Source organism: Chiroxiphia lanceolata, chromosome 2, assembly GCF_009829145.1.
Source record: "Chiroxiphia lanceolata isolate bChiLan1 chromosome 2, bChiLan1.pri, whole genome shotgun sequence".
NCBI classification, from domain to species: Eukaryota; Metazoa; Chordata; class Aves; order Passeriformes; family Pipridae; genus Chiroxiphia; species Chiroxiphia lanceolata.
The window spans coordinates 22984990-23057078 of record NC_045638.1 but is presented as its reverse complement, the minus strand read 5'-3'; the positions used below and the strand labels follow the sequence as shown (position 1 = coordinate 23057078).

Genomic DNA, 72089 nt, shown 5'->3' with positions numbered 1-72089 from the left:
ATTTATTTCTCAAATATTATTTTAAAGTTAGACTTTTAAATTAATTTTTGCTGTTATAATATTCCTTTAATTTCCATCCTAAATGTATATTCACAGATGTGAATATACATTCTAACTTTCTCCTATATCAACTTTATTTTCAAGTAGCTTTTCACTCATGCTTTTGTGAAAAGGAATATTAAAAAAAACCCTTTGCTTAAATAAATTGAATATTCAAATTATATAAATACTGAAATAACCCAACTCTACTGTCATTTCCTTTTTTCTCTCTTCCTCTGTTTCACTTTTTAATCTCTGATTGGTCTAGGTAATTTATTATTAATTAACTCATACTGCTGGTAAAAATCTCAGTATATTTACGTGTGAATTTTTTTTACTCATGGGATTATAACCAGAAGTAAGTGTGGAATAGAATTTCACTTTGAGAAAGGATAAGCTATGGATACGCACCCCTAAGATCTTTTTGTTAGAAACAGATTTTTTTTAATTTGTGTTCTTTCAATGGGAGAAAGGCAAATCTGTAGTGAGTCAAAGGTTTTTCATAGAAGTGTGAACAGTATGAGCCATGCCTCATCTGCAGTGGCTGCCTGATTAATGTAGAATGGGTTGTTTATGATTTTATTCTGGTGGATATGGCTTTTGGAAGGAAGGCTATTCTAATCTACCTTGTCTGGGCACATACATTTATAAATAACAGTGTCTGGATCAAACATTGCTCAGCCTTAATGAACTAGGGAGTTACAAGAAAGGTTAGGATATTTGTAGGCACTTCAGTTTTGGAGGACTTACCTATCTGTTTTGTCTTTACTTTACTACGCATATTCTTATATTTGTGCTGATATCTGATATACAAGGCATTATATTCTCCCATTTTCTATATCTAAAAGCCCAAATAAGTAATATTGAGTTTTTAAGTCTAGAAAGAAGGGAAGGAATGTCTGAGGACCAAGTAGACAAATATTTGATTGTTCATTTGATAATAATCAGGTGTGATTATCTCTTATTCACTGCTACCATATCAAGAAGACAGAAGTTATATTTGTAGTACTTAATGAAAGTCAACATTTTATTTGAGAGGAGGTATATATTGGGGTTTTTTTGGTTGGGCTTTTAAGGTTTCATTTGTTTGGTTTTGGTATTATTTTTAATTTCTTCTAGTTTAATACTAAAAAGGGAGAGAGGGGAAATGCAGATGAATTTTGGAAATATTTAAAAACCAGTTCTAATTACCACTATTACAGTCTGTCAGTAGGCATTGAGAAAGTCTAGACCTGTATGCCCATGTTTTTATTTTTCGCCATTTAACTGGATTCTGTCCAATAAAATCTGGTAAATAATTATTTGTTTTCTTTCTTTTTCAATTCCTGCAAGAAATAAATAGGTTATTTGAAAGAAAGATGAGGTCAGTATTTGGTTAGCCATATTAAAAGGAAAGCTATAGTTCACCATGAAAATGAAAGGAATATAAAGTTTTCTTTCTTGGGCAGAAGAATTTTCATTATTCCAGTTTTCATTTGATATTGTCATTAACAGCACAGATCATGGAAGAATGCACTGTGTAAATGAAATGCACAGATTAGAATTCTCCAGTGCCCCGAGTCTACATTCAGTCGGGAGTCCTATATTCAGCATGGAACATTGTACTACCAGACCAACTGTGAATCAAATTAAGTGTTCAGAGGAAACAGGAACGGAAAAAAAGACTCAAAAGACTTTATAAGAAAAAATGTATAAATTTACACTTCTTATAAAAGAGAAGATTATATGATAAAGCACTTAAAACATACATGTCCTAAAATAAAGGTTAAAAATTGGTTCTATATGTTAATGACAAACGGTCAGATGCAGTGTGTTTAGACTATAACAATGAAGTCAGGTTCACGTTATATGTTAGGGCATTTTAGTGATATTAGAGAAAGCAGATTACGAGAACAAAATGCCCAGACAAGGCATGCTGTCTAGCATTCTTCCAAAAAAAATTAAAGTCTGTCAGATATAAGATGAAAAGAGATGTATGAAATAAGAATATCAATAGTAGGAAGTGGCAGTAACATAGATGCTCTCTTTGTTTCTTTCAACCATATGACTCTAAATATAACTGCACTATAGTCTTCATGGGGATAGAATGATTTCTAGATTAAGTTTTGGGAGATACAGTTGTCTTACAATGTATTGTGAAATTTGGATAACTCAGCTAGTGCATCTAAATCAGGTAACTGGTTGACACAGCACAGTCTGTAGTTCAGACAAAGAAAAATGTCCTTCCTGATTAACATGAAACTCAGAAATGAAAACCAGCTCCATCCTTCAGGATTCCTGTCTTCTCTAACTGTGTAACTTTCATGAATAACAAATACACCCAAAGTTTAAAAAAAAATGTTCATGTGCAATTGTGGCTTATAGTAGTCAGCAATCATTGGGAGAATAAGGTAACCTATGTTAAAAAGTCTAAAAGGTGTTGCAATATCAAAACAAACAAACACCCCCTCAAAAAACAGAGATATATGGAGGATTGAAATAGTTGTTACTTATTTGACAGTGCAAGTAATTTTCAAATTGTCTTCCAAATCCACCTATGAGTACTAGAAAGACAGGAATGCTACCTGGATGAGCCGAAATTAGACTCAAGCACTTCATAAGTAAGCTAATAATATATTCTGCAGAACCACCTTTAAGTCAAAGTCAGAGAAACATCAAAGTTCCCACTGATTTCCACACAGGAAAGACCTGTTTCTTCAGTTGTCTGTTGTTGGTGTTTTCTCTTGAGTAAGGAGAATATAAATGTTAAAAGTCTTTGATAATAGTCTTAGCAAAAGCCATCTAATAACTAACGAAAACTCTAAAAATGCACTACACAGTTATCTATGACTGATGAGAAAAAAGCTGTTATTCACAACAGCAAATTGCATGCAAATGATGGAACCAAGTGTAGAAGCACTTTGCTTAAATCTGGATTGCTTTTTGGGAACTGTTTAATATGCAACTAAGGTAATGTATGCAACAGAAATCAAGCTAAATCCCTAGGCATTTTCTTTCAAAGAATTATCAAAAGCGTCATGACACAGGCTGTAATATTCATGACAATACAGATTATAGTATAATGTAGTTGGTTAAAATAGAACATTTCATATTCCAAGTAGAGAGAAATGAACATAGAGTTATTTAAAGATACTTTAGGCCCTGAAAATAATTCTGCTCTTTAGGAAGCTGATTTTTTCAGCTATATTTTAAAACATAGAGAAAATACAATTAGAAATATAAATTGAAATTTTCCATTGTTAAGAACATTGCTACAGTACCTAATTATATTACATGTTACAAAATCCTGTTTAAAGCATCCAAGCTTCCCTTTATGAATTTCTGCAAAAGCATTCATATTGGTAACGAGTAGAGTTCTGCTCAGTTTTGCTATTCATCTGTTATAATTTTAGACTTTTCTAGTTTTTGTGGGGGAGTTAAGATAAATTTGCATGAACAACTTACTGTCTTTTAATCATCCTTATATATAATGAGGTCTTATGAATCCCTATGAACTCAATATCTAGTTAAACAATATAAGTTTTTAGTATAGTTACCATCATTTGAAGAAATATGTGATATCTATGTAGTATGTTGTACTTCCAGCATGTTTTTTTTTCCTTTTTTAAAGTGTTATAGTTCTACAGTATGGTACAAATTATGTTGGAATTCTTTGCAATAACTTTATGCATACATATAAATGTGTTTGTATGTACATAAAGCTCACAAGGAAAGAGCTCTAAGGTAAATTTATACTTCTGCTGCCATTAATCAGGCCCTTCAGAAGGAAACATCCAATTACTGTTCAGCCAGTTCTCTTTGGGACCTATTTCTTTTGATCTTTTATAGCAGCCTCTTTCCATTCCAGTGCCCATTTTCACATTCTCCCTGGATTTTTTTCCACATCAAAGGATATCTTTGTTGCCTCTGTAGATTTCTCAATTTTGATCTCTCCACAGTCATCATGAGAGAGAGAAAGAATCAAAACTAGTACTGATTATAAACTGTGTCGACCTCTATTGTATGCAGTATGCTTACAAGGGCTTCACAGAAAGCAGCATCTAAATTCTAAAATTCTAAAACGTTTGGTTTACCGAAATTTTTGCTGCCAAGAGAATTGTTATGAAAAGAAATAAGTTTACTCATTATGGGTCTGTCATTTCACCTCCATATTTAACCAACCACTTTTTCACCTCCATATTTAACCAACCACTTTTTTATTGAAGAAGTCAATGTCATGAAAAGGAGAACTAATAGGCATTTTAACCTCTAATGCTTTAATAAATCAACCCAGTTCCTACATATTAGCTGGCAAGTACTGAATTCCTGTATTTTGTTCAACCCTACCAGAAGGATTGTGATACTCAGCCTGATGGTCACCAAGGTAAGTGACCTACTTGGCAGTGTCAAGGTTGGAAGCAGCCTGGACTGCAGTGATCACACACTGGAGGAGTTCACAGTTTTGAGTGATATGGGTCCGATAAAGAATAAAATCCTATCCTGAACTTTGGAAAGGCAAAATTCTAGCTCTTCAAGGAGTTAGTCAATAGGAGCTCCTGGGAAAGTGCCCTCAGGGACAAGCCAGTGGAACAGAGCTGGCAGATCTTTAAGGACACCTTCCACAGAGCAAAAGGGGAAGGAATCCCACAGGTGCAAGAAATTGGGCAAGGACAGTAAAAGACAAGCATAGCTGAGTCATGACCTTGTGGTCAAACTAAAGGGAAAGAAGCACATGCACAGGCAGTAGAAGCAGGGACAGGTATCCTGGGAACAGTATAGAGATGTAGCCTGGTTGTGCAGGGATTGGGTGAGGATGGGTAAGCTGCAGTTGGGCCCAAACTTGGCAAAGGTTGAAAAGAATAGTGAGAGGGCTTCTGCAAGTATATCAGCCAAAAAAGGAAGGTGAAAGAAAGTGTAAAAACATACCACACACACACTCACACTAAGCAAGGCTGGCAAACTAAAAACAACAGACAAGACAGCTGAGGTAAATATTTTACTACCTATTTCCTAGTTCCAAATAATTGGAAATAAGAAAAGTAGACAAAGCATTTGGAAAATACCACGTATTGCATGTACTGAGAACATATTAGCTACAATAACAATAATAACACTAGTATGCTGCCTTTTATACATTTTGCTTTTAAACTATAAATTATAATGCACTGACATAATTTTTGCAAGAGTCAAGTAAATACAGTCAGACTCTTCTTAACCAATCCAGTTTTCACTAAGAGACATGAACAGTTTTAAAGGGATTTCTTCAAGTAAATTTAAGGTATGGGATAGGCTTTTGGTACATATCAGTTTAATATTCCATATCATTCTTGATTTCTCCTATGATTCACTTTGTCCTTAAATTATTTTGATATTGGCCTATCAGATCATGCAAGTACTATACAGTCAGATTTGGAAGGAGACTAGCATATTATGACTGCTATTCATAAAATGTGATAATTTTCTTTGATATAGTAGAAAAAGTCAAATTTAGATAATGTAAAAAGAATGATTACCAATGTTCCTTGGTGATGTGGACCGTGATGAAGACAATAATCTTGCTGTGACACAAGACCATGTTCATTAACTTTGAAATCTGGATGAAACTCTAGTGTTTTATGATCTACAAAGGACTTATGGGCACACATACATGAAGGTATTGCAGTTACTAATCCGTTCCTCAATTTTGGGGCAAAATATAATAGCTTTAATAGTTCTCAGTCATGACATTTCTTATTCTTGATACATGTCTTTATACGTGGAGGTACAAATGTTATCCTGAATAATCTCACTTTAAAACTGACAAAAAATTATTGCAAAAGCACAACTCAGTAAAAATTAGCAACGGTCTTGTATGTAGAAAGGAGGAGAAGCAGGATTTGCTTGTATTTTAATTTTTTTGCAATTAAAGTGTTAACCTAGTAATAGTATTATTAAAGTTTTCTAGGGTTTTATTGAACGCAATTCATCAACAGCTTGGATGAAGAAAGCCAATAAAAACCCTATATCTGTGTTTGTAAACCAATATATGGAATTTTAAGACTAAATTTAAGGGGCATATTTATCTTTTATAAAACCCTCCCAAGACAATAAAGATTTTATCTGTATTAAAATTGGAATAGGAGCAAGCATGTATTTAAATTTTAATATAAAATCATGAATCTGTACCTCTAATGTCCTGTTTCTAGTAGAGACTGTATGTAAAATGTTTGAGGAGTAGTTTTTGGAAACATTAGTCGAAATAATATTTACAATAAAATTTCTGACTACGTGTCTTGTAAATTAAAGATGAAAGAATCTTCTTGTATTAGATATCTTTGTTTGCCTTACTGAAAATGAGATTATTTTCCACAATTAAAATTCAATATGATAGTTTGCAGTTTAGGGGATTGACCTAAGTAGATTTAATGCTCAGGTCTGTTACAACATTGAAATACATGTTCATGTCTCTGAAGACAATAATCTTTCAAAAATGAAAGTTAGAAATAAGCAAGAATCAGAACAAATGCCAGCTCAAAATGCACATTAAAATGATACTGTCACATGTATGCAGGTGGTGTCTGGTGATGATGTCGCTGCTATGAGACCAAAGCATGATGTCCTTCTCTCTCCAATGGGCAAGGGGGCAAGGAAATAAAATGAGACTTCGGTGAAAGTATAGGACACCAGGAGTTGCCCCTACAGAATGTAAGGAGCGGCTGGGAGAAGAAATAAGGACTAAAAGAATCTCTTCTCCCTAGAAGAAAAAAAAAAGCATCGTTTTTCCTAGAAAAAAGGAAAATAATTTTTTCTATTAAAGTTTTGACATTGGTGCCGCTAATATGTAATAAAAAGTTATGAGAGCCTGAGCCTGGCGCTTCTCAAACCCAGGCTTCCTTATACCATGTCTGTGTGAAATTAACTCTGGGAAAGGAATTGTTAGTGAGAAAGGCTGGTACACATCTTTATGATGTCTTGATGAAACATCTGGACATGAACAGTGTAACACGGAGATTGTAAATGTAAATCCAAAACTCCAGTTCCAGTAACAACTCTACAATTTGAAACAAAGTACTCTCTGAATACAAACTGTGCAGGTCTTCCTCTGGTAGCCTTACAACACATGGGAAAATAGATTGTATCTTCATTTTTCTCTTAGTCACTTCTGATAAGTTGCAGCTTGCACTACATTTCCGTAAACAGTGGTTTCAAGTGAAATTGTGCATGTCAAAAGGCATTGAAATATGTTTCTGTGGAACACTAATGTCTTTCATGGTACCAGATAATAGAGTTTGGAAAAGATAAAAGAGTTTTTAAGCATCTTGTCACAGAATTACAGAATCAACTGGAAAAGACCTCTAAGATAATTGAGTCAAACCTGTGACCTAAACCACCATGCCAAGTAGACCATGACATTAAATGCCACGTCCAGTCTTTCAGTAGACACCTCCAGGAATAGTGACTCTATCACTTCCCTGGGCAGTCCATTCTAATGTTTAATCAACCTTTTCATGAAGAAATTCCTACTTATTTCCAATTTTAACCTTCCCTGGCACAGCTTGAGACTGTCCTCTCATTCTGTCACTAGTTTCCTGTGAGAAGAGGCCAACCCCCCACCTTGCTTCAATCTCCTTTCACATAGCTGTAGAGAGTGGTAAAGTCTCCCCTGAGCCTCCTTTTCTTCAGGCTCAATAACTCCAACTCCCTCAACTGCTCCTCATAGGACTTACTCTCTAGAACTTTCACCAGCTTCATTGTCCTCTGAACTTGCTCCAGCACCAAAATGTCCTGCCTGAATTGAGGGGCCCAGAACTGGACACAGTACTTGGTGTAATTCAGAACACTATGTTTATTTTTATGGAAATATATCACCATTTTTTTACTTTCTGTATCCTTTTTTCCCCAATAATTTAATCAAAATTTCTAGACTTTCCATATTTAACTGTTTAGAAATTCTGTCCATATTTCTTTAGAATTAAAATTATTATTTCATTGCTTGAATTCACTTTTCCATCCTGTAGCTGAGAGATCTTTAATATAGAATCCTACTCTATCTCTCTAAAATTTTACCCTTTCTGGACTGCGCATTCATGTTGTCAGACAGTTAAGAGCCTGATCACAATCTTATTTTTTATCAAGATTTTTTATTAAGAATCTGTTTCAGACAAATTCTGATACACTTTTTTAAATGTCATTAGAACATAATCATAAGAACAAACAATAATCATAAGTACAAAGAATTTCTGAAAACTTGGTCAGAATTTTATTACACTAATGCAACATTTCATAAAAATTAAACATTCCCTGAATTACCTTTCATAAATTGCTCTTCAGTAATGTGCTAGGGAGTTGCAAATCTGGTAGCCCAACAGAGACAAGGATACCACAGATCTGTGTCCATAGGTTCAGCAAGTAGCGCAGCTGAGTGTGTAATACCAGTAGGCACAAACACGTACAATACACATATATGAATATATACACACACAGCCATACAGAACACAAACAGGTACAATCAGCACTCAGACATCTCTTATGGCTTCATCTTGTTCCCCTCTCTGTCTGATCAGGATAAAGGTCTGTTAATGGGAATATATACATATGTGTGCACATAGGTGCAGTGTGGATCCCTCTAGTAACAGAGTTCAAACACATATTCTGGCCAGCAGCTGCCCCTGGAACCCCATTTCCTCTCCACCTCAGGGACCCTAGGGTTTCTCTCACTGTGCAAAGGAATAAGATGGTAGCAGGGCACCCCCCTCTGTCATCATTTCTCTGTGGAGCTTGATTTTTCCGTCAGATTTATAAGCAGAATGTACAGGATGTACATTATATTTTGATTTTTCTAAAATAAGTTTGAGGGATCTAAAGCTTTGGTTCCTTAGAAATATCGAGGACATGTAAACTTATATTTTAAAATTTAGCTTTATTTATTAAAATATAAAAACATAGGAAAATTGCAGTATAAGACTAAAATAAATGAAAAATATATATTTAAAATATGTTTTACATTTTAAAAGTGTACAATTACAAAAGAAGCCAATCATCCACCATCAACACATATACCACTCCTCCAAGTTAGAAATATATTTCATGATACTATTTAGGAAAGGATTTATAAAGATTTTTCATTATAGATAATAATCTTATCAGGTTCAGAGTCTGTCAACCACTACCTTTTTCAGGAGATATGTTAGAAAAGTACTGTGAACACTTCTGTTAAAATTGCTCCCATTAATTTTGGTAGGCTTTGGATTGAAACCATAGAGTTCTTACAGTAAGTTTCATATTTAATGAATAAACTCTGGGGACAGTTTACAAAAGCAAACAATGTGTGAGTCATTCACTAGCTGGGGAACTGTCTAAATGATTGCAAAGGACTGACAGGCACTGACTGTGCCACTCCAGAGTATGTGGAAATCCCCTTTAATCTATTATGGATTAGTGTTACATATATTCTGGCACTGTAAATGAAAATAAAACTTTTTTTTATCTCCCTTATAATTTAGAAGTGTTGTTTTGCCTTATTCTTTCACTTTCTCCCTTTAGCATTATCTCATCAACGAAATGAAAGAATAACCAGTAAAATGCAATTTCCTAGGCTTGTTTGCCTATTTGTTCGATTGTGTTTTTACTCTGTCCCCATCCTTTATACTAACCTGTGGTTTTTTTGTCCTTGTTCTCTATTTACTCTTGCTTTATAAATCTTTTATGATGTTATTTCTTGTCTTGGATCCGAAACAGTTATTTTTACTCAGCTATAAGTTTCCAGTGCCATTGGAAAGCTAAAACAATTGCTATTCTTTTACAACAAAAGACACTGTCTACTTACATAAATTGGGGGTTTATTCAAGATATGTAAATCCATACATCCTTAATCCACAGAAATTAAAGTTTTTCTGTAAGTCCCCAGAGCATTTTTTATTTTCAACAGAATACTTTCTGTAGTTGTGCAGCTTGTGTTTACAGAAAGATAAATTGGGCAAAGATATGTTTTCATGGAACCCTAGACTCACAGAATGGTATCAGTTAGAAGAGACCTTTAAAGATTATCTGGTCCAATTGCTCTGCCATGGGCAGGGACTTTTTTTTTTAGATTAGACTGCTCAAAAAACCATCAAAACCTGACCTTGAATATTTTCAGTGATAGAACATCCACAGTTTCCACAACTGAGATGCCTCTTCCAGTGTATCTCCATCTTCATCACAAACAATTTCTTCCTTATGTCCAAACTCAATCTACCTTTTTTCAATTTAAACCCATTTACCATTATCCTTTCACAACAGGCCTTGGTAAAAAGTCTTTCTTCATCCTTCTTATAGTTCCCTCTATTTATTGAAAGGCTGCAACAAGTTCTGCCTGGACTGAACAACCTAGACTCTCTCAATCTTTCTTCAGAGAGATGTTCCAGTCCTCTGGTCATTTCCATGACCCTCCTCTAACTACGCGCACTGTAGTGGAGTAGAAGGGAAAAATCACCTCCTCCAGCCTGCTGGCCACACTACTTTTGATGCAGCCCAGGATATGTTTGACTTTCTAGGCTGCAAGTGCACATGACCAGATCACATCTCTCCAATTTTTCACCCAACATGATGAAGCTGTTCCACAGGTCTCTTCTCATTCTATTCATCCCCCAGCCTGTATTGATACTGGGGGTTACCCTTGCACTCGGCCTTTTTGAACTTCTTGAGGTCCACATCTCAAGGCTGTCAAGGTCCCTCTCGATGGCATCTCTTCCCTCTAATGAATCATCTGCATTACTCATCTTGGTACCATCTGCAAGCTCAATCATGTTGCACACAATCCCTTTATTACTGATGAATACATTAAATAGTATTGGTCCCTCACACACACACAGACCAAAGGAGTCAAGACCTTAGAGACCTACTCAAACACCTCACCGATATCTCACAATCACTCTTCTCAGCACCTGACCATTGCATTATGGAGGGAGATGTAAACTGAGAGTGCTGCTGCTGAAAACTGGTAAATATAACCACTGCTATTATCTTAAACTTAGCCTGTCTTAACTACAGACAAGTGAGGTAGGATGAAACAACACCAAAAATAAAATGGAGGTGCCAATTTACCCTTGGGAGTCAAGTATTAACTTTGCTTGGGCTTTTGTATGAATAAGAGTTTAATTTTTTTTTAAAAAAGTAATAACTTTATATCACACTTTCATTAGCAGTTATAGCCTATAGATTAACAGTACTGATGGAAAAATCTTGTTTAATATATCTATTCCCTTTGCATTTACAAGACTGGTTTTTCCGTCATTTGTGGCAAACCTCCCCATTCCCACAAAAATGGACTAGGAACAGGAAAACACGGTTTCAGATCCACGCCACTTCTCAAATTAAGATATGAAGCTACCAATATTTCTGCTAACTGCTTAACCTGGACATGCTGCTGATATAAGGGGATCTATGTCTAGTGGCAGAAGGTTCCTGGCCCCATATCACCATATAAAGACATATTGTAACTTTTTTTTAGCAACAGTAGAGACGCAAGTTATAGATACTTATAGAAATTACAGAATAATCACAGAATTATTCTACTCCTTCTAATAACAACAACTAATGAACATCCTTAACAAAATTGCTCTAGCAGCATATCAAAGTAGATTGACAATATGTATAAATCCTATGTGCACCCAAGTCTTCTTTAAATCAGGTTGTTTCTGTTAACAGAAATCCTTTTATTCACTCTATAAATGTTAACCTTTTAGGATACTAATTGCCAATTAGCTTTAAAATGTCATTTATGCCTCTTACTGCACAGTGTTGGACAAAGTATTTAACTGCCGTGCTATCATTACATATTCAAGATTGCAAATGTAGTATAGTAAACTGTTTGTCCAACACTTCTTAATAATGATATTAAGAACTGTTCCCCTGCAGGGGAATGCTTAAATAACAGTGAATGCATAACATAAATGTAGCAGAATGATGGTTCTTCGTTTCATTCTCTTCAAGGTGAACATGTTTTTTTACATATTCTAAAAAAAACCAAACAAAACCCCTACAACTTCAAAATAGTTGTATCTTCTTTGTGATTCCTCAATAGACCATATCCTATTGCTATTAGGACTCTAAGTATTTCTTATATGTTGGAGATCAATCGGTGGTTCAGTGAAAAGCTAAGGTTTTTTTTCATTTTTTATGTTAGTTTGAGCTGTTATCGACCATTTCTTCCTTTGTTAAGCTGTTGAGTAAATTCACATAGGCCACAACATGGTAAATAATAGTAGTCATTGAACTATTCCTAGATTTTTAAGAGAACAACTTATTTTTCTATCATTCTCACATCTCATTGAAATGCCACAGCTCAGAGTGGTGAAGATTTTATTCTCTGTTCTTTCTGAGTATACAATATTGAGAACTACCTTGAACAAAGTACTACCTCCTCTTTGTTTTTATTCCTATGAATTTGGAAAAGAAGTATAAGGTTAAAAAGGGCTCAAAAGCTGTAGTTAGTTGTGTTGTGGAGGTGCTGAGGACTTCCTTTCTGTAAGCACAATGCTTCAATTTAGAAAGACAGAAGGAAAAAATTAGACACACATGCTTTCTAAATGAGAAACTGAGACAAACATGGATTTTTCTCTCCAATTTCAGACATCTAAAGAGTAGACCTACATCAAAGATAATTGCCTAGCATCCTGTGGGAAACTGCTTTGACCTAAGTGGCTCCAATTTCCAGCTCTTTAGCTTATAGCATTGCAGCCTACTTTTTCAGTTCATAACCTTCCACCTACATACCCCTGCATACCACTGTAACTACCTTTTACCCTCATATTCCAAAGTATACTTAACCATCTTGTTTTGCAGTTCCTACAAGTAGTAGGAAATTGCTATAATGTGAGTTTAAAGAAGTGGTTCCAATTAATGTTTGAATTACCTTTTCTTTTTCTTCCCCCGTTTTACACATTTTGCTTCATGATTTTTATTTTATAAATTTATACTATGGAACAAGCAGAATGTAATAGATTGCCATTAGCAAAGTAGCCATAAACATTTCACAATAATGCACATGCACAGAGCTTTAAAAGACAATCAGCTCAGCAACATCTGCAACTTATCAAAGTATGGTATAACTGAACACTACTACTATAAGAAATCAGGCGAAAAACTGAGGCAATATATGTAGTTAGTTTGGAATAAGTTTTTAGAGGGAGTAGTTGTTGGACTGGAAAAGATGCCAAGACGACATTCATCTAGAGAGATATCGATTTTTTTCTCTTTGCTACTGGTCACTGGGAAGATATTTTCTTTTCCTTTCTTCTCTCTTTCTCATTTTTTAAAAAAAATTGTTTGTTTGTTTTTTGCTTTGGTTTTATTTTCCATTGTCCTCTCAAAGGTAGCTTTTACTGTTGCAGCTGATGGGTGACATCAGCTACAGAAACCACAAATAAATTGTTGTACATTTTAGCTGTCCCAACATCCTCTGTGGAACCTTCCTCTTCCAGTTAAAGGTGAGAAATAGGCACCTCTAGAACCTGATTTATCTAGTCTTAACGTAGAAACCTAAGACAGATCAGTCAAATTGTTACAGAAATTTTTTTTTCTCTTCTTTGATTTTAAATGAAACAGTTACTGTTCGAAATGTAAATGTATCCCCTACAGACAGCTGAACTTACCTGTAATGAATCTAGAAATGTTCTTTATGTAGTCTTTCAATTGTGATGGACTCTTAGAACTTAAATGCCCTGTTCAGGATGTAGATCACTTGCATGGTTTATGATAGTATGTGTGATAGATATATTATTGCACATATCTGTTCTAATGTTTTGGGGTCTTTTTTCAATTGTATGCAAACAAAAAAGCATATTTGAAAACTAATAATGTATATATTCTTGCTAAAATGTAAGGGGTTTACTTTTTCTCGAATCAAAATTTTATTAATTGGTACACATTTCTTGTTACATAGAAGAGAAAACAGTAAATTTTTGGCGTTAAAATTTTTAAACTTAGACTTTATTTTTTTTTAACAAAGAAATTTACGTCTTTATTCTTGAACAATTCTGTTTTTTCTCCTTACCCCCAAAAATTTCAGAATATTTTGTATAATGTACATACATATATTTAACACAATACCACAATTGTTTATCTTTTGTGATTAAATATTTTTTCCTGAATGAAATTAATACTATGATTTGTTATAACACTTGATACTTGGAGAATAACCAATTAATTTACATGGCATTTTGTCAGATTAATGGCTATCTTTTTCCTATGACTTTTTATTTACTTATTATTTATTTACTTAATACTTCTTTAAAAACCAAACACAAAAGCAAACAAACAAACCCCCCCTACAACAATAAATAAGTTAAATATAAATTGGAAAAAAAAAAACCAAAAAACCTCACCACAATTGAGGATGTCTGCAATTGACATTCTGCAATAAATGGAATATATTCATTGGTCAATAATGTTCATCTGTCAATACAATACTTTTAGGAGTATAGATCATACCATTGCCAGTAACACTTTGGAAATCATCAAAAGAACAATGCTGTAAATTCTGTCAGAGCCATGCAAAAATTAGAACTGACATGATAATGATTTTTCAAACCATAATTACTGATTTTCCTTTTGTCAGAAATAGTTCCTAGTTCTAAAACAGATTATCTAGTTAAAATTGTATAAAGATAAAAAACAGAAAAAAAAGAAAAAAAGATAAATATTAGTAAGGAGTAAGGAAACTCAGACGTCATAGAAACTTTGAGTTTCATGGTTTACCAGACTTAAATGAAACCTAGACTTCTAGCATAGTGGAAGGATTCCCCTGATTTTGACCAGAATTCCCATATTGAAATTCACAAAAATTTTCTAATAAATGCTACAGATATGGCAAACCAAAAAGTATGTCCTTCATCCTGAGCTGCTGCCAAGAGTGCAGTTTGAATTTGCACCTCCTGCATTCCAAATTGATGTTTTTACCAAAGGCTATGACTTTGGAGGCAGTAGGACTTCTAAAATACTCTTTAGACCCTGTGTATATGATGTTCACTCTCTTTTCAACTCTGTTTTTAAAGAATTCCTAGAAGGAACATCTGGGAAACACTAAGTCAAGGCTATCTAATCTACTTTCCATGTAGGGCATGAAATTCGACTAGATTTTTGAGAAAACCTGTATAGGTGACTGACTGAAAAGTCCAGTCAAATCTTTCAAATGGAAGTCTGGATCATGGAGTATTCTCCTCACACAGAGTTATAGACCTGAAAGTCACCTTAATCCAGCTTCCTTGTTAATGGGACTTAAAATTAACCGGACTTTTCTACTCTGAAGAAATGTTAAATAGTTTTACTAATTGGCAGCCCTGAGCGAACAGATATACACTGAGAGTCAGTCCTGGAGCCCAACAATGAATTGACACTGAATTAGAGGGAACAGTTAAAGTAAAAAATGCCAACCTCAATCCAGAGAGACCTTGACCAATCTCAGGGCTGGGTAGCAGAAACTATTGAACTGCACCTCAATAAGGAGAAGTGAGGTGTTCTTACCATTTCCCTCTTAATAACTCTGGGGAAGTCATATATAGAATAGAATCTCTTCCTCCTGCCTAACTAACTACAGGCTGATATAACTAAGATGTGGAGTGTCCAAGACTCAGTTATTGATGTGGTCAAGTATCTGAGCACATGACCTTAAAGGAGAGGATTACTTAGCTCAGTGAGTAGAAGCTAGGGACAATGTAAAACCTATGTAAATATTCTTGAAGATATGAATATGATGAAGTCAAACTGTTCTTGTTATTGACCAGCAAAACAGAAAACGGCAATCTTGTGTTTGTGTTGTTTAAACTTGACATCGGGAAACAAAAAATTCTTCACTGATGAGTGCAGAAGTGCTGAAACAGGTTATATGTGGAGATTGTGGAGATTTGCATCATTCAAAGTTTTCAAGTCCTAGCTAGAAAGTTTTGACTATAAATACCCAGTTAAATAGTCTAGTAAAAAATGTAGTCTTGGTTAATTTTTTCTCTGGTTGAACTGATGTTGAGTGGTGATCATGGGTGACAGTCCTGCTTCAAGCAGAAAGTAGGACTTGGAGATATCCCAAAGTCCCGTTCAGTGATCATTTATAGGCTCCTATTATTCTATGATTCTCTTATTTGCTGTTATTTTCTATTATCTTATTACTATTATCTCATTGTAATGTAATCTTTCACCATCAATAGTTACACCTCCATCTTCATGTAGGGAAACGTATGGTGTTCCTCACAAGGGAAGAAAGAGCACAAGAGAGAACTAGGGATAGAAAACACAAGTCCTTCACAGGTTGGCAAAATATTTTATATATTATTGCTTGGAAAAAAAACAGAGCGCAGAGGACATAAAAATGTTGTCCAAAGGAACTCCATATTGATTAGCCTAAACCAGGGTAACTGAACAGTTCTTTAGGAATTCCTATTAAAAAATAAAAAAATTAGAAGTTACAATTAATGTTTTTCAGAAACCCTTGATGAAAATCAAGCCTCATCAAATATACTTGTTATCTATTTATTTGTTTCTGGACAGATTATAAGTGTATAATAAAGTGTGCTGACATAAAATGTATCTAGTAAGAAATAATTAGTAATTTTATATGTGTCTATTCAATTGAGTTAATCAGTACTTTTAAATGAAAAATAGGCTCACTTACAGATCTCCAAATGCAGTTGTTGGTAGTTACACTGCTTTTTCATCTTTCCCAGTGCTTTCACTGCTACCTAGTTTATAAAACGTCTTTGCAATAAAATTTTCATGTGACATACATTTATAGGTTAGTAAATAAAAAGTAGGTATAAATTTTACATAGTGATCCAAAATATTGTGATAAATAAGCACTGTTGAGCCAAACATATTTTAATAGATAAATCTTGATAAAATAACATTTTTGGTGGAAAAATCATAAGTAACATTTTTAGGACAGGGAACTTCAGGTCAAGTTGGTAACGGCTCAGAGAACACTTTGAGGGTGTTCATAAATGACTGCTTTCACACAAATTCTTTTTGCAGTGTTATACTTGGTATAAAGGTTACTGTAATCCCTCAGATAATAACTTTTAAAAAAATCAAGAGGAAGAGAACTGGTAAGCTTGTTGATACAATATTATGTCTGATTTAGATGACCAAACTTCAAGAAGAAATACAGAAGACAGTCAACAGAAGAAACAGGAAAAATATTTAAATACCAGGAAGGCCTTAGCTGTGAGACTTGAAGGCTTCAGTCTGGTCATTTTGTCAAAGAGAAGTAAGGAACACATAGAACTTGGTCACATATGCACCATGCATTAGCAATCACAGTCTTTTTTTTTAGTCTTGTAGATAAAGGGATGACATGATCCAATGTCTTGAATTTGAGTTGAGATAAAATTATGCTTTAAATAAGGTATGATTTCCCAGCAGTGAAGATAATTAAACATTGAAACCCTCACCACAGGTGATGGTGGATAAGCCAAGAACTGGAATTTAAAATGAGATCAGATAACTCTGAAAAAACATAATTTTGACTTTTGCAATCATTCTGCAATCTGCATACACAGAGGGTAACTATTGATGATCATAGATTTACTTTTGACATTGATATCTGAAAGCAGGTTTGCATATGAAGGGAATATAATTTTATAATTAAATATATTGAAAAGGCATTAGGTCACCAATATTTAACTGCATGCAGTGATCTCTTCTAATCTGATCCAAGAAGAGAGTGCCTACTGCTGTTATATATCAAATCTATTAAGTTAGCCTAGTATCTTGTCCTTAAATGGAAAATCACAGGTTTTCTTTTTGCTGAGAGCTTGTTCATAAGCTGAGAAGTTTTATACATTCCTCAAAGATTGGAAGTTCTATACAGCTAAAGTAGATGATATTTGTGTTCTCTAATAGTAAGAAAATACAGATATGTCAATAAAAACAAGTGTATGAAAATAATCAAGATTATCCTAGATATACTAAAAAATTCAGGGAGGAAAAAAAAAGAAAAAATTTCTATGCTTCATTGAAAACATCTGGTTGAATGTATGGGCTAAACATAGATATGATGCAAATAAAGTGATAAGAATCACCTACCAGTATGCTCTGTGGTAAGTAAGATTCGTCTTATCCTTTGCAGCAAAATGTAATCATATGGAAATGACTTCTCGAGCTAATTGATGCTCAGGGAAATGAATCATGCTTTTTCTTCAGGGGTTCATAAAAAGCTGTGGAGATAAAATACAAAGCTGTTTTTCAAATAGTCAGTCTTTTGCCCAACTCAGTCTAGATGTTAAGCACTTCTGGAGATCACATCTGAGTCATAAGGTTTTGATCATCTTTATGCACGTTTCAATGCATATTTGGTATCCCAAGACTTGGATGGATTTTCTAATGATGACATATACTGTGTGTACTTCACATACAAACCAATCTAAAGGCTTGGGAGAGGGAAGCCCAGAAAGAAAGTTACTGTTTTTGTGAATAGAATTCTGTGTACTTAAGTTTGACAAGTTACTGTAGGAGACTGCAAGACTGGCTTTAACATATCGTTCTCCATTTTGCTAATTCCTGGGACCGTGTTTGTAATCTAAACTCCATGCTTTTGTAGCTAGATTTCTGAAGGAATCCAAATCAAGTTGAGTGTCTTCTACATGGATGTTGGTATCTCATATCTTTTTAATTAAACGCTTTCTCTTGCTGTGTTAGGAAGCCTTGTCTAAACTTACATTAGTTTTCTAAAAGACAAGGAAGTTTTTCATTTGTTCAGAAGAAAATATAATGTAGAGTGTTTTTTTACCAAAAATTTTCTTGAACAAGATTGTATACAGAGTCTGAACCGTTATACTAACATGTGCGTTCTTTAACTCTTTCATAATGTTAAGGATGTGTGTATCTCAGGAACTATAGGACACAGAATTATTTTGATTTAGGGAAAAAACAGAAAATAATTTACAGACCTGCACATCGACTTCACAGCTGCTCCCATTTTGTCAAGAAATTCTGATTAGTAAATCTAATCTGAAGAGAAAGATTGTTATTTAGTCATGGTCCTGTGGAATGAAGAATATGTGTTCATCATCCAATGAAATAAAGTTTTCATCTAGACAGTAGTGTATACATAGGTAAACAGAAAAAACATTTATTTCCTGTAGAATAAATCACCAGTTCTTTATTATTTCTGGCCTTTTGCTGCATTTGCCACCTACTGTGAAGTCTATTTCAGTTTTCCTTTATTATTGTTATTTTTCCATCTTCTTTCTCTAGCTCTCTTCCACTTCATGGTTCCTGGTGAATATCACTTATCTATATTATCTTTCCTAAAGTTATATTCCAGGGGATTGGCGGAATCGGACAGAGATCACTAAATCAGTAATATTCTATAAAAATATGGAATCTTTTAGAAGCTGCATCAGCTTGTGTGATGGATTTGAAAAACCTATGTCATTTAGAGGAAAGAATAAGTCATCATATGTCAAAAAAATTGAGCAACACGTTTAGTAAATAAAAAATGAACTGACCATAGCGTATGTCATTGTCCTGAGAGCTGTGTTTCTACTCCCATATGTTGAAGGCTATACTAGTGTTTGCTAATATGCAAATGCTATGAATGCTTTTCTTTGATATCATGTTTAGGCACTCAAAAAAAAATTCTCTTTAATAGTGCTTAAAAGTGTAATCTGTAAATAATCTGGATCTTCAGATGACAGAAATTAGACCTGAGATACTTGACTGTATCTAAGAATGTGGCCCAGGGTTTACCACATGATAGCTTATGAACCTGATATCTCTCCAGAGCCTTTCTATCTTTATTCTCTTTGATTTTATGTTATATGTATTATCACATTGCCTTGCTAATGTAAGAACATATTCAGAAAGATAAACAATCCCTTCCTGGACAGCATGCTGCCTGATTAAATCAGAGGAAACTGAATGGTCAAATGACCTGTGTAGTAATATAAAACACATCCGTAGACAGTTATAAAATGAACCCCAGATTATACATTATTTTACATGATATCATTATATTGCTTACACTGTGCTACCAAATAAACTGCAGGACAGTCTTTTTTTGCCATCTGTTCTGCTTGCAATCTTTTTGTGCAATAATTAAGGTTCTTATCTGATCACATTAGAATAGTTTTGGTGCAAATAAATATTATTATTTTCCTGTACTTTCGTTTTGCTTAATCTTGTTCCATGAAAATGAACCACATCCTAAAGCAACATGGAATAACCAAATCCTTATTGTAGCAGGTTGGAACCTGATAAATGTTTTATACTTCTCCTAATCCCACATATAATTCTGGAAGTTTCGGCATAAACCCCATGCTTGAGTGAGGGAAAAGGCCTGTGGTTGGTTAATCTTGAAAGTATCTTGAGGGTAGAATTGTAGTTTCAAAATATATGTATTAAAAAACAAATGCTGTTAATAAATGGTAGAGCTCAGTTATTCACAGTGTTGTGGTACATTCCCTTATCAAATAGTTACTACAGTGAAGTGTGATACATTTTTAGACACTCTTTAGGTGAGTACCAAAACTGTAACAGAGGAGCTGGACAAAAAAGTAGTTTTGGAAAATGTGATTAGATCTTGATCAACAAAGAAGGTATTTTGAAAAAGATTTCAGATTACTGGGGATTGGAGGGAGAAGGAAAAAAATTAAAAAGAGAAATATTAATCAAATAACTGGCTAAAGGAGTGAAGGATAGACAGTGTTTATGATGTCTTAAATTCAATGATTCAGTGATGACACTTGCAGCTAACATTCCAAGAAAGGAAAAAGTTTGCAAGGTCACCTATACCAAGGGAGCCGCATTTCAACTGGAATCAGTGCACAGAAGGTTTACAGAATAATAAGGGTAATGGAGAGTTTATCTTGCTGGAAGAAATAAAAGCTTTGGCTCATTAAACCTGGAAAATTAAGGTCTAAGTCTAATATGACTGTTCAATCTAAATGTATGTTGGAGAGGGGGGAAAGGCTGGAGAAGGAGAAAACATAAACACCAGGAAGATATGTGACCTATTTAAACTACAGATAATAAGAACAAATGGGTATCAACTACCCATGAATAAATTTAGAACAGAAATTAAATGCCTTATTTACTATCAGAAAAGTTATGGAAGTTTTCTAACTGATGGAGATTTGTTCAACTATTGTTCAGAAGCTTGCTTAGTTTATAAATGGCATTGTATAATATACTTGCCCATGAAAGCAGAGGACTGTAGTTGGCATCTCAGGAAGCCTTTTTGAGTTCAACATCCCAATCCCTTGACAGGAGAGCATGTCACCACACTGTAATCTCACTCCCACTATATAGTAAAAAGTTGGGACTTCATTCCCTTTCCCAAAGCATGTATATATCTCTTTGGAACAAATAAATAGTATGCATCACAAGTACTGTAATTCATTCATAATATTCCTACCTGAGTTATTTGTCTTAAATCCAACTGAGATTCATGCTGTATAGAGTTTTTCCTTTGCATCTTTTACAGCCAAACTTGTGTTACATGGCAGGTAAGTTGCCTTTAACTTTGTGTAGACTAAGTTTTTCTTTTGAATCTCAGTGCAAAACTTGGCACGCACTTGTCACAAATTCAAAAATTCAGCAAAGAATTAACAATTTCACAGTCTGTATGTTAAATATGAAGTAAAATTAAAATCACGTTAGTCACATTTTGTAAATCCATTGTGGAAAACCCATAAAATTACTCCCAGGATTGGAACATAGTTTTGCATTTTATGGATAAGGATTGGTTCTCAAATTGTACATGCACTCATTATCATGGGATTAAATTTAACAAGTTGAAATACTGGATTGTGCACCAAGGATGGAGTAATGGTGGACACAAGTACAAATAGAGAGTGGATTGCCTGGTGAACAGCCTTGCAGAAAGGGATCTGGGGTGCTGGTCAACAGCAGGCTCAACAGCAGTCAGCAGGATGCCATAGTAGCCAAGAAGGCAAACCCCATCCTTGGGTGTATCAAATATAAAATAAACAGCTGGTCAAAAAAGGTGATTATCCTGCTGTATTCAGCATTGGAGCAACCTAACCCTAAATGCTCTATGTAGTTCTGGGACCCACAGTGTTGAGAAGGGTGTGAAGGTTTTTGAATGCATCCAGAGGAGGGCTACAAAGCCAGTGGAAGAGGTGGAAGGAACATCCTGTGAGGAGTGGCTAAGGACTTTGGGCTTGTCTAGTTTTGAGAGGAGGAGGCTGAGGGGTGACCTTATTGCTGTCTACAGCTTCTGGAGAAAGAGAAGTGGAGAGGGAAGTGCTGGTCTTTTCTCCCTAGGATCCAGTGGCAGGACACATGGAAATGGTTCAAAGATTGGGTTAGGGGAAGTTTAGATCAAACAGTTCTTTATCAGGAGGGTGGTCAAATTCTGGAACAGGCATCTAAAAAAGGTGGTCAGTGCCACAAGCCTGTTAGTATTTAAGAGGTGCTTGGACAATGCCCTTAATAACATGCTTTAACTTAATCAGCCCTTGATCCCTTCCACCTGGAACTAAACGATTCCCATCTAAATCAATGTAGCATTACATAAATGAAAGGATATATTATAACAAAACTGACACTTCAATTTGCTTATTTTAAAATAACACATGTAAACCAAAGCAGAGCACTATAATCAACCAGAAACAGAATGTTTTTCAGTGTTGCCAAATATCAATAGAAGACCCACCAAAAATAAGTCTCCCAAGAATATTTGTATGAACTAATGATTACGATGCAGCTAGAATATGAGATATTTGTCACAGTTTGCTCTATTACCTTCCAGCAACAGACAGCCGCTCTTGAAAGGATTGTGCAAATTTATTTAATCTTTATCCTCCCTTACTTTTAGATTAACAATAAAAATAATTGAAGGGAGTAATTGTCTGCTTATGGTATATGAAGTATATAAGTCAGCTTGGCCTAATGAAAAAATATAAATCTGATTTTCAGGAGTGTAAGTAGTTTTCATAGTACTAAGAATCACTTAATTTCTCATAGAAGCTTAAAATAATTTCATGTATCTCTTCAATTACAATTAAAATTCTAGTTTTTAAAGTATTCATGTAGCAAGCAAAGAAAATTATTCATCATAATCGTTGCAAAGGCAAGACAGCATCACAGCTGTGGAATAAGTCAGGGATGCCTGAAGTAAACTGAGTGCTTAAAACTAAATTTACTTATCATACATTTACATATTTAGTTTTATTGTTGGAGCAAGTCCAGAGAAGGGCCACGAAGATGGTAAGAGGGCTGGAACACTTGCCCTAAAAAGACAGGCTGAGAAAGTTGAGGCTGTTCAGCCTGGAGAAGAGAAGGTTGCCTAGAGACCTCATAGCAACCTTACACTGTCTGAAGGGGGCCTACAGGAAAGCCAGAGAGGGACTCTGTCTGGAACTGTAGTGATGAGACAAGAAGTAATGGGTACAAACTGAAAGAGGGGAAATCTAGGTTAGATATTAGGAAGAAATTCTTCACTGTGAGGGTGGTGAGACACCGGAACAGGTTGCCCAGGGAGGTTGTGGATGCCCTGTCCTTGGCAGTGTTCAAGGCCGGATTGGATAAGTAATCTGACCTAGTGGGAAATGTCCCTGCCCAGGGCAGCAGATGCTGGGACTGGCTGATATTTAAGGTCCCTTCCAACCTCTTAATGTTCTTTGATTCATTCTATATACGCTTTTAATTTTATTTGAAAATAATTATCAACTTTTTAACCATGAGCTAATTTAGATCTATAAGGCAACTTTTCTGATTTTTTTTTTAATCCTCAGGGGATATTTTCTTCTAATCTAGAAGTTGCAGAATTTTAGATGACTTGTGGAGTAAATACTATTACAGAAAGAGAGAAACAAAAGACTACAAATCCCATATGTGTTTTGCCTTTAAGTTTAAAACCTCGTAGTCTAGTTTTAAGGGAGAAGGAATTCAGCAATTAGTATTTCTCTGGTTCCTAAGCAGAAGCAATCACGACCTTGGGGTAGACATTCATTTTCCCTGCCTGAGCATCCCTAACCATTAAAATAGGGATTCTTTTACTTCCCTTTTCTGCAATCATGAAGACTAAATTCCAAAAAAAGAGTTCATGGGGACATACAGTAGGGCAAATTATTCACGAGTTTTGTTGCTTGGGGACTTGATTATTTATATATTTACACATTCTTTTTTTTTTCTTGGTCTTTATTAAAGCAATCTAAATGTTTAAATTTTCTTTTTTCATTTTAAGGGCAGGATCTATCAAATCTGCTACTGAATTTGCAGCAGAACTGAAAAGTGGCAGAAAAGTCGTTACCAAAGGGAAGGAAAGAAATTTCATTACAAGCAAATAGAAATGTTATAACCAAGGCAATGTAATAAAGAAGGTAATCCTTTACTAGCCTTAATAAACAACTTTTAATATAACCAAATACTTGATTGTACATTCTCTGAGATTCTCCTGTTTGTTCAACAACTAACTTTTTATGTAGCGTGGACTGTAATTAAAGCTAGCAAGCTGGCTGCTGTGCAAAGAACAAGCTTGTTTGCCACAGGAAGCTTTGAATGGTGATGTGAAGAATATATCATAAAAATATGCATAATGATGTTTATTCTGTGTTGTCCTGTTTTGAGTCATCAGTCTTTGATTTCGCCAACTTTTCTTATGAAGGCAAATTTTAAAAACCTCAATAATCCAAAAATGAAGCCCTTTTTCTTCTTTTAGTGCTTGAAAGGCCAATTGGATAAAATCATACTTTCTTTTTATAAATTTTGATTATATAATTATTTGTTTCAATTTTTCTTATAGCTCAACTTTAATCAGACTCACAAACTTATGAATTCTGCTACACACACTGCAAATCCAAATACAGCAAAAGTAATGTTTCTTGCCTTATAAGAGAAACGTTAAAGGTATTTATATATATATATATTTATATATGTTAACCTTTTTGATGTCAGAATTCTGCTTTCAAAGAAAATCTCTTGTCTACTTCCACTCTTCATGGCTGAAATCAAATGAAAAGATTGCCAAAAAGTACCATTTAGTGCTCCAATTGCTGAAGGACATTCAGTCCATGGAATCAGACCAGAGCTTCCACAAAATAACTGCTGTGGAATGTCTGTAGTGCGTCAGTCTGCGGAACCACAATTGCCTCAAAACACAAATTGTCTGCAGTCTGCAAGACTTTGTCACTGGTTAGACACCCTCAGAATATCTCATTCTGACCAGGAATGTAACACCGTGATAGAACTTTTCCCTTTGGCTGCTTGTAGAAGAGCACAGTAGCTATCTGTTTCTCTGACAGGATTAATACAATCAATTCAAGTTCTTCTGTGCAGTAACTTGAAGTAGTGTAAGAAACTACTTTTCTACTTTATAAAAAAAAATTGACTTAGTTCATATGTTTTATCTAAAGATTCAAAAACAGCACTAAAAATATGGTGGTTTTGTTATATTTCAGTTCATCTTAGCATACTAACCCATATATTTGGTTTTCAATTTATTTCCAGCATCTTACTGGAATTTATAAGACACAATTAGAGTTAATCTCCCCTTCAAACCTTGGAGTGCTAGATAGGCCTGCCTTTACTCTGCAATCCTTCTCTTAGAGTAAATTTTACTGTTGTTGATCAATAGGGAACTGATTGTACTTCTTTACAGTAACAGAAATTACCTGCGTCTTACTAAGGGGACTCATATTCATGTTTTCCACTTCCCAAGAAAATGATCCATGTGTTGTAGTCAGGAAATAATTTACAGGTAATACTGGACAATTTCTGTTTGTCAATCTTTTGTAGCCAGTGTTTTGTATTTTTTTGTTTTAAATTTTCTGATGCTATGAATGGGTAGATACCAGTTTTCAGCTTAGGTATTTAACATTGTTTATTCCTGTTTGTGAAATATTCATCATGACCTTAATGATATTTAAGAAGCCAGTGTCTGTTCTTAGGTATTGTGGTTTTGGCTGGGATAAGGGAATTACTTTTCTTCCTTTAGCCTATGTGGTGCTATGTTTTGGATTTGTCAAGAAAGTCTTGATAACACAAGGATGTTTTCATCAGCTATTTACTTAGTTCTTACAGAGCATCAAGGCCTTTCCTGCTTCTCATGCTACCCCACCACTGAGCAGGTTGGGGTTCATAAGGAGTTGGGAGGCAACAGAGTTGGGACAGCTGACCCCCGCTGCCCAAAGGGATATCCCAAACCATATGGCATCAAGCTCGGTGTATAAAGCTAGGGGAAGAAGGAGGAAGGGAGGATGTTCGCAGTGATGATGTTTCCAAGTAACCTTTACATGTGATAGAGCTCGGCTTTCCTGGAGATGGTTGGATATTTCCCTGTCCATGGGAAGGGGTGAAAAAGTTGCTTGTATTGTTTTGCTTGCCCGTACAGCATTTGTTAATTTGTTAAATTGTCTTTATCTCCATCCACGAGTTTTTGCACTTTTACCCTTTGGATTCTCTCCCTTATCCCATCGGGGAAGCGAACAACTGGATGTGCAGTGATGAGCTGCCTATCAGGCCTAGATGACACTAGGCAATCTATTCCTTAGTTTTCAGTAAAGAGATTTACTGTAGAATGCCCAGCATGACTTTAAGGTTTTGGCTTTGGTTTTTGGTTGTTTTGTTTTCTTTTTGTTTTTTTTTGAGGACAGCTATCAAGGGAAGCACAAAATTGCAACTGCAGGAACAGATGGTCACATGATGAAAAGTAGTTACTGAAACCTAATATAATACCAAGTACATTTTAAATGTAAATCCTGATTGTGTTAAATAGTGGTGCCAGCTGTTTCAGCCTGCAGACTGCACTTTTTGGTGTACCCTGGGAATCAGCAGGTGCTACTTACTCTGCTAATATCAAATTATGAACAGATAGTTTTAAATGTACATTTCAGATATCTATAGCTCTGGGACTAGCGATGTATTAAAAAATGAAGTATGAAAACCTGAAGAAGGAGATGTGCTAATGGAAAGTTTTAGTTTTACTAAATTAAAAAAAAAGAATTTAGAATTCAATTCCTTTCTCATTCATCTTTTCCCAACCTTTTCTACTGCACAATTGCCTGTGAATATTTTTACATAGAAATATGTAACACTTTATGCAATAATCAAATGTGAATTGATACACAGAAGTTGCTATTTTTCCTATAAAAACCACAATCACAACTGCCACTGTTCTACAAATTCCACTGTGATGGTTTGATCCTGGGTGGATGCCAAGTACCCATCATTCACCTCCACAACTGGACAGGGGAGAGAAAATGTAATGAAAGGCTCATAAGTTGAGATAAGGACAGGGAGAAATCACATATCGATTACCATCACAGGTTTATCTTGGGGATATTAATTGAATTTATTACCAATTAGAATGAGACAGGGTAATAAGAAGCAAACCAAATCTTTAAAACACCTTCCCCCAACCCCTCCCTCCTTCCCAGGCTCTATTTCCTCTGCTCCAGCAGTGCAGGAAAATTCTAAACAACAGTGTTTAGATTTTATTTGGGGTTTTTTAAATCCTATCTTGTATGGCTTACTCCTTTTCTTAGGAATCGTGAAGAATTCACTAGAATATAAGTAGAGGTATCAGAAAGTAAAAATTCTGTCTTGATGAATGCTACAAAATAATAATAAACTTGTTAGTGAAAAATAAAATTTCATGAGTGTTTCCTCTTCTGGAAAGAAATATGGATTTCTTAAATGTAACCTCTGTCTTATGGAATGACTGTTTTTATCCAGGGAAACAAAAGAAAAACTATGGCTAAGAACCTTGCCACTTTACAGTGGGCACTTTTGGGATGCATGGGGGAAAATATCCCAGAACAGAAACGCGACCCCTTTCTCATTGTTTAAGCAGCTTGCCTAGTGTCATAACAATTTTCTCTCATTCTTTATGACTTCAGTGCTCTTGTCAATCACATTTAAGCACACTACAATAGTGTCAGCTTTTATTTTTAGAACCTTCATGCCCTGAAGTGGTGAATGCTCCAAATATTGCATGCAATTCCCTGGTGACACTGTTGTGAGAATCTAAAAAACATATCAACCTTGGATCCTTCTGGAGGTGACATGGAGTTTTTAGTAATAGTATGTGTTTCTACCCAGGTCTGAGTGTTTTCTTATTTGTCTGTTTATTCTTTCACATCAGTAAATATAGAAAAATGTATTTTTGAGGGACAGAAGATGTTTTTAAATATAGACTGAATTTGACTAAAATGCGTTCAGTTAAAATAAAAATTATAAGAATCTCAATACACTTCTGCTGAATGCAATGTTCCAGAAATATAGAAACAATGTGACGCCCAAATGAAACTTTTGTAGCTGAATTAACTTTCTTTTTGTTGTAGAAATAATTAATTTAACAATGGAAAAAATGGAAAAGGGGAAAAATTTCGTTGCTTCCATTATGAAAAAAATTCAGAAAATCACTTCATTTCATCAGTGATATGTGACTGTCATGGTTTGAGATACCCCAAAATCTAATTCCCTAGTCTAAACCCCCTCCTACATCTCAACCTAGTGTAAGATGTGTTTTCCAGACAATCACACGGACTCAAAATGGAGAAAAGGGAATATATTACAATGACTGTACACATAAATAAATATTACAATACATTATACACAATATTAATTATTTCTACCATGACATAAGTATTTACAATGGATCAAATCTCTTCTCCCCTCCAAATAAAAGTCCAGGAGGGAAGAAGGACAGATCCCTTCTAACTCTCAGGGCAGCAGCTTCTTCAGAGTAGCAGTCTATCTCTCTCTCATGCATGCAGCTGTTGCTGGATCTCTACCAGTACACATGAGGGGATATCCAAGCCCTCCGTCACTCGTCTTCCAAGCGAGGGTCTTCTCTTCCATGGACTGCGTAGCAGGGACAAGCCCCCGTCACCACGTCATACCGCAAAGCTCAGGGGTCTTCGTGGCAGTCCCTTTCCTCAGGGGATTCAAATTCCCCTTTGCAGAGCTTCTGTGCCTTGCTTCAAGATGGCTGCGAGCTTCTTTGTAGCTTGCAGCAAGGGAGGGCCCCAAGGTCAACCTCCACACACCGTCCTGGCTCAGCTCTCAGGATGACCGAGCTTCTTAGCTCCTTTACTCCATCTAGGACTTCTAATCAGTAAGAGTCCACCACCCCGACTTAGGAGGGGTCTCAAAGGGGTCTGGGGTCTTTTGGTTCAGTTCTTATCCCAACTCTCTCTGTAGAGCTAGTTCTGCTGTTATCTGCTGCTGTTGGCTCTCTCTTGGCTCTCTGTCTCCTTCCAGGAGTTCTCTCCGTGTCTGCATGTCTCTGTTGCTTCGTCTTATCTCTTCTGGCTCTGTGCCACCGTTTCTCTGGGCAGTGCTGGTCTGTCACTGCTCCTGCTGCTGCTCATGATGGAGGAAAACTCCCAGCTCTTAGCTACAGATACTTAGCCCAGTCTAACCCTGTTCCAGGTCTCTGCAGCCCCCTGCTGGGGGCTGGGGGGGCCCAGCCCCCAGTGGGGCTGCTACAGTTTCTCCTCGTTGCTCCTACAACATGGCTACTACTTCTACTACCCCTAACTACAACTCTTCTCTTCCGTTTGGTTGTGATATATTTCTATTTTGCAGAAGCACTCATTGGACAAAACTTCAAAACTTCTAGGGTTACCACACCCTGGGGGTTAGCACTTTCAACTGCAGGGGGAAAACCTGGTTCAAACCACTACAGTGACATCAAGACAGCATGTGTAATTATGATTTGTAGAGATTTGTGTGTGTGTGTGTGTGTGTTTGTTTGTTCAAGTTCTTGGAAGTACATTTGGTTTGACCAGGACTATTTTCTGTGATTTGACCATTACCTTAATAAATCCGATGTTTGCTCAACTTTACAATCAGTAAGTTTTCCACACAATGAAAAAAGCATTTTCTCAACAGATATTGCCAGTCCATATTTGGAACTGCTCCATTTATTGTTTCTTTGCTTAGAATTAGTAAATCATTAGCTCAAGTCATAAAAAGAAAATTGCAGAAAAAGAGATTGACTTATTTTCTTTATACAAAAACCCTCTGTTATGCCATAAAGTTAACAGTAACACCACTTTATCTTCTTCCTCTTCCCTACACTGCAAACTAAGGTTGTCATCCTCCCTTTGTTTCAGGAAGAGGACTGTCTTTCCTACAGAGAAAAAAATGGTCACAATCTATTGGTGGTCCTGCTGTCAGGATTCTCTATTAAAAGTTGACACAGCTTTTTTGGAACACCGAGTGGTTTGATATAGAAGGTTCTTGAAGCTTTTTATTTTTAAACAGTTGATGCCAGATTGAGGAAGATAATATTGTTTTACTGAGATAGATAATTCAATTTTATTTCCACTACACAAGTAATTTTTTTCCCCAAAGAAATACAAACCAAAGAAAAAAAAAGAGGACAAAATCAAACCCTGGAACTTTTCTTTCCACGTATTCTAGGATGAACACCTCTGCACCATTGTTTTCTTTCATTTTTTCATGCCCTTTATGAAGTAAAATTCTAATTGAAAATGCATTTAAGGCATATATTCAAGCTCAAAGGTCGTTGTGAACTAAAATACATGCTATAGATTGTATTAAATGCCTTTAAACTCAATAGAAAAACACCTAGAAATTACCATTTTCATTGACTGGTATGACTCCATGACCTCATTTTGTCAAAACTTGTAACTACAGCAGTATGGTTTGTAGGAAATCAAAACAGGATCTCTGCAACTTATTTTCATTGACATCTTTCCAATATGGTTATTTTGTTTACTGTCTTTTTATTATTTTAAATTTTTAACTGGTTTTCTCTCTGATTCTTGTGTTTCATTTTGATGGCTAGATACCTGAATGAAATTTCTATCTAACCAGACCCTTCTCATTTTTGTTGTAAATATTATCAAATGAAATTAGTATTAAATTTTACATGGTGTTCTTCTCCCCCGTTGAGTAAATACTTGAAAGAACCCATTTTTAATTTTGAATATTTTGTAATTTTTTTTAATTTATCTTCACTTTCTTGTTCTCATGTCACTTTTCTTCTTTTCTTCGTCCTCCTACATTGTGAGTAAATTTAGTATAAAAGTTGAAATAGAACACTATTATAAAATAAAGTTACCATGGCAGCAAAAAGTAATTTCAGTTTATCACCTACAGCAAAAATAAAAGGTAAATTTTGCAGGATTCTTATCAACCACAGAGAAGGTAATCAGACAAAATCAATCTGCGTCAATAATGAATGAGCTGCTCACACAAAGACCAACCTGTGTGGTGAAGAAATCATCCTATTATTTCCTGGGAAACTAGAAGTTGTTTGAAATAGTAGCAAAGGTACTGCAGAACTTGCAGAGAAAACATTCTTATTTTTAATATCTGATATTAAAAAAAAAAAGTTTGTTGATGTTTTCTTGAATTCATAATTTGTATAATAAACTTGCTGACACAACTTTGGGGGAGTAGGATATTTGTTATATGCTAACTTATCAATTAAATATTGCAAGGTTATTTTTTTTTCTATTCTTAATAGTTTACATGTGTAGCATCAGTGACTGGAGATATATTTGGAACAAAACAACACAACAGCCTTTGATTTTAATACACTCTAAGAAATTTCTATTCTGCTCACAGAGTTCATTTCTGAAATTCAAGTATTAAATTCCAACCTAGAGTTATCACCCAAACAAGGATAAATAATTAGATATTACTGGGCAATTACAAGTACATTTTGAGAGCATGGTAGATTAATATAGGCTTATAAATGGATGATGAACTTACTGTGAAAAATAACATATATGGGGGGTTTATTATTATTATTATTTTAATAGAATATATGTGTGGATATATATATTATAAATCTCTTCTGGAACTTTAGGCTGCGATAGTTACACAGAAACTGTAATATATCTTTAATGGTCAGACATCCAATATGGAGATGATATTTTCAATTAATGTCAATTTTGCAAGGAATCACTGGATTTAATCCATTTTTACCACTTGCAGAAACTTAAGGGTGCAGGAATTACTGTGTTGGATTTCCTATGAATAGAATTTTGTCTTTGATGATCTGTAAGGTGTGAATTGGACCCCACTATTACCATTAAGAAGTCTTAAAACAGATGTGTGATGACTGAATATGCATTACTTAGAACTGCATACATATGTCTTTGCTATATAAAGCCAAAACAAAATCATACATGGCTTTTGTTCATAGGCCAGAAATGTTCAAGGAAAGGAGATTTAATTATTCAGCACCTTCATACTAGAGTTTTCTGTAAAGGTGATGGGTCGGGTAATTATTCTCTTTGATAATGTTGGCAGAAAAATTATTATTCAGGTCATACTTAATTTGCTTTCCAAACACAACATATTTTCATCTGAAAATTTAAACTGTTTCACCCACACAGCTGATTACTAAGTCTCACACCATCAGGACTGGGGAGAACATCAGAAGGGCAAAAGCTGGAAAACTTGTGGGTTGAGATAAAGCCAGTTTAATGGGGAAAGCAAAAGCCACACACACAAGCAAAATAAAACAAAGAATTAATTCACTACTTCCCATGGGCAGGCAGGTATTTAACCATCTCCAGGAGAGCAGGGCCCTGTCACACATAACAGTTACTGGGGAAGAAAAATGCCATCACTCCAAACATCCCAAGTTTCCTCCTTCATTCCCCCAGTTTGTATGCTAAGTATGATGTCATGTGATCTGGATATCCCTGTGGTCAGTTTGGGTCACCTGTCCTGGCTGTGTCTCCTCCCAGCCTCCCATGCACCCCCAACTTCCTTGCCTGTGTGGCAGTACAAGAAGCAGAAAAGGGCTGAGCTCCCTGCTCAGTAATAACAAAATCATCTCTTTATTATTAATCCTGTGTTCAGCACAAATCCAAAACACAGCCCCGTACCAGGTACTGTGAAGAAAGTTAATTGTACCCCAGCTGACCAGCACAATTTCAATTATTTTTTTTTTTTTTTACTTGATAGCTGCTATATAAGGATTGCCAGAATTTAAGGAAAGATGTCATGAAAAAACTCAATTTCCACTAATTTCCACTAATTCCATTCTACTGGGTTAGGAATGGAGATTTTTTTGTGTTTTGTCTTCTTTTGTTTTCTTCTTCAATTTCTATTTGGTCATAAAAGCTATCTGAAATATAGTGTCCCAGCAAACGGTGGTTACAGAATCCCTCTGGGATCAAATAATCTCACTGATTTCAAATAACTTTATCGTATAATCCCATCCACATTTTAATTAATCTTCATTTTAGAACAAGATAAGCTGTCCGCCTCTTATTCTTCTTCCATCTCCCCTTCATATTTATTTTACAGCCTTCCTTTTTCCCTAAAAGAAGTCGGGGGGGGAAAGAAATCACAGAAACTGGTTTCTACCAACAGTGTTAATCCTGCTTGATAAGCAAAATTGGTAGAGATTTGTAATTTCAACTACATAGAGCTTTATTACAGAAAGGATAGAGGAGACATCTATCTTCAGGAGTCTTTCCTCATGAAAACATGTTTCTGTTATTTTCTAAAAATGTACAAATAAAAAAAAATTAAAAATACAAATACAGTAATATAATGGTAACAAAAATAGCAAATTCTTTGTTGCTTTGAACTCCTAGGCCTCCTTTAAATACATTACTCCTCTGATTTTGTTTCTTTTGAGGACTTATCTCAAAATTTTTTCCTGTGGAAAACATGCTCTCAGTTTCTAAATATGAACTTTAAACAAAAACAAACCAAAAAATAGACTTTGTCCATTCTTTTCTCTGCCATTTTTACATCCATTCTCCCTTTCATCTTCAGATCCACTAGCTAAATCTTTGCCCTGACTTTCTCTGTACTCTTTCATACTCTCTCTTAACTGACATCTCTCTTGGGCTATCCTCTACCTCAGCCTGTTTGACATTTCTTTCTGGATGGTTCACTGTCAGCTCAGTTTGAATATGCTGAAGACAGAGGCACCCATTACTTTTCCTGTCTTTTCTTGTATTTATTATATGCCTGGAAATTATAGCATCTCTTTCTATTTTAGCTTCCTTGCTTTAGATAAAACTAACAACTACTTTTGAATTATATTTAAGTATTAAAAAAATATTTTGTTATATATTGACATTTTCTAATACTCAGTGTACTGCTCTAAGACAACCGTTCAGACATTCCAAAATGAAGATGACTAAATTTTTTTCGCTGTCTAGCCCCACTTCTTGAAATCTTTGACTCATTCTCATTTCTGTAGGTAGCTTCTCATTCTTACCTTCAAAGTCCTTCACAGTTTTCATTGTGTTTTCTTATTATACTTGTCCTTACCATTTCATTTTTTCTATGTAAACAAAACATAAATTCTGATTTTTTTTTTACTGTTTTTCCAGACAAACTGACCAAAGGTGTGTCCAGAGTATTATCCTAGCGTCTCCCATTGTTAAATAACATTTGAAAAGTGGATGACTGCTGTTTCAACACGCTTCCAAGATTAAATTTAAACCGGTTGATATTTATGATTTCAAATTAACTCTGGTTATAAGACATTATTTTAATCCTTTTTCTTTCCCTACTAAAACTAACTTGGATTGAATATTTCAAACTGCTGTTAATCTGCATTTCAAAAAAGTGAGAGCTTTGTTTTTATTAATATTTTCATATTTCATTATAATGACTAGTTTATAACTATGTGGTAGTGCAGTACATGACAAAACTTCTAATAAGGTTTTGTTTCAGAAAAGTCCTTTACTTCAAAGAAAAATCCAAACAGGATATTTTCTGAATTTTTTTTTTAAACTAACTGGAAAATGCTGTATCTTCTGTACCCCATCAACATAAGATATTGAGTGCTACAGTGAAGGATTTTGTCCTTCGCCATCTTTCTAACCAATTTCTTGCAAAAGACTTTTTTTTTCCATGCGTCTGATCAACATTTCTCCTACTGGAAATAGATATCTCAATAATATGATTCAACACTAGTAAGGTACAACATATGTACTGTAAGTTTTAAATTTTTACATCATAGCACAGATGTGCAGACTTGGGCTTTTTTCTTGTACCTCAGGTAAGTTATCCATCTTTGTGGACTAAACTAGGTTTCCAAATATATTTCAACATTTGTTTAGGGGATTAATCTTGTACACACTTTCAAATGTATTTTTTTTCCCAACAAGTAAGATAAAGACTTATTTTTTAAAAAATTGTGGTTTAACTATTAATAAGAAGTAGTGGTTGATTATTGTTACCCAGATAATATTTGCAAGAGATGGAAATAGTATTTTTAAAATCTCTTTCTTTTACTTGATTTTTAACATATTTACATTATGGTAGTACTTCAAATTTTCAAGTGTCACATGCATCCTGATTACAGACATCCTGATTATTTATAGAATGTACAGATTGTTATCCAAAATACCACTCTAATAAACTTGAAGAGTTCCAATCTGAAAAAACTTCTCATCTTGGAGAGGAATTTCAGTGAGACACTCACTTATGGAATTCCAGCCATCCAATGGAATACAAGGATATAATGAAATATAGACTCTTTCTCAAGTGGGGAACACTTTTTTCTTCCCTGATGAGTGCAACCACCAGTGATGAAGTCTCAAAGGAGTAATGACATGATACTACTGGAACAAGTACATCCAGGATACACTATAGTTGACCTTGAATTTTGCTGTACAAATTGCTGTAGCTCTAAAAGGTTACTTGAAAATCAGTAACTGCTGAAGTTTCAGTGCAAGGACAGCTAAGTTCTTTTACTTATCCCCAGCATTCATATGTTGTATAAACATATGCAGTGCCTTCAAGACCCAAATCTGTCCTTCTCTTAAGGGTATTTATGATATTGTCTCGCTTTTGAACTCTTCAGAACTATTGATTTTGGATATTGTAAGAAGATATTAATCTTTAAAATATGAAAATTGATTTGATAACCTTGCATGACAGCAGTGGAAACATTGTTCTTTCACAATTGCTATTCTTGTGATAAAATGTGGTGCAGATAAGGCTGTGTCCTAAGTGTTGTCATGGCACTCTGAATTGCAAGCCATTTTCATATAATTTTATACCTGAGAAATAAGATACAGAGAGACAGTGTAAGGGCAATTTTTTACACTGCTTTTTTTTTTTTTTGGTTGGGAAACAGAAGTCAGGATGTAAGTAAATCTCTTAATGATAACTGATGTTTTTGAATGCTGCTGTTGTTATTACATAGTTATAAAAGCAAATTTATGAGAAGAAACTTTTCATATATTTACTGGGAATACACTTCCTGATCTGGATCCACTGATTCACTCATGTTTCTTATTTCACATTTAAATTCCCAGTAATGTTTACACTCAGGTTTTTTACTTAGACTAGCAACATGATAAATAATATTGAGTAGTAGGAATTACCATATCCTGCCCAATTCAGTCACTGATAATTCCATTATCTCTTATGTTCTCTAAATCCTCATGTGTTTCCTTGGTAGAGGAAGAAAATAAATCCTTTATAAAATCCGGTTCCTCTGACACATTGTTGTGGTTTAACCCTTTCAACAACTAAGCCCCACACAGCCATTTGCTCGCTGCCTACCACTGAGATGGGGAAGAGAATCAGAAGAGTAAAAGTAAGAAAACTCATGGCTTCAGGTAAGGAGATTTTAATAAGTAAAGCAAAAACTGTAAAAGTTGCACACACAAGGAAAGCAACACAGGGAATTCTTTCACCACTTGCTATGGGCAGGGAGGTGTTCAACCCTCTTCAAGAAAGCTGGGCTCTGTCACACAGAATGGTGACTTGGGAAGACAAATGCCATCACTCGAATGACTTGATATCATGAATCATTTCTCTACTGGGAGGGTGGTTAAACTGTGAAACAGGCTTCCTAGAAAGGTGATCGATGCCCCAAGCCTGTTAGTGTTTAAGAGGCATTAGGATGACACCTTTAATAATATACTTTAACTTTTGATCAGGCCTGAATTGTTAAGGCATTTGGACTGGATGGTCATTGTAGGTCCCTTCCAAGTGAACGCTTCTGTTCAACATTCTGTTTCTTCAGAGAAGTGTTTTGGTTCTCTGACAATTTGCATGACCTTCCTCTAACAAGTCTATGTCTTTCCTGTACTGGAGACTGCAAAGCTGGATGTAGTACTCCAGGTGGGGTCTCATGAGAGTGGTTTAGAGGGACAGAGTCACCTCCCTTGACCTACTGTCCATTCTGCTTTTGCTACAGCTCAGGATGTGGTTGACTTTCTGGGCTGCAAGTACACATTGCCAGCTCAAAGTCCAGTTTTTCACCTACCAGTACCTCAAAATACTTGTCTGCAGGGCTGCTCTGTAATATGGTGCTTACAGAGGCTGTGAAAGTCTATATCATCTGTTTTCCTAATTCTCAAGAATTAATATTTTGAACATATTTTGAAAAGAACATATTTTGAAAATAGATCTATCCTTGATGGTTTCTGTTGTCAGGGTGGTTTTTTGGTTGGTTTTTTTTTTTTTTTGGTTTTGTCTTTGTTTTGGTTTTTTTTGTTGTTGTTTTTGTTTTGTTTTGTTTTGTTTTTTATTTTATATATATATATGTACACTCAGGTACATATATTTGAAAGAGGGATCCCTAAAAAGCCAAACCCAAGAAATCTGCAAGTTATATTAACAGATGTAGAAAGAATTGTAATGAAATCTTTATTCTCGTATTTGTAGATATCGCATCTTGATTTTTGGATAAATGCTGTGATATTAGAAAAAAGAATCCCCTATATTTAAATCCTAACTAACCAACTCTTACCTTTTCCTCTTCTGCAAGTCTTTTATGCTCACCCCTTGTTATACGTTTTATAAGGAAAGGACTTTTTCAGCATAAAAAAAAATCATATATAGTACTTAAAAAGATTAGCTGTTGACCTAAATGAATTATTGTGTTTTATATATTTTTAGTATTTCATGTAGACTTTTTTGTCTATGTTCTTCTAAACAACATATACCTTTAAGTGCCTATTTGAAATATATTTGCTTAATGCAGCTGTTCATCATTTATGAGTTTGCAATAATTTCAGCATGTAAAAACTATTTGATAGTAATTTTAACAAAACATTAATTTTTATTAAAATTCATTGGTTCTTGTGAGTAGCTTCTCAGATATTTGGCTGATTTATCATGTTTGTACTATGTGTCATTACAAGGAAAAATATTCATAATTATATGTAAATAATTTTGTCAAATTGATATCCTTGATTATCCAAGAGGGAGTTCCATCCTAGCAATAATCTGAACTACTATATTTATGTGGCTCTTTATTGCTGTAAGTAGCAGCACTTGCAGTCCTTACTTTTACTACCTTTTAATGTACAGTGATTTTTTAGGATATATTAGATTCTCACTGCTGACCACTACTGAGGATAAAATCAGTTACATTTAACACTAGAAACTTAAGAATCTAATCTTTAGTAGCTAGCTGACTCTTTGTGTAACACAGTATTTTCTGTTCATCTATGCATTTACAGCTGCTTCTGCTTGACCTTCAGCCATACAATCAGATTCCAGGAATCTTAAGATGGTAGCTGATCAAAATTATGGCTAATTTAAGAGATCACTGAAATATATAGGTAGTTCTCTTTGACGTTCAGAATTGTTCACTGGCCTAAATATGGTTATACATGCACAAATATATTCATATATATGTGTGAATATATATATATATATATTTATATGTACATGTAAGTCTAGGTAAATTTTATTCTCTATAATATCTTATTTTAGTAAATATCTGCTCAGTCAAATGCAAACCTTAATTTAAAATAAAAGTGTCCTTTGTTAAACATAAGACACCATCTAAAAATTACCTTGTTCAAAACATTGGAAAAGTTAAAATATATTTACAGAAATAAAATAGATATCTACATATAAAATTACATTTTGCAGACAAGATTCATAGAAAAGAGAAGGAAAAAAAAATAATAATAATTCCCACTTTCTTTGGGAAAACATATTTTTACTGAATCTGTTGATGTAGTTGCTGTCTAATCTAAGTCTTCATTCCTTAAATTACTGCCTCAATTTATAACACGTAGATAATTTTTAATATACCCTCCCACTCCTTGTGGTCTCCAGTTTATTTATTCTTTTTCATACCACCTTTTTGAAAGAAATTGAAGTAGGTGTGACCTTTCACAGATAAGTCTCTTGAGTCATCAGATTCACTTTCTGATTCACTGAATGCTATAAATGTGGATAAAATACTACACATTTAAAAGCAAGAATTTGACTTGTGTCAAGGACATAGTTTCATTTAAGTAATCTTTTATTCTTCAGAAGAAAGACAAAACAGCAATTTGCAAAAACTTTATGTATGCTATACTTTCCCCTATATCTCTCCACATAGATATAGAAAAATATTAGAAGGTTTTACTTATTAAACTTTCTGTATGTGTAAAGAGTCAGTCAAGGATTTATTGATGCAACATTTTTGCATATATCACCAGTTCTCTGTGCTGTACCTGGAGACATTTTTGTGTTTTCAGGAAAAACAAAACAGCTTCCGTTTTTTTTTCTTTTCTGCTTCCTGATGCAGTGAAAGAAAGCTCATATATGGCATTAATTTTGAGAAGGAACTAAAAAAGCTAATGTCTTAAAAATTGGTCTAAATGTGAGGGTAAATGAGGGACATACAGGATCAATTTTAAGCATCAGGTCAGTTTTATTAACAATTATCAAGAATTACGTGTTCTCATTAATTCTCTCACCCTGGACATGCAATTAGTTCCAGTGTACAGGAACACACTTCCACCACATAATCAATAAATTATGGCATATCATCTTTAGTTTAATTTCCTCAAGGGTCAATTAATTTTTTATTACCTGGAGAGTTTAAAAATTCAGTTCTTCTACCTCTTTCGGAGCAAAAAGTCGTGTTTTCATTTGTTTTTGAAATGGACTATTTAACACTTTTCTGCTTCAATAATTGAGCAAAATGAATTCATATTTTTTGTCTATTCACCATGCTTTATATTTTAACCAAATATGATTCCACAGTGCTTTAAGCAATGATGGTCATTTGGAGTTGTGGTTGGTGTACCCAATTCCCACTTCTACGTAAGTATTTTTTTGAAAAAACAGGAAAAAAAATCTTTGAGAATGTCAGAATAAGAGGTCTGCTAGGCCACTGAATCTTGAGAATATCCAAGTTTAAGTTGTCTGCACTATGACGGATAGTACTGTGGTGATGATAAAGTAACCAAGTAGCATACAATCATTAGTCAAGGTAGATGGCTTTATGTCTCCCATGGTTAAGTAAATATAAATGAAATATTATGGGATTGCTTTGTGCTATGTTTCCTAGCAATTAAGTGATATCTCCAGTAATTATGGTTATTACCAGCAGTATAAAACATCGGATCTCTTCGTAGGGATGCAACGAAGTTTTGCCAATCCATTTTACAAAAGATGCAAAGAAACTAAAGGTAATCTCTGTCACATGTATCAGAGATTCCTTATATAATTAAGAATTAGTATAATACAATCTTGAGATTATAAAACCTCTTGCCACAAGTCTACACAAGTCAGTGTTTTCTGGGTTTTAGCTTGTTTTTTCCTTTTTTTTTTAGCATATACCTGAACTGCAATTATTCCTAGTGAAAAAGTAATGCATATATGTATGATTGTGTCTGTACATAGGTATTTTTGAGTTATTTTCTTACAAATTGCCTCTTCAGAGATTTTCATTGATATCTTGGACCGTTAGAGTAAAATAAGAGTATCGAGGAATCATAAATTGGGTTGAAAGTGACCTTTAGAGGTTATCCAGTCCAACCTCCCTGCTATGTATAGGGACACCTTCCACTAGATCAGGTTATTCAAAGACCCCTCTGACCTTGAATATTTCCAGAGATGAAGTATCTACAACCACCCTGGTCAAACAGTCCCAGTGTTTACCACCCTCATCATAAAATATTTTTTTTCCTTATATGTAACCTATATTTACCCTCTGTTAGTTTAAAACCTTTACCCTTTGCCCTATTACAACACACTGTGCAACAAAACTTGTGCCCACTTTTCTTATAAGCCTCCTTTCAGTACTTAAAGACTACAATAAGGTGTCCCCAGAGCCTTCTCACCTCCAGACTGAGCAACATCAACTCTCTCAGACTTTCTTCACAGGAGAGGTGCTCCGGTCCTCTGAACACTTCTGTAGCAGAGTAGTGGAGACTATTGCATTAGCTGAACATTTGAAAGTCTACTGGAATAATACTCTGGAAAAAAAAAACCACCAAAAAATCAAAAACCAACCAACCAAATGAAAACAACCCAAACAAACCAACAAAAACCAACCAAACCAACCAAAACCAAGCAAAACCCCTTACAATATATGTTAGCTGCATCATCTCATGGTACCATTGCTTCATTTCACCTTTCTGTGGATGTTTACATTATTAAAAAGTGCTTAAAGCTGAAAATTAGAATTCTCAAATCTGTGTGAATCTATAAACAAATTTGGGGAAAAATTGTATTTCCAAACATAGTCAAGTAGAAACAAGCAATTACAATTCAATCGTATTTTCATATGTTTTCTCTCTATCTACTTTATTGAAAATTGGATGACTTTTTTTCTCAATTCCTCCTAAGCAGATAGTCTAGCTTTTGAAATACAATTATCTACAATGATAAGCCATCTTACTGTTGTTTTTCAATGCTACTTATTGATAATTGTTATAATAAAAATTGTATACAATATTTGGATGATGCAAAGAAACATGAACTAAATGTTGCAGAACCAAGGTGGCATTTTCTTATTTTCAGTCAAACAGAAATTGGTTTTGAATTTTACTTGAGTGTATTGAAAACACAAAGGTAAACAGAAATTTTCTGACAGATTCATATTACTGTAACACTAAGGAGCTACTGGAAGGCAGAATAGTTTCTACTGTGAGGAAAACACAGATTTTTTTTCTTTTTCTTTTTCTTGCCTTCTCATTAAAAAAAAAAAGGAAAAGAAAAAAAGGAGTAGAGGCAGATAATTGATAATGGATGCCTACAGGTCTGCTTCCCTTCAAATAAATAGACCGCTGTTGAAAATAGTGAAAATGTTGCTATCAGAATCAAATATACAAAAATGCTGTAAATACAGCTGCTCAAACAACCTATACAATACTTCATCGTTGACTATGGGTGGTGGTTTTTGTTCTAGTATCTTGCACTACAGTTTGGTGCTCTGAACAAACTTTGAAGGTTGTACCTCTATGTGAAGAGAGTGATTCACAGATATACTTTGAGTGGCCTTCGGAAGTTTAGCAACATAGCTGCAAGTACCTGGTCTGGACATTGTTGATAAAGTAGATAAATGCAGTTTATATAATTATGTTCCAAGAATAAAAAATAGAATAACCATAGCAATCCAACAAACTCCTGAGAGAGTTCTATTTTAAAATCTAATCTGTGGGCACCAGACCCCTGGATGAAGCACACATTAAATCTCATACAATATCACTGTATGTCTTATTCTATCAAACTGATGTTTCATGTTGAAACTGAATTCATCGAAAATTATTTGCTTTCTTCAATGAGTTTTTGCTTCATATGTTTCACTGTTTGAAAATATATTGAATAATATAATCAAGGGACCAAAAAAATCATTTAACTGTGATAAGAAAAATTTTGATAAGTGGATTTAAATAAACTGTATATTTATATCAAGCTGTTCTCATCTTACTTGCTATCAACTCAGCAATATGAAAATAAAACATGCACTGCATCAACAAATTGGACATATTTTCAGTGTTGCTTCAGAAAGTTAATAGTTACAATTACATGTTACCTGGTTGGCATTTATAAATTTTTGAAAACTACTTCTTGACAAGTTAGACATTAGTTTCATTTTACAGTGTGTTACATTTCTTTCTGTGACACCTTAAAGTTTTTTCTTTCTGCGACATTTTAAAGTTTTCAAGAACTAAGGCATGAACTAATGTTTTTACGTGTTCTTAACTTTGCTTTTGTGGGTAATGTCTTTTTACCTTATTCTTCGACATGGAAGTTATGGTTCCTATTGACTTTATTTAAATTTTAAATGTTAAATTTTTGGCTGAATTGTTTTGAAGACAAACAGAAAACTCACAGATTTCTTGTATATGCAAAGTCTTGAAGAAGAAATAGTCTTTATCTACCTGGGACTACAAACATTCATGGTGGCACTACCTTTTTTTGATTTCATTTTATACTACACTATATATGTGCTATTCCTAAAAAGGAAAGTTTCTGTATTTGCCTTCTTTTTGTTTCCTGACAGGTATATTTGAATAAGGGAGGACATAAAAGCCTTTTTTTCTGAGAGTAGCAGAGCAGACATAACTTTGGTGGTTGGTAAAAGATGATTGTCTGTTGTCTCAAAAAAACCCTCCAAAAAGAAAAACAAAAAACCAACAAAACAACAAGAAGAACTGAACCAAACCAAAGTAAAGCAAACATCTGGTGAAGAACTCCAGAAAAAACTTTGAAGATCGATAATTCAAAGGGAAAAGCTAGAACTAAAATCTTCATATCTGTAAAAATACTTGAAATGGGATAAAAATTAATAGAGACAGCCATTTTTACTCAAGCAGTTTCACATACATAAGTTTTTTTGTACTTTGTACATAAGTTTTAGAAATTAAAGTCTTCAGTGTTCTTTGATGAATAGAGGGATGGTCAGTTCTACCCCAAAGTAGACTGAACTTTAAGCAGAATCTTCCAATTTTTAAAAAGAGTCTTTCTTGATTATAATATTCTTAATGAAAATACAGGTAACTTTTTCTGCCATCAAATTCCCTTTTGCTCTAGAATTGTATAGATTTTATTTATGCCCTTAAACCATTTTCAGTCCTGGCAGAAAATGTGCTATTTCCTTATAGTCTACCAATTTCAGCAAAAATTACTTTTCAATGTTTCCAGTGAAGAATGGCAATAAGGAAGTTCATTTGAAAATGACAATACGGTGGTTATGGAAAAGTCTCTCACATTCTGAGTTATGGGTAAGGAAAAAAAGGATATATACTTCTTTTCCTCATCGACACTCACAGCTAAGAACAATAGTAGTTAGTGCAGAAACTCTCATTTCTCAATTAAATAGTATTTGTGGATTTGTGCCCTTCTCATCTCCTTCACAGAGTGCTGCGACCCTGAAAAATTCACATTAGTTCTACTGGTGGCTTTTTAATAGTCTGAGCATTCTAATGAGTTATTGAATACTCTCTCTCGAACCCATCTTCTTTAGCAGTCATCTCCAGGCACAGTTCCCTCTCTGCACATCTACATGCTCCAACTTTCCTAATGCAGGCCTATCTTTGTTGTATCTGCAAATAATTTGTACTCCCTGTGAGGATTTTTAGAAGAGAAGCCTTTAATCTTACCACATATCTTCTTGGATTTGTTTTTTAATCTACTGTATCTTCACACTTTGCATTCTTAACTACTTCCTTATCCTATTTATATGATTTTAATATAAGGTACAATTCAAAATATAGGAAAATAATGGTACTTCTCCTGAGGTGATTTTTCTTTCCTTTGTTTCCTTTGTGTCTCTCAGCTATCTTTCTTCCTTTTTTCTTGTGGTTTCTTTCTTGTGAAAATATATTTTTAACTATCTTTGATAAACGTTAGAAAATAAAGATCTTGTCATAGTAATACCATATGTTCATATATATATATATATGTATGTGTGTATATATATATGTATATGTATATATATATGAGCATATGGTATTACTATGACAAGCAATGATATAGATATAGATATATACATCAAATTATATAAAACGTGAGAAGTTGATCTCCATTCTGATTCACTACATAAAACAAATACCTGTCTGAAGGGGTACTGGACTTGGTAGAAAACAAAAGGTACTTGGACCAATTCTCTCATTCTTTATGCTTCTCTTAACATGATCTTTTTAGATAATTTTGTTCAATGTGTAAAATGCTTTTTTCTCTTTTCCTTTGGTATTGGACTGGGTTTTTTATTTTTTTGTTTGGTTTGATGAAGTTCCTCACAAATTATCTTTTCAGACTACTTAGGTTAGGTGGTTGCAGTAATAACTAAAAATTCACTGGGACCATTCGTTGACACTGCAGCCTTTTGTCATAGACTGGCCCACAGATATGACATTAAGCTCTCAGACCCCAGAAAGGTATGGCTTCTTGTAAACTCCCTACTGAGAGTACTCCTGGCCCATCTCCCAAACTGTGCACCAGGGTTATTGGGGAGAGCAGTTTTAATGGAATTAAAGTGTACTAGGAGCTGGAGTCTAAACATAACTTTCCAGTGTCAAATTCCATTTATTACTTATGACATAAATTTAATGTTTAAAAACTGCCAGAAGCATCCAACTGCCACAAACCACTTAGATGAGGGAAGACATTTTCTTCTTTGTTTGTTACAGAATTTGATGTAAGGGGATCACATCATCTTCATAGGCCAAATCAACATCCCTGCTGAAACTTCTTCCATGGTATTGATGCAAACTAAACTAACTGTCGTTAGTTTTTAATCTTAGTATATGTGTTTTATTAATTCTGTAAGTTCTTTTGCTCTCAGGAAAATCTCACATGACCAAATAGCAGCTTTCAGCAGAGATTTATTGACATAGGCAATATGTGGCTCTTTAAAAAATGTGAAGCAGAAAAGGAGAAAGACTGACAGAGAAGGACCGCTGTAGATTCAAGGCACGAAAAAGAAAGGGAATAAGTAATGGTAATGTTGTTAATTCCTTGTCCTGCCTTGTTGTTCAAAGACATTTTGTATAAAATTGATATATTTAGAAATTGAAAAAAATAATGTTTATTCATCAGTCTGTTAAAAATAAGTCATTTGATGGAAGAACAAACCTAGAATATTCAAGTAATACCTTTTCTTCCTTTGCTGCCACACATTAAGGTTGACATTCACCTAGTTTTAGTTATCATTAAATGTTAGTGATCTAGATGAATCTGTTTGTCTGGGGTTCCTCAACTCTCAATAGAAAGAGTAGAAAACAATGAGAACATCTTCAGAGCATAAGACATCTTTGATCTTTTAAATATTCATGTAAGAAGTCTAATGTAGTTATTTCTTCATTTCTGTAAAGGAAATTTCAAAATTAAGTTTAGATTACACTGTGATAATCCCTCTTCAGATGTCTATATTGTAAGGTTTTTTGTATATCTTGACTGGATACAGGCTCATAAAACTGATTTTACATCAGTAAGATTGAAACACTAGAAAGAACATTTTTACATAACATTACCAATTTTTTCTTGCTTAGATTTACCAAATTTTTGTCTTTATCTGGAAGATAGCCATCTGTTGACTTTTCCTTTTGTATCAACTTCCACCTCTGTTCCTTTATTTTGCTAAAATGCTTTAGTAAATAATCTGTTTCATATTGAAACGAGGGTCAGGCCTAAAAGAGTTAACTGGGATATCTGGGCCTGGCGAGAAAGCCCCCTACAACATCTACTCTGCCTGTGCTGCTAAGACTCATTCTGTTCTGTTCACTGAACCAAAAACATAGAAGAATACTAGAAGCAGTATACAATAAGCCCAGGGGTAATAAATTAGCATAAGGTAGATATTTGAATAGGAGAAACAGGCCTAGAGCCAAGGCTTTCTGCAAGCTTCAGTAATTGGGGCAAGAACAATAGAAAGGTAGAGAGATCAGAGCAAGAAAGATGAGAAAAAGACCCTGGATTTGAGGTCGAAGGCTGGATGTAGACCTGAAACTGAGTGCCAAAAGAAGCACCACCCTAAACTCTACCTAGATTCCGCCTATCATCAATATGTATAGATAGATGTTGCAATCATATGACTTTGTATAAAAATCATGTCTGAAAACTGTATAAAAACTCTGATTTTGTGTGATACCTTCGAACAAGTTTGTCCAGTGTAAGCTAGCTTGTTCCCAGTGTTGAATAAACAAATACCTTGTTGCTTAAAGATAAAAAAGTCTCTGAGCAGTTAATCGTTCCAAGGTTTTTTGACATCAATATCCAACTCCTTCCTCTGATCTTTTTTCTCTTTGTCTTATCGGTTATATAATTATTTTTTGATTATGTATGTGTAATACAACCATTTGGGAAGGATTATCACAGAATATGTAAGAACAACAGCTAAACTTCCACATCTATCAAATACCCCTAATGTCTCTTAAATATTTGTGTTCCATTTTGGGCTCCCCAAAACACATTGATATACTGGCTTTCTGGTAGTAAATCCAGAAAAGGGATAGGTGCACATGACTTAAAAGGACAGATGGAAAAAGTTGGCTTTTTTCAACTTTAAAAACAAAGACTGATGGTTGACCTTACTGCTACTAACAACTGTCTGATTCAAAGGTATAGAAGGGACTTCCCTTTCTGGAAGTCCATACTGTGGGAAAACAGAAAATAGAAACAGGTTGAGAGACTTGAAATTCCAACCATGTAATACAAGAAAGGGGACCCCTGGTGGTCTAGTGGTTAGGATGCAGTACTCCCACCACTGCGGCCCGGGTTCGATTCCCAGTCAGGGAAACTCCCCCAAGAAGATGGAGCTTGTCAGCCATGTAAGGCCATCATCTAAGAGAAGGTCACTCTAAACAAACCTACGTCCTGAGGACCTCACTGCCACTGCCCAATCCTGAGGACCTCACTGCCACTGTCCAAGCTCTCTCGGCCCTGGCAGAGGAACCTTAGGATTAAAGGGTGGGCTCAGCTCAGCGCACACTGTGTCTCACCTAAAAAATCCACTGCGCAGGCTCGAAGGGTAAAGATCTTTCCCAAATCTTCGTTTGTGAAGACTGGCCGTACAATACAAGAAAAGAATCACAATAAGAGTGACCAGGTATTGGTCATTGGATTATTTGTACATCAATAGGCATGTTTAAAACTCACCTGGGCAAGATCTAGAACAATCTGATCTAAGATGGCTCTTGTTTTAATATAAGTAGAAACCCATGACCTCCAGACAACTCTTCTAGGCAAAATAATTTTACATCTTATTGTATTCCTTCATGGGCAAGATTAGTTTAATTTTTTCAGCCTCCTCTCCAGTCTGCTCTGCTCCCCTCCCCTCTCCTCCTCTTGGTTTTACTGTTTTCCACTCCCCAATAATATCTTCTTTCTCTTCAAAGGTCTTGTTCAAAAGACTAGTTGGTTTAATCTACTCATACCCTAGAAACAACTGAGATTGCTCTGGGCCAACTCTATTCTGTAATAAAATCAAGAAAGTCACATAATTTCAGAATTATTAACATGAATCACAGCTTCTAAATTAGACAAGAGAAACAGGAAATGTTACTCAAGAGAAGCAAAATAATTTTACTCAGTGATTATTGTTATATTAGGAAGTTAAAGTTTCACTTGAAAGAATATAAGTATATATTTTGTCTTTAGTATTAATATTAAAATCTATTATACACAACACAGATAATAAGTATGCATTTTAATCTCATTTACCATAATGGAATTTACACATGACTATAGTTAAGTTTATGTAATGATTAACTCTGAAAATGTATATATATATTTGCTAAGTTTTGGAACTTGTCTCTATCCAGATTCCAAATATCCTGACATATTTATAGTCTGTTGAAGGGACAGACTGAGTTTTCATTTTTTCTAAATTAGTTTTGGATCACTATTTTAAGGAAATTACTTAGAAACCAATAAGAATTAATGTTGCTTAAAGTAAAACTTTCAAATTTGGTCATACTCAGATTTTGTAAGCAAAGTATTATTTCAAAGTGGGAAAATAATTATATACATTTATATTGACCCTAGTAAGATTATACTTTAGTTGAATTTGTGAAGACTTTTTCTTATGACAAATGTGGCTTTGAATTAATGTAATGCAATTATACAATTTTTATACAATTTTAAGTTTTTTTTGTTTAAGCTATCATTTACTTATGAATTGATTTCTTTCTAGATTTGTCAGACTAATCTTAGGGAGTTTTAGGTTTGGAACAAGTACTACCCAAGGACTGTTTAACTTAACAGAATTGAAATGTAGCACAGGAACACAACCCTAAATCATGTATGTTATAATTGCTTTTGTTGCTACTTGTACTGCTGTTTCATTTTGACATTACTCTGAGCTCTCTTCCTAGTGGTGATAAAACCACTAAATTATCTGTTGTGACCTTCAATTCCATTAAAACCCCTCCACTCAGTCTCTAAATACAGGGTTTTTTCATGATCCTACAAGTAAATAGACACTAAATGCAAAAAATATTGTGCTCTTTTGTAGTTTCATACTTTTTTTTTCTGTTTTTAAGGAAATGGTAGATGTTAGAAGAACAACCTTCTCTTTTTTTATTTTTTTTTAATTTATTTTTGGAGAGTTGTGGCTAATTAACTGTTTATTTTAATTTATTCTTTTTCTCTCTCTGTGTTTAGCAACAATCTCAGAAAGTATTCCATTCTGTATGAAGCTTACTAGCCAATTTTTTTTTTTAATATTAAATAGAACTGGGTTTAGTGGTAGTTATTGATTGATTTTTGTCAGAGTACCTGTGTTAGATCAAATAAATAATGACTGAAGTGAGTGCCAGCTACAGGTAGCTAGTTGAATATAACTACTATTAGTGGTTTTATGAAACAATTTAAGTATGAAACGAATGCAGCTTTTTCCCAGGCCTTGCACAACTCCCCACATAAATCATTTTAGAAGTTGGAGAACAAAGAATACATAAAAGTGCTAAAAAAACCCCAAACGTGTTTCAAGAGAAGTAAATTTTCTCACATATCAAAACTTTAATGTACAGAGAAGAGGAGTATAATCCTGTCTTGATGGAAGTCAATAGTAGAACATATACTGATTATGAGGCAAGTAATTCACATTATATGTCTGTATCAACTGTTGTGTTTTGTTATATATGTGGGTTTTGGTACAAGTGATCTTAGATTGTATTCTTTTCAGTTCCTGTGAAAGAAATGAACTCACTCTGTAGAAAAAAAAAAACAACAAAACAAACCTAACCATCTGATGCCTAAAATGGGAGGAAAAACTCACCAGGTAATGTTAGTACAGACAAGATATAGAGTAGTTCTTTTAATGAAGACCTTCTAGTTTACAGGATACAAAGGCACACCCTTGTGTCCAGAGTTTCTATAATTTTATAGTATTATCCATCCAATCTGAGAACTATTCACCCTCAGATACTCCCTGGAATTGCCCCCCCCTGCCACTCCTCCTTGGAATTGAGTTGGAGGTCTCAAGACCCCTTTCTTCCTCGTCTTTCTCCTCCTCCTTCCTGCGCGCATTATCTTTGGAGTTTCTCCAAGGTTCTGGGCCTCCAAGTTTACCTTGGCTACAACGATATCTTGTTGTTCTGGTCTAGGGTACACATGTTCTTAAATAGGATGGGTTTGCTAGAGCCCTTCCTTGAAAAGAACCTTAAACAAGCTTAAAGAACTTAGAAAATTATATATGAACCATGACAATAGCGTTTGGTAAGTGTCAACTGCTATTCTAAAGTGTGAGAAACTACATAGCTACATTAAAATCTACAAAACGCTAAAGATCCTAAAAATTCTAAGGCATCACAACTAGCCAAACAAAACCCCCCAAAACAAAAAACCCTCTAGGTTTTCCTATGTGATCTACCACGATTGCATGTAACATTTTGTCTCACTACATTATTACTGGTAAGATAATTCATATCTCAAAATAATCACATTAATCCTTGCTATTGATTTTCAGTCAGTCATAAGACATTAAAAAAGTTCTAGAGTTGGAAGACAGCTAATGTCGTAATGTTTGAAAATGCTTACAGATACATCTTAGTTATTGAATCACCAGAATACTGATCTTGAACAAAATAAGGAACACCCTGAAAATGAAAAAATTAATAAATAAGTAGAGAATGTCAAGAAAATTAGCTCAGTGAACATAGTTTATGAGGAAAAATACTCCCAAATTATCCTTTAAAACTATTTTGGTAATGTATTTGACAAAATTGCTTTTTTTCATTTTTTGTACTAGTAACAGTTTTGATGGATTCACTTTCATTATCACGAGGTACATGGTCTGGTACACATCGCATCTCAGCAAAAGATAAAATGGAATTTAAAATGGCACTGCTTATGTGGATTAAAAATTACTAAATGACTAGGAGTTTAATGTCAATGTATAACATAAATGAAGACATGACATTTTAGATGATCTCAATTCTTGGCTCTTTATCATTCATTAATTATTTTTAACAATGACATGAAAGAAAATAAACCGCACATTTGATTTGGAGATGATGCAGGTGTTCAGCAATGGGGAAAAATTAATTAAACAGTGCTCTGAGTTATTTAGTAAGCAGTTTGCAGGGGAACAATATTTCTCCCAATACAATTGCATGTAAAATTAATGAATTACCAGCTATATTTTCTCTACAGTAACCTTGTCTCTGAAAACATTGACTTGCAGAAGACTTGTGGTCATTAGGAAAATCAACTGAACACAAGCTACCTGTGCAACATTCTTATCTAAGCAGTTGGTCCAAGAGGAATAAGAACATAACTTCACAGGATGAAAAATTCTTTACTTCAGTATATGACCAAAAAGGGATCACTCCTTTTTTTTCTGACGCCTCCAATTCTAAATAGCTATCAAAAATTAAAAATGCAAAAAAGCAGTCATAGAAATTATTGACAAAGTGGTGTGGTTTTTTTCCCTGAGATCTAAACCCAGAGATTCTGATTTAATTGCTTGTTAAAAAAAGTTTGCAGGTGGTTTGATGACAGTCTTCAAGCACTCAAAGAATATTAGTCAGAAAACGCTATTTAATGATGTATAGAAAATGTAATTAGATTTAATGTCAGAAAGTTGAAGCTAAACAAATTCAAGCTTTAAATAAGGCAACAGTGGTACAAGAACTATCTTGAAAGTTGAGAAGTGAATAAATGCACTCTGCATTATTAGAACCTTTAATCAGACAGACTTTTTTTCAGATTGTCCTTTTTAGCTTATGACTGGAATATCAATTATTAATGTTCAGTTGATGGCTTCTGGGTTACTGGAGAACTTAATACATGGCCCGGGAAAACATATTTCTTTAGTTTCTTTAGCTTTCTTCTTTAGCTTTCACACAAGTTGATTTCTATGGCTAATTTTCTTATAGTTAGCTTTTTGTTTGCTTTCCTGTATAATTGGGCTCTAAAAACAAGGTTATATACACTTCGCTGTCTCAGCTTTCCCAGGTTTCTTAGCTGATGATAGATACCTGTCCACTCAAAAGAACTCTGAAGTACCAGTGAAAGTGCCCTGTCCAAGCCATTAACATATAATGTTAATCTGTAATGTTTTAATTTAATGGACATAAATGACCAGTTTGAGTCTATTCATCATTTGCTACCTTATGCCTTCAGTTTTGTTCAAGTAGCAGAGGTTGAAGGAAGATTTTTCTAGGCCTGTGCGGAGTGAGAATGTTGTATTGGATACAAAGACAAGAATACTGCAGGCAGAACAAAATGGTAGCTACCAGTGTGAATTAAAGAATCTCAGAGAGATTGTAAGGATAGTGTATTTATGCACTTAGCATGAGAAAAATGGAAGTGATGATGAAGGAACAGGAGCTCACACTGGAAGAATGAAGAAATGTCCTTTCTCCTCACAACTATAGGAAAGGTTCCTTATTGAGAAACCAGATTTAAGCATAGCATAACAAACCTGCTTTTGATCTAGAATCATGCATTATACAGAGACATTATATTTAGGGAAAGACATCATCTCAGGAATTCAAAACAATCAGAAATGAAAGACCTGAATAATAAGAAGCTGCATAAGTGAACTGTATAAAATCACACAGAAAGGTTTTGACAAAATTGGAGCTATTTCCTGGTGTTTAGTGCTGTGGCATACAGACGAGGTTATCCCACTAACTCTTCAGCCAAGTAATAGTAGTAAATACTACTACTACTACTACTACTACTACTACTACTACTACTACTACTACTACTACTACTAATCACATGAAAAATCATGTGATATAATTAATTAGTTACTATTAGGCACTGAAATCCCTGAAGGATCTCCTTGGCTTGAGAATAAAGATCTCATTTTAGATTTTACATATTAAGAAAAAAACCTATGGCATAGAATACACTGACTTGGAAGAGACCCATCAGGATCATGGCCTGGCCCTGCACAGGGTATCCCAGGAGTCACACTATGTGCCTATAGTTTCTGAAGTCCTCTTTTTTGCCCTTCTTGAAAATTGGGACAATGTTCACCAGATTCCAGTCAGTAGGGACCTCTCCAGATTCCCAAGACCACACAAAAATAATCGAGAGGCTTTGCAATGACATCAGCCAGATCTTTGAGGATTCTCAGGTGAATCCCATCAGGCTTCATAGGTTTGTAGGGATCCAACTGGACCAGCAGATCCTGTACAAATTCAGAGTTGACTGGGAGTTGATCATTCTCACAGTCATGGTCCTCCAGCTCAGGGCACTGAGACCCCCTTGGTCTGTCATCTGTGTTGATGTACCTGGCCAGCTTCTATATTTCTATACTGCCTATTGCCATTAATGTATTTGAAGAAACTCGTTTTATTGTCCCCCATATTTCTGGCCAGCTTCATCTCCAGCTGAGCTTTGGCAGCACGAATTTTCTCCCTATTGTGGCAAGCAGTATCTCTCTATTTTTCCCATGTCACTTGACCTTGTTTCCACTGGACTTATACCTTCCACTTCCACCTTATTTCCAAGAGAAGATCCCTGTTCAGCCAAGCCTGCCTTCTGCCTCGCCTGCTTGACTTTTGACATTTGGGAATTGCATGCTCCTGTGCCCTTAGGAGGTGAGTTTGAAAAGTGACCAGGACTATTAGACCCCAGTACCTGCAAAAAACATTTTCCTAGGGGATTTAATAATTCCCTGGGTAGACTTAAGTCTGCTCTCCTCACGTCCAGAGTTGACATTATATATTGAAGTTAAAAAAAGGACCAATATTTAACTTTTTTTGTTCTCTGGCTGTACTTTATGCTATGAAGCGGATTATGGAGAGAGACCTTGGTTTCATAAGAATACAGAAAGGTGTTTACAAGGCTTCAAAGATTGCTTCCTCTTCTTCTGGCGAACTTGCATATCTTCTGGGCAGTATTTTTTTTTTTTTTCCTTAAGAATCAAAATTCACAACCTTTGCTGTGACATCCCAGCCCATTAGTTGCTCAAGTCCATGCTTGTCAACATGGATAATGGTTGCTCTCTTGCTTCTTTTATGTGTCCTCTTTTGTTATGTTGAACCATGAATAGCTAAATTAAATTATTATATGTTTGTACATTAATTTGTATGATATGCTGAAAACAAACAAGTAACTGATTAGTTGAAATTTCATTCAGATCAAGAGGCAAATATGTGGATGACTTCTGAAGGATGGAATTCTTGGTTGTCTGTACGTGAAAGATAAATACTACTAACTATAAATACTACTAACTAAAGATACGAAACAGGGATTATTCTCTTAATCCGGTTGCTTTTTTGCAAGTGCTAATTGGCTGGCTATGTTCTGTTTAGTGGACTGCAGGTAGAGTTATTCTGTTCACCCCTGTATTTAACTACTCACTCGTACTTACACCTAAAGCTTGTGTTATGCTCAAACAGAGCTTTTCTGAGTCAAACCAAGAAAAAACAAAAGCTGCCTTACTTTTTATAGTTAAACATACACAGGAAGCTTTTTAGATACACAGATAGAAATAGCTTACAAAGAGATTTGTTACAGATGCAGTCTTTTGAAAGCAGAACTGGAAAAAAGGGCTTGAATGATTTTCAAGAATAAGCAGCAGAGAAAATTCCTATCTAAAAGTTCTGACACAACCAAGCAATAAACATTGAAAGACTGCATGAGCACCTGGTGTTGGATATTAAACCCAAAGTATTAAATTGCTGAAACCCCAAGAAGCCTGTGTCATCTTGTTAAGTGCTGGATTTGAAGCTATTTTAAAAGATAAATCTGCCAGAATCTGAGTGAAACCATTTGGAGCAGTTCCCTATCAAAATGAAAGCTCTCAAACTAGCCCAGACGTGCAGCTTAAAACAGTATGTTCCTTAACTGATCATTGGAACAGCTGTAAAACCCCAGAGTGTGCAAGATTCGAGCTGAGAAGGGCTAGCTGTGCAAAAGATAGAAATTGGAAAGATTAAAACAGACCTTGACAGATGGGACATTTTTTATATACAATGAATCATAAACAAATAGCGAAAGCTTATAGAAATGATCAAAACGTGATAATATCTATTCAAAGCAGATTTAATCTTTTAGTAATCAAAGTGTTAAAAAAATATAAGAAAGTAAAAAAAGAATAAAAATTATATTTTAAAAAAGAAAAACAAAGGAAACAGTGCGTAATGGGTAGAATTTTTTTAACTGATTATTAAACATTTTTTCTTCTGGTATAATATAAATTGGTGCCATTTTGAAGCTATTTCATAGCTATTAAAATGCAAAAAGAAAGTAAACTAACAAAACAAAATCTGCTGCTGTGTTGGCAATAACAGTTGTGTTTTCATTCCAGTTGACACTGCCAGATAGTACAGCAAGCTTCAGGGCTCAAGTGTTATATTTTTCGTTCTTATCTCCCATACAGGGAAGATTTACTTACTGTGAAATACTGAATTACACATTTTTAAATGATGATCAGAGTTAAGTTTTTAAGAAAGGGCAGAGAATGGAAATTGACACATTTCAGGTCTAATAGACATGTTTATGATAGAGTAAAACAAAACTGGATTTGATCCAGGAGATTTGTGCCTCAGAATTCGCACGTTGTCTTTTCAATGGCAAGTTCATGTGGCATTTTTCAGGATCACTTAAAGCATTTGTTTATTAAGGATTTCTTTTGTGTGCCTCTGTGGCTGAGTAAGTACAGAATAAAATTTAAACTGAAATTGATCTTTGGCCTTTTGGAGTTCTTTTCTTAGTTCTATTTAAAAGCAGTGGAGATAAAGTGAGTTCACATTTTTTTTCTATATTTTTCATTAATGTTCTTTCTTATCACATGTTATTTCTTCACAAGTCTCAGTTTCAAATAGCAACTAATTTATTCTAGGTGTTTCCCATACATATTTATTATGTACAAAGTTCGGAGTCCATGAACATTTCAGAACATACATATATTTTTTAATTTAATTCAAAGGTCTTCTTTTTGACAGGAAGGCCTCAAAAATAATAGACTCTCAAAAGCAGCGCTGGGAATTTAGAGAAAAAGATTGAGCTATTTAATGGAAACTACATCTGATTTACTGTGTTTGAATATTTTTATATATTTTTTTTAAGCTAACACCATAAATACTACTGAAAAAAGGATATGACTTTTAATCTACCTTAATTTGCAAAGTTTTGTCTTCTACACACACAGTTGAGCTACAATGACTTGACATAAGTTTCATGAACATGAGGATGGGAGCAGAAAGAAAGACTTGAAAGAATGTGCTTCCTCAAATGGATGCAGTGTTTTGTTCATGAAACTTAATCTCTTAAAGAATTTCTCATCAACATTAAGTAATTGCATCATGTCTAAATAGAATAAATGTGATATTTATCTTGAATGCCACATTCATGCCATTTAATATAAAATATCAACTTGATTATAAATTAGTATCAAGCAGCACCCACTCATTCTGGTACCTCAAAAACTCTGGTGGACATTTTCTAATGAACAGTTTTGTAGATCAGCCACAGACTTCAAGAATATGTATAGAGAGCAGAAAAACTAACAACTTGGTTAGGTAAATTTTACTACCTCTAACATAAGCAATTCAATTTTGCTAGAATAAGATGATAAAAGCCTTCTCTCTTTTTCCCAAAGTGGGGAATGTATTAGAGAACAGAATATTAACGAGATGAAACAATATGGTTTATGAAACGTTGTTCAGCATAAAGATTTTCTCTCATAGTCAAATACTTCATGACCTTTTCCCTCCATCAGCACTGTTATTGACAAAGTGTGGGTTATTATGACAGCTTTAGTACTGGTGTAAAATTTACAAAATAATCACCTAAGTTGTTATTTAGAGTTTGAATCCAATGAGGTTACTGCAAAATTTTCAGCAATACATGAGAAGGCTTTGTTGGAACTGTTGCAAGGGCTTCTTTTAGTCTTCATAATTATTTAAAATATAGATAAGAAAGCAATTTGCGATTAATTTTTCATAAAGCCTGAATCTTAACACCTGTTTATTTGAAAATAAATTATTTTCTTGTCACTTTATTATTAATATTTATTGACAGAAGAACTCCATGGAGTGGAATATTTAACCAACCTCTGTCTAAATTTACTTTAAATTTCATAGAATTGTAAAATATCCTGAGTTGGAAAGGACCAACAAGGATCACAGAAGTCCAATTCTTGGTCATGAACAGGACAGACCCAAGAATAACACCAGGTGCCTGAGAGCATGAAATTTATTGGATAAGGCCTGAAGTTGTTACAGAGACAAATATTTTTACCTTTGAGTGAAATGAAATAATTACACTCATCGAAGTCTGTAATTGTGTTCATGTTCCATTTTTTCTGTAGAAGACACATTTCCCAACAAGGGAATTGCTTGTGACATCAAATTTTATCATGAATGTAAAATAAAAATATTAATAATAAAAAAAAATAAAAAAAGAAATTTCTTTTTCGAAAATGTTAGGAAGAAGACCTCTGACAAAAAGTAAGTCATACCATTGTAAGACAGGTACCTAAAGTAGCTGGTATGAGTAGGTGGAGTAAATTGAGTATTTCTCTTTGTTACTGTATTACAAAAGTTGATAATTGGATCAAATTTAAAACATGACATTTAGACAAAGCATTAGAAGCGAACCAGTTTCTTGTCAAACAGTGTTGTAGTACAGTACTACTACTTCCATAAGATGTAATGTGACCAGAATAAAACTGATGGTTTTGAAGACTGGGCTTTGTTTAGGTTTTGAGGTGGCAGAGGAGGCCACTACAAAGATAGGGATCCTAGCTTCAAATCAGTTACTCTAGCTTTTATTCACTGTGACTTTAGAATATGCTGCACAGAAAAAAATGATCATGTAAAGTACATTCATTAGAGAGAAAATGAAGAGATATTTTTGACTTTTCATATGTTAATGAATAAATCACACTAAAATTTGTTACCAGTCAAAAAATAGATAATTAATACTTCTAATTCCACTTGCCAAATTTCTGTAGTTACAGAAAATTGTCACTCTGATAAATCAAATATCCTCTGTGCTAGCTTCCTATGAGGTGTGTAGAACATATGGCTATCAAGACAAGATTTTGGCACTATATTATTAGAATAATTGCATCTAAATGCAATTTCAATTTCTTCCAATTCTCTTTCTTAGTGGTGATATTACTTGAACTCATTCTTTGTCCAAGAATTATATTCTACTTCTTTACTATAACCATTTTTTTTAATGCAGACAAGCTTTCTTGAAAAACACAGATTTGCTTTACAGCTGCAGATTTAGGAATCAGATTTGACAAAGATTTGAAGTGAGTCAGGAATACTTGTGCATGCAATAAGGAAAATCCTTAAACCGTGAGAAAAAAATTAGGCTGATATTGGGAAAGAAATATCTCAAAGTGGAGATAGGAAAGAGATCTTCGTTGGGATGCTAAAGTATTTCCATGTTTGTAAATACAGGAACACAGAGAAATCCAGTTTACAGATCATAAAACAGGTGTTTTCTTCTATTCCATTTTCACCTTATTTGTCATTTTTCAATGAGGAAATACTTTCACTGTGCTTACAGCCAAAGACAATAAGCAGAAAAAGCACCAGCCCATGTTGCCCTGACATGTAGTCAATTCCACTGGAATCCCAAAACTAGACGACTAAATCTTGTGACAGAAATAAACTGCAGTCTGTCTGCTCTGTATGGGATTTCCTCTTTGTTGTCTGCATGGGCATCTGCTTTTTGGGTAAAGAAGATCTAATTTTTATGTGAAGTCCCACAAGTAGGTCAACATTTACACAAATTTAACTGCTTATACTTCTAGGAATTTTAGCAGAGATTTGTATTCTGGACCTATATTTAAGACAATATTGTGATGAAAATATTGGTAGATAATGTCCACAACTTGTGATACTCAGAAGAATAAATATGAAATATAAAGCAAAGTAGCAATAGCCATTGGCAGCTGGAATTTTGTTTGATATTAGCACATTTACTGAGCAGCCACTAGGACACTAGTAATCTGTGGGCTGTAAACATGTGCTTACCTCAAACAAGTTTAGCCTTGTCCTACATGCTAAAAGATTATGATTAAAGGACTGTGGAAAACATTGTCCTTATTTAACTGCATATGTGTAATTTGCATTTGAGCGTGCTTCTCAAAGTAGAAACCTAGGTACTTGTGGGGCATGACATAAATAACCTGATTAGATGTTATAGTAGGCCAAGGAGAATTAGAACATGAAAATTCTGGCTTCTCTACATTCCCAACAGTAGGAGTTGGAAGTGACTTACATTAACAATTAAGATGTCTTCAATCAAGCCAAACAAAGCACACCTTCCGTGTCTAGTCCCAGATTCATCTACATTGGATTAAAATAATTTTTAAAGGTCAACTATAAATATATATAGTGCATTCTAATATATGTTACTTTTGCATATGTGTGTCTTTATAGAAAAACATAAATGTAGCTTTCATTTAAGACAGTTAAATATGCTAAGAAAACAGGAGTTTTCATTAATTTCTACATTTTTCAGTCCTTCAGAACTTAAGCAGAATGTTCAGCTCTGTGCTCCTGGTGTTTACTGTTTCAGAAGTAATTAAAGCACCAATATTTTAAACCACAAGGCACTGATATACAGTTTCAAATTTGATTGGATTACTTCCTGGGCTCTGTTTCCTGCTGTAATATCTGAGCACTTCAAATCCGTTTAATCTAAAACATTAAATGTGTTTGTCCATCAGCATAAAAAGGAGAGAAGTGTGCCTAGGAAGTTAGGAAAAGAAATATTTCAGAATGCCACACTGTCTACAGAATGCCACGCTGGGTGCCTAAACAGTCTGACTGATGGTACAGGATTCACTAACTATAGATGACAGAGTCCACCTGTCACTTGCCTACTATAATTAGGGTTTTTTACTCTATTGTTTTTTAAAATATATTATAACATTTACTGTTAGCTTCAAAATCAGTGTTTGTACAATGACATTTATGTAAACCTTACTGGATGACAACAGTAATGTGTCTGATCTTTTTTTTTTAATAGAATCAGAGAAAACAAACCTCTCTATAAAATTTTTCACTTATACAAATCACACTCATCAGATATGCCATAGTCATGGAATTTTCTAGTAGAATTTAATTTAAAACTATATTAATCATCATCAGGTTTAAATATACAGTAAGAAATAGAGGACTAATACATTTACGGCCAAGTTTCAGGAACATTTTCAGTTTTACATGGTCATTCTTGACTCATGCAGTTCACGCCATCTCTACAAATGGTAGTTACTCACTGAAAATATAATCATAACTATTTGGACTCTGAAAGTTCGCTATTGATGCTGCTTACTGTCTCAGTAAGCCTTAATTTGTGAACCTTACAGCCCTGGAAGCAAATGTTGACAATTTCTGTTAGACCTCAAGAAGGATGAAAAGAAGAATATATTTTTTGGTTTGAAGGTTTCAAGCTTGGGAAGATGGGGCAGGGGGTGGGGTGGGCAGAAAAAATAAAATATTTGTACTTAACCCTTTTTCGTGTGAACTAGAGACAAATACCAGATAAACATTATAATTCAAGATATATTTTATCCATTCAACTGTAAGAGAAAAGTAACAGTATGTAATAATAGATGTTAATTTGTTTCTTAATTTTATAGAGATGGTGTTTTTCTTTTCTTTCTGAAGGTATTTTCAGAGCTTAAACAAACTGGAACAATAATCTGAAGCAGTTATGAATTTCATTGTCATTACAGAAATAGGATAGGTATAGATTAACTATGTGTGTCTTCTCTGCAGTAGATTCAAGATAAAGTCAAATTCAAAATATTCTTCAAAATCTTGCAAGAGGCAAGACCTTTTCAAGATGGACAATATAAGACAAAAAGAAGAGTGAGAATATTTCCGTAATTATAATATAGAGACAACTTTTAATGTTATAGCAAATTTCAGTAAATATCTTATATATCAAATCATGTAAGCTTATGATACAGGGATTTCTTTTTAAACAATACTATAAAATAATAACAGATTTTTTTATTTCTTTCAAACCTTTGTGCATATTTTTTCCAAGACTGCTATTATAAACCAATTACTGCTACTGAAATGGATATGGAGGTATTCAAAGATCTCTCTGCAGGTAGAATAAAAAGATTTGGTGCACCTGTGGTTTAAACTAAATCACTCAGCAGTTAGTCTTCACTGTGATTGTTTTCACAGGAAAATTGAAGGGATAAATTAATCTGAATGAAAACAGTTCTCAAATATCAAGCATAATTTTCTACACTGTTGTGGTTTGATGTCTTTGAAGGTACTACAGTAATATGGATGTACCCACAGAGAGACAAAGTGGAGGGTTATATTCTACTACAAATTACTCAAGAAAGAAAATATCTAACAATGATAATAATAAAAAAAAAAATTAAAAAAAAGGAAAATACAGAGAGGAAAACAACAGGATATATTTTGTTCCTTAGGAAGTTATTTTTCATAAGGGTCTCATACAGTGACACAGTTTGACATCAAGATTTTGAGATTCTTACAGATGTTGAGAATTGGTAAAGCTCATCAGGTTTAATAAAAAATATGTGCACACTGTGAAATATTAGAATTATATAGATTATAAATTAATGGATAATGTATATCACTGTATACTTATAGTTCTTTTAGAATCTTGATGGTCTCTCACTCTGCTTGCTGGAGACATAATCAATGGGTACATCCATGCTGGGCAGTGCCACCCGAGCTACCTGCCAGAAAGGAGACTTGTTTTTAACTGCAGGTCAATTGCTCTGACCAGTCAGGTGGGTGGTGCACCATAAAGTGCTTTCACCACACAATGCCCAATCTCCCTCCTCATAGCCCCCAAGTCATTCTGCAAAGAAAGATGCATTATTAAATATAAACATAATATGTTGCCATGAACTTCCCTTGATCAAATTCATGATTCTCTGGGATTGCCAGAGAATCATTCTTTGTACAGCTGTACAACTGAAGGTCTGGTATTTCTCAACTTCCACATGAATGACTAGAGTTCGATTATCTGTGATCAAATATTGTGCATGTAACTTATTGGGGTTTTCCTCTTCTTTAGCTAAGAACTAAAATAATGTATTGATGGTTGTTTGGGGGTTTGCTTGGTTTGGTTTTGATTTTTGGTCTTGTTTTATCTTCCTCTGAAGTACACGCAACAAAATCTGTAGGAAATTCATGCTGTGAAATAAAAGAGCGAAGTGCATTTCTTTCATTGCAAAGGGCTAGAAAACTGCAGATGGTGAGGCAATTCAAAAAGTGATAAAATCAGGAAACAAACAGACCAACTTTTTCTCAAACCGAGGGAGGATGTCCTTGCTGAGGCTCACTCATGCTTCCAGCTCTACCTGTTTCAGAGATAGAGTAGGCATTTTAGTGATACTCCATCTTACTTTTTTGAGTGAAGATCAACTGGCTTGCTGGCCTTATGGAATTCTTTGAAAATAACTGCTGTTCCTGCAAAATCCCCCTTGTGTGATACACTGAGCATGTAATGGGAAGATAATTTAAATAAGCCAAATAAGTCAAGACTCAGGACGAATAATACTGCTATTATATATTTCTGGTTTGTCAATATTGACAGTTCCGTTGTTCTTCATCAGTGAGACCCAAAACCTCTGGACTGCTAAATCCAGTGAGTAAGGGTTGTTTCTGCCATATGGTAATCTGGCCCTCAAATTTGCATCCAAACTTGGTATCATCTGTAAATGATCATTTTGGCACGGTAGAAGCAATTGTAAAATTTTCTGTAGATTGCAACTGTAATAATTTTTGTAAATAGTGACCATGGCTGTTAATCTCCATGACTAATGCTGAGCCTAAAATAAGGACTGTACTGTGTTTTAACGAGCATTCTGATACAGCATTTGTTAGAAAGCCAAAGTCAGTGATATGAATTAAGCCACAGCATGTATCAAACTGCCTTTGACTTCTAAGTTTGGGGTTTGGGGTTTCTTTTCTGTGTATAATGTTGGGGGCAGAGAGGGTGTTGTTTGGATTGTTTGGAGTTTCTTTTCTGTGTAGTGTTGAAGGAAGACATGGTATGGTTACTTTTTAAATTCTATCAGGAACTATTGATCAAAAGATTAGCTCTTCTGTGTATTCAGTAGCTGTTTGGGTAGGAAGATCAGCTGTTTCTAAAGAATCTGTTTCCTCATATTACTTTGTTTATTGACTTATAAGCCTTCACTGCACTTGTAAAGTATTTTTAGGATGCAGGCATTTCTTACTTATGTTACATTATAAATTCTTCATTTTGGGTGAAACTTTCACATTCAGAGAGTGCTGATGTGCCTTGACTTCCAGACAGGCAAGGGCACAGTAGAGTGCTGCTTTGCCAGACTGCACAGCTGCACTGATAGCTATTATTGCCAACTCTTCAGTAACTTCACTATAAATAAAGTAGTCTCTGAGTAGCTTGAATTTGTTGTTCAGTGTGACAGTAGCTCAGTACTGGAGAGGCATCTGAGCACTTGTCAGCTCTGGAAGGCACACCTGTTTTTTTCAATGTTTAAGACTTTTTCCATTCTCTGTATTATTTTTAGAGTCATGAGGTTCACAGTTTCTTGGATTGATGATTCTCTCATGGGTCATTTATCATATGTGCTGGATTTTTGCTCTCTGTAAAACTTCCCCTTTCATATAAAGCATTATATACATGGTGTTGAAAATTCAGTAAGTCCTGATTAGTTGTAGGTTCACATCAGAATTGGATTCTGAGAGGTAGCTCTAAAACTAGATCTCTTCTTTCCATTTCTGTTGCTATTTATTGTGAATTGTCTTAATAAATTAAAAGTTCTATTAAAGAATTTATGACATATTTCACTGTAAGTTAAATCAAACTAAAATATAATTTTCTTCTCTGTTTGCAATTTTTCTATGTGATGGTAAAGAAATTAGGGCATGTCTGTTACCATTCTTACTATTTGGTATTTATTTCTGACACTGGCTTTGTAATGTAATGAAATGTGATGAATGTAATGCAATGTAATGAAATTGTGACATGAAAACCTTGTAGGCACATACACCTCTTTATTTAAAGTAGAAATCTATACACTTTCGTAATAGTACAAGGTGAAAAAACCATGCACAAAATGTGTGGGTGTCAAAATATGTAAACGTCGTAATTTTGTGTCATGTCATTCAAATGGCAAAGGACAAATAACAAATTAATTTCATTTCTGATGGAAAAGATTAACAAAGATGAATAACTCAATGAAGTTAAGACAAGGTAAGTTTTCTGCACGTCAAAATGTTGAAAATATAAAGCCACAGAAATGACAGCTTAATCTGCAACAGATACAAGAGGGGAAAAACAAGGTAATACATCAGGGGAAACTAATCAATACTGTAGAAATCTGACAGAGGCATGAGATGGTACAGATAGAGCTGGAAATACAAAAGACCTCTAAAGAATTGATAAAAGGATGCAGCGAGCAACTATATATGAAACCTAAGGAACATGAAAAATTTACATGAGAAGGAATGTTATTATAATCTACAAAAGTAAAGAAACAACATAATATGTCAGAAAGACTATTGTCTGGATATGCTTGGATAGCTTGTCTTCTGTCTGGATAGCCTAGCAAGACTAAACTCAGAGTGTACAAGTCTTATGTGATGATTGATGTATCAAAGGGGTTATGTTGATATATTTAACTGTTGGGGAGTTTCAGTAAAAAGGATTCTTATACACTTGAATGTGAGAGTGTTGTATGTTTTTGCAGGAGTGTATGTGTGTGTGCATGTAAGGCAACGGAGATTTCAAAGAATACTGCACTAAACAAAACCAGTATAGATTATTCATTATCAAGATAATGATGACAAGATTTTTCTTGCTGATTATCTCCAAACTGGTACAGACTATTTTGGCCGATTGAAAGGAGGTGTGTTGGAGAAAGTTCTTTTGCAAGACTTCTTCCCTAACACCATTTTCCAAACCATGTTTATTAAATATTCTTTCCTGGTTAGTACTTTGAGCAGTGAATAAAACACACTGGTCTTTATTTGTGCAATATTGTTCTCTTAAACATCGATGGTGTAATGCTGCTGTTGTGTTAATATGTGTTATTAATAAGGTATAGACAGAAAAAAAAATAAGATTTCAGTGAATTTTTTGAGGATCTGGCAGGGATGGACCCTGCTATCCTCAAGACAACATCCACTACATGTAATGATATGAGACATCACAAAGAAAAAATTCAAGAAAAGAGTAGAAAAGTAGGAGAATGCAGAGGAGCAAAAAGAATTACTGTAGTGTAGTTACATTATCTACTAAATATTTTAGAACATGGATAAATGTTTGAGACCAAAGTGCACAGCACAATATAAATCATAGACACTAGCCTATTTAAAATTGCAGGTGGTTTTGCTATTAGAAATTGAAGGAAATCCTGGTTTGTTTGTTGTTTGGGGTTTGTATGTGTTTGTGTGGTTTATTTGTTTGGTTTTGGGATTTTGTGGGGTTTTTTGTTTTATTTTGGCTTTTGGTTTTTGTGTGTGGGAAGGCATAAGACATTTCCTCTCACTTGGAATGGTATTTCAAGCAAGAAAAGGTCAATTTACTGATTTCATTATTTTTTCTGTGTAAACTAAGCTTTTAATTGTAATTAAAATCATTTTAGTTGTAATAAAATGCACCCTATTTCAAACCTATAAACAAATCTAAACTCTAACTAGCTTCAGAACAAAATTTTCCTTTTCCCCCTATTCACTAGTGATGGAGTCAGAGCATAACTTTTGAAAGGAAGAGTTATCACTTATTCTCTAATATTCATGGATGATATGTTTCGGGAAAAGAGTTCTATCTCCTCACAGCAGTTTCAATATTGAGTCTGACAACCTCTCTATTTTAACTGTTGTGGGTTTCATCTTGAGTGTTTGGGTTTTTTTTTTTTTTTGATTGGTTTGTTTTGTGTCGTTTTGTTTTGTTTTTTTCCCTTAAAATCTTTTCATATAGAAGAGACTCTATGAGTAGTAACATCTTACTCCTATACCAGGAAACACTGGTACTCAGTTTTACTAGCACATTTTTCTGCTATCCATTCTTGTCATATAGCAAGTAAAATTTCCCCCCAAAAGAATTGTATTTCAATGGTCAATTTAGATGTGTGAACTGTTCTGGGTAGGTTTTGAGCCTTCAGGAAGGCTTTTACAGATATAGGCCATGAGCACAAACTGAGACCCAGGAGGTTCCTTCTCAGGAACTACGAAAGTGGCTGAGCACTGGCACAGGTTGCCCAGAGAGGTTGCTTAGTGTTCATCTCTGGAGATATTTGAAAGCTTTGTGGACATGGTCCTGGGGAACTGGTTCTAAGTGGCCCTGCTTGAGCAGGGAAGTTGGACAAAATGATCTTCAGAGTTCCCTTTCACCCTAAACAATATTGTGGTTCTATGAATGACTTTAAAACTTAAAGTGATGTCCTCAAGAAAAAATATATGGTGCTAAAATACACCTTCATGATAACACAGGTTATCACTGTCTAGACTCCTCTTGGGTAAACACACACTGAACAGATGTTCCACATATAGTCAGGAAGTTCATCATCTTCCGGTTTTTTATTTATTGTACAAACTAACTATACAAGTGCTGCAAGAGTGTTCTAGAGTTCGTGTGCCTTTGGTCAAATACTTAGCAAAAGGAATAGACTCATTGCATGTTAGCTTTATAGTTCATAGCAGCTTGTGTAATTCCTGGTTTGGAGACTCTTGAGATGATGTCTGTATGGAATGCTGTATGCAAAGCAATACTAACCAAGCACACAAAATCTTTAAATTCTTCTCAGATGAAAGCTTGAGATAGTCATACATATCTAGAGAGATCCATTCACTGGTGGTTCTGCTGAAGGACATGTCTGAGACTATGCAATACAACGGAACCACTGACTTCTAGAGGGAGCTGGTAGAGGTGAAATACAGCAGCTTATATACAAAGCTTCTCACCTTGTTTCTTAGAAATTATTTGGAAAAACAGAAACCTACAAACATCAGCTACTTGGATATCAATGGAGGACAAAGCAGTTTTCGTAAATTTTGAGAGACCTACAATGTTACACGCAGACAGTAAATACAAGGATAAAAAAAGGTGAGAGAATTTTTATTACTGATGAGAGTGGTCTCTCAATACATCAAAAATAACCAAGTCTGTAGATTAATTTACTAATCTTAAAAAATATATTTGAATAAAATGCAACATTTTCACTGGTAAATCCTTTTGATAATAAATAAAATATTCTTCTGAAATTCTGTATTGATTTAAACCATTGGCATAATGTAAACTATTTGCACAGAATAGGCTATAAGTGTGATACAATAGAAACAACCGTGCCAATATGGCAATCTGTAGCCAACTGTCTTCCTTAAATCAGCTTAAATATAGCACTTCAGTTGCTGTCACTCTAGCATTGTCAGAACTGAAAAAAAGGATTTTCCAAATATCCCAACTGCATCTTGTGAAGTCAATTTGTATCCCACAGTTTCCATTTCTTGAAGGATACAAAGGTTTGGCATGTAACTAGTAGCTCAAATAGATAGATAGATAGATAGATAGATAAATCATAAAAAAATGCTGTCCATATCTAGATCCATTAGCAAAATTAGCTGAGTAAATCTGTATTGGTTTTGCCAGCCTGGTCAGATAGATTATTTTATAAAGACACAATATATTTTGACTAGCTTAGTATTACAACAATTCCTAAATTAATGAACTTGCAGTTCCATAAAATTTTACTGTATTCAGAATTTAAATATAGGGCTGTCAACATTGGTATTGATTACTGATAACTAAAAAAATGTAATGTCAAATGAATGTTCAGCAATCTTTCTGTTGGAATTTGATGAGGCTGATGTGGTAGATACCAAGTAAATTATTTCTTTCAAGCTTGCTGAGAGTTAAACAGTAAGAATGGAGAGGAATACCAATCTCTAAAAAATTATAAATCTATCCCTAAACATTTACAACACTGAGGTTTAAATTCATAGCTTGAACTGCAAATACATTGGTCTCAATCCTCCTCTGGAGTTCAAACAATAAATTCTTATTGTGAAATATTATGAAGAGAGATACTGGAGTTTACACTTTTATCATTAGAATATTAGTCCAAGAGATAAGAAGCCTTGCAAAGCTACCTTTCTGTAAGTACAAGTTCATGAGGTCCCTTTACTTTAAACTTTGCTTTGACACTCAAATCATCCTTGAAGATAGCATATGTATCAGACTAAGAAAGGCACACCACTTCTGTCTCTCAAGTCTGGTATGAACACACCAATCATGCAGATACTACTGGTGTAGTTATCACACCAGCACTATTATGACAGGTTTGATCTCCATGCTGAGTTCATCCTTGCAGTGTATATTACTCATTTAAAGCAACACCCCGTGGAGGGACATAGAGATGTTTCTGTTGTGCAGCTCTGAGTAACAACACAGGCAGAACTTAGGTTCCCAACATAATTAGCATCATTTAATAAAATTAATTTTGTTATAAAATGAATATTTTTCTAAAACTTAAATATTCGAGGAAAAATGTGAAAATTGTTTCTTGGAAATCAGTAACTAAATTCCAACACTATATACTACAGTTTTTCTTAATATTTTTTATTTTCATTCATATTGATGATGTTGTATAAATCAATTAATACAGACAAATCTGCAGTTGTTGTCAAGGTAAAATATTAGCATGAATCAACTTTTCAGTTTCTGAATGCTACTGAATATAATTGTTTCTATCTCAGTCTCTCCTTAGTCCTTTATTCATTTTTTTTATGCCTAGAAAACCAGTGTTACTGGCTCATGTTTAGAGCTACCTGCTGTGTTTGTGTTTGTATTAACAAGATTCGTGTTTCTCATGCAACTGTTAATGACAAAGTAATAGAGAATAAATCTAATTTAAAGAAAGAACAGAGAAAATTAACTATTTTTTTGTGGTTTAAAATCAGTTTCATGGCGTTTGATACCAGTGATACTGTTATTTAGAAATTTTGAAATGGTCTAAACACCACGGGTATTGTTCTGTAGTTACATTGTGTTTTTCATGACTTCTTATTTAAAATTGAACTTATTGGCAGCCTAGAACCTGACAAGGACAGTTACGACACTTAATTTTTAAAACATAAATTTTTAAAACATAACTACTTCCTTTCTTTGTGAAATTTTATTTCAATAAGGTGCATTTATATTCATTTAAAATAAAGCAGTAGCTGATGTGACATGATGGTTTTATAATTTGGTACTTGCGACTGCTTCATTATGCACATAGTAAGCCATTTTTAAGTTGGATTATACTAAAAAAAAACTAAAAATTTTTTACATTTTATCATCCTTCATCCTCTATATTCCACACTTTCTACAGGAAAAGAAGATGCAATCCATTTCCATTAAGTTGTTTAATGTGTGGAAAGTACATGTGTAAGAGTCACTGAGAGAAAAATGTGGAAAGCTATAGACTTAAACTTACAGCATAAGAATATCTGATATGGCTTTGGCAACTACAATACTTTTTTTCTGGAAGGCAGAGTGAGTGGGTGGAAGACATTGGTGTGTAGCTCTACAACACTCATATTCTAGTCTGAGACTAGAATAGCCTGTGTATAATCATAGGTGAGGTCATGCACCTTGTTTCAGAAGTTTTACTCTAGCAGAATATAGAAGAAATGGTAATGCAACGCATAAGAGCAAATATAGGTATGTTTGACAGACATTACTGAAATGTATATTCAGATTGATCTGATTACTGGGTTTCCATGGATTATCTGTAGGACTAAAGAAAAAAAGGTTTGATTTTTCCGCCTGCAAAATCTTTAAAATTTTCTACTTATTATAGCATGAATATCAATAAATGCTGAGATAGGGACAGGAAACACAAACAGTTGTTGAGAGATGGATACTTTGTTTTCATTTTGTCTAAATTTTAAGCTTTTCTTTGATTGCATCAAAACTATTAGCATCTTAAAAAAATCGTTAGCATTTGTTTTAAAATTTTCTGACTGTTTGAATTAGGATTCTTAATTTAATTTGGAAAATCCCAAAACTCTAAAGAAATCGTTCTTATTACAATCTAATCATGTTTTACTAAGAAAACAAGAAAATTCATCAGAGACATATTTCCTAGAAAAAAAAAATAAAATCAGTAACAGACATCATTTTCTGTTAACAGTGTACCAAAATATCTTTTCTTAAGTAGTTCTTCTTCCTACTTTACACCAAAAATCAAGTCAGAAGCAAAAAATTAAATACAGAGTTTGTTGGGGAGAATTCCTTAGCAAAAATAATCTTCAAAGCCAGTTTCTCAAGATTTTACAGGGAATAACTATTTAGCTGATTGTTTAAAACCAGCCATTTCCCAGGAGCTTTACCTCAAGAAGGCTAATTGTTTGTAGTAGGACTGTGCCAGTTAACTACTTCTTGTGGCTTTCCACTGCTACTTTAATAGTGTGATAAATTTAACAGACACTGTGTAATGCTATGAAACTGACAACAAGAAACCACTTAATAACTTTCTCTTGATATATTTTTAACTGAGATGTAGCTTCAGTGACTTAGAAACATTCTCATTAGGACAAAAAAATTAATACATGAATTTTCAGTCATTAAAAATGATGAGTCTTTTTCACAGTTCATAAAATATCTCCATCTAGTCTTTAATGCTAGTTATTTAATTTATTAATTATTCATCTTTTGTGTTTATCATTAGCTCTAATTCTTGCTATAAATGAGAGTGACAGTGCAGGAAATGAGGGGTGAATAGGTGAATGGAAGAGAACTTAACTGTGGTTCTTAGCACTATCATAGGATATGAAATGTTTCAAGAAACAAAAGAAAATTATTCCCACTCTTCTTTATTCCAGAAATTCTCTCTTATAAAGGAAATTGTAGTCAAATATGAAGGAACTCCAAATAAACAAAACCACAAATAAACACAAAACCCACATATAAAAACAAAGAAAAAAACCCGAAACCAGAAGGAAACTTCTATCTTCCTCCCACCAAAAGCAAATTGAAATAAAACTTCAAAATACAAGGAAAACACAAAAAACCTCATCTTTCAAAGCCTGAAATACTAAGATGCGGCATCCTTTGTTGTAGTTTAGGAGGAACTATGTGTCATGGGTGAGTCTGCAATCTCTTTTCATACTGTGGCATTGTATTCTGGCTCATAGACACCCCTGTTTGTTGAAAACTGATGACAATTATGTCATCTTTGCTGCCATTTAGACCTTTAATATAGGAGGGCAAACATAGGAGATCTTCACTGAGATCAGAATTATGTCGGGTATAATTTTTTAAACTAAATTTGTTATCTCGAATTGATAACGGAATAGATGTTGCTTATCCCCTGCTGACCTCTTCCCAAATGAATTTATTTTAAAAGTTCTTTCCTCCTCATTCTCATCCTTTTGACTATGCAGAAGATACAGACTCAAGTTCTGGCTCTTTGTAATCTGGAACAAGCTAAGAATTTATTTTTTTTTTTCCAAAAACTGCATTTTATAGACTATTTAAGTAACCAACTTACTTATAATATACATACTAGCAACTAAGCTTTCCAGGCAGTAGAGAATCTGTAAAAAAAAATAATCAAATATCATTTTAAGATATTTAATTGTCCCATGTGGAGCTCCAGCCCAGAATCCAAGTACCACATTCTGGATTGTCTGATCACCCTTATACAACAATAAAATTTTAACATTCAGAACACTCCTCCATTTTACTGTGCTGCTAGCTACAATCATGGAAGGAAAACCTCTTTGTGTCATTATTAAAGAGTGCACAAAAGTTATCAAAAGAACAGAACTTGGATACCTTAGGATGTATGAGAAATTTTTCTTCATTGCTTAGAAATTCTTCCTTTAGAATAGTGACTCTGGAGAGTGAGGTTAGGAGGTAACCACAGAACTCAAATCATCTAAGAAGAAGATCCTCATAGTAAACACAAACAAAAGCTGATTTTTGGTTCTGCTGTCAGCTCCAGTAGGTCAGCCTCAAGTTTATCTTTTTTTGGTAGCCTCTTCTGTGAACATCTAGTTTCAAAATGGGTGTCTGGATTCCCTTTATTT

The 72089-nt window shown here is 34.4% G+C and overlaps 1 non-coding gene across 1 annotated transcript; it reads left to right on the top strand.

Moving 5' to 3' along the window:
* The first annotated feature begins 47316 nt into the window (after nucleotides 1-47316).
* Nucleotides 47317-47388, top strand: TRNAG-CCC. Its single transcript has one exon. It is a non-coding gene; the product is annotated as a tRNA-Gly (tRNA).
* Nucleotides 47389-72089: the final 24701 nt, after the last annotated feature.